This window comes from Cucumis melo, chromosome 5 (assembly GCF_025177605.1).
Source record: "Cucumis melo cultivar AY chromosome 5, USDA_Cmelo_AY_1.0, whole genome shotgun sequence".
Lineage (NCBI taxonomy): Eukaryota > Viridiplantae > Streptophyta > Magnoliopsida > Cucurbitales > Cucurbitaceae > Cucumis > Cucumis melo.
In genome coordinates, this window is record NC_066861.1 from 1,937,863 (window position 1) to 1,990,962 (window position 53,100).

Sequence of the window (53,100 nt, forward strand, 5' to 3'; positions counted from 1 at the left end):
TACCTTTGGCAACTGTATAAAAACATATATGTAATATATAGTTGACACACTTTATAAACTTTTTAAGTATGCATGTCCCCTAACTTTATATGAAGTGGGCATAATTAATTAGATTGAATATAAATAATATATATGATGTAACATATGCTATATGTACTATTTTATATCATATACTATTATTAATTACCTTCTTGTTCCTTTTTTAAACAATATATAATGTGTTTGTTTGTTCTAATCCATTCAAACCTACACCTCCAATTAGCAAAATTATAAAAATCAAGAACATGGTCTTGGGAAGAAAAATATATTTAATATATAGTTTGTTATGAATATAACTTAAAATATGGATGAAAGAAGATGATAGGAAAATGATGAGAAGAAACATTCTTGATTTTTCGTTTAATAAAATTAGTACATTTTTAGAATCGTTCGAACGTTTTTTTTTTTTGTTCAGTTAGGAGGATCGAGATCGAATGCTCGAATTTAGTTGATAAATTAAAATTTTGCTAATCTATCGATTGTTTTAGACGTTTCGATAGTGATTATATATATACCATCGAAAAAAGAACCAAATCTCAAGGGTTGATCTTGCTCAAGATTAACCTAGAAAAATTGTTTGAACGATTTTTCAAAAGATTTCAATTTTACAAAAAAACGTGCATCAGAATCCAACTTTTTAGGAAGCGTTTGGGACAATAAATTAGTTATTATCATTGGATTGTAATGGTTTGTGTTTGGGGATAAAGAGTTGGTTATTATTTCGATTATAACATTTTGTGTTTTATGTGTATATTATTTTAGTCTGGGTTGTAACAATATTTGTTTGAGGTGTAAACTGTTTTAGTTTGCGAAACAAATAGTAAAAGTAATAGCGATAATAAAAAAATGATGAATATCAAATATAAAAATGGTAGCAAATAATAAATATGTAATTAAATGTGGTTTCTAAAATAATGTTGATTATAATCTAATTGGAGATATTAAATCACTGATCAACTCAAGAGCTTAAATTAACGGGCGAAGACAAAATTTAATTATACATCATCCAATCGAAAATAATATTATTAGAATAGTTCTTACCGCAAAAGAACCTTTAACTTAACATAATAATAGACTGTCAATTGAACTAAATTCAACTGCCTATAATCATATTGTTTTGCAGAAGAAAAAATTGAAAATGTATTGTAAACGATAAAACCGTCCAAATGAATTTAACTATATATTTGATAGATTAAATTTCGATATATTTTAATTTTTCAATTAGAAAATTATTATTCTTGAATTCCGTAATTTAAATACAAACAATATTTTTCTTTTATTTGTTGCTCAAAGTTTCTTTAAATTATTTATCTATTTCCCTTTATTATATCAAATGTCATATTTCCATCCATAAACATAAACAAAAAGTATGCTTTTTTTAAAAAAGAAATTAAATCACATCCAACCATGATTTTAAATTCGATAATTAAGTCTAAACTATCCATTAAAAGTTGGAAATTCTAAAATAGGAATTAATTAATGAAGCAATATATAATGATTTTTCACCTTTTTTTTTCTTTTTAAATTTCTGTTTAAAATGTTTAACAAATCTACTTTTTTGAAAAACTCACTAACAATCACACAGTTTTAAATTTAGATAACTATGGTGTTTATTTAAAAATTAAAAAGAAAAAAAGAAAAGAAAAGTTAAGAAAATAATTAAAATAATAATAGAGGAGTATGCGTCATGATAATGCTTTGAGTAAATTGAATCAAAACCCCTATAAACTAAAAAGCATAGCACTTTGATTTAAAAAATGTTATTATTCATATATTTTTTTCTTTTTAAGTTACCATTGAAATTCATGTTGTAATGTAGACTTTATTAGGAAAGACTAGAGAGAATCTAATTCATAGCTCAACACAAAGGACTAAAAAAAGTTCTAATTATATATTGCATTATTACATATTTTTTTCCCTCTCACCTTTGTTGACCCATCATATACTCCTTTCTTTCTCTTTCTCTCTCTCTCTCCCCTTTTCAAATTCTTTTATAAAGAAAAATGCTTCAATTATGATCTAAAAGTTTTATACAAGAGCATTATATAATAAACACACTAAAAAAAAAATTCAAATATTGAAATTTGCAAAAGCAGAACTTGAAGCCATAATTTGACGGCGGTGAGAGCGGGATCACAACTACTACACTACAATCATATTTTGTTTTGAATTATATATATATATTGTAATTTGACACTTTAAAATTAATATTAAAATACAAAAATCGATAATGTGAAGAGGGACACGTGCTCCCGTTGGCTCCTATATAAATATGTTAGTGATTAGAAATATATATAGTCTACGACTCCGTTTCAATTATACCCTTAAACAACTAGATCCATTTAAAAAATATAAAAACTATATAGTTACTTGTCGATGTAAATAAATCCCCAACATGTACATAGAGAAATTAAATAATAAAATAATTCATGGGGTTCTTTTGGAAATTTTTTTATAAATTTGAATCGTTTTATCGATCTAAGTTATGAAATAATAATTATATTGTATTATATTGATATTTATAGGAGAAAGTATATTAAAATTCAAAATTATTTTTCCACTGCAAAACAATGATAGAAAATGAGAAACAATCAAATCGTAGATGTATTGGTTTATCGGCTTTAAACTTGAGTTTTACGAACAATTTTGTTCTAAAAATATCCATAAACTCATACAAAACCAATGAATATCGTAAATAATTATCATGGCATTACGAACAATTTTAATTTTGAATATTGTGAAGTGAGATGCTTTTAATGTCTGGATACTACGGTTTGCTATTGTCCTTTGATGCATCTTGTAAAGGTTAATATATTTTAGGCCAAACGACAGAAAATACTCCTTCGACTTTGTATTTTGTTTTGAAATACCTTTTAATTTTCAAAAACTTCGTTTATATCTTTAAACTAAAAAAAAAAAAAAAAAGTTGAAAAATACCTCGACAATTGTTTCCAAATTTGTGATAATTGTGTCATCAAATTTTAGTCGGTAAACAATTTATGAATATTCTTTTCATCAAACTTAATTCTCAATTTTTATTTTGTACAAACATAATCACTAATCGTCTACATGTCTCTTCACGATACATAATAAATTGTTATTAATCGCATACTTTATAAAAATTAAATTGACGATACTTGTTGAAATAATTTAGAGACTAGATTGTTAATACATTTATAACTAGGTAGTTGGACTCGAAATTGTTGATACAAAATTCGATTTTCTTCCAAATTCACCCTCTTCTAGAAAAAATAAAAACATTAAAAAAATAATGATGTCAAACTTTAGTTTAGCATTAAATTAATAACTGCAAAAGTTATTGCAAAAGAGATTATTGGTAGTTTGATTAATATAATTAATGCATAGTCAAAATCTTGATGTCACTTCCATTTATAAATAATGATATGAGCAATAATCAAAATTAGTATTCAAATTCTCTCCACTTCCATACTTAGTATGTGTTTTATGTTTATAACAAATAGCCTCATAATAAGAATTATTATTTTAGAGAAATATAGATTTATAAATTTGGTTTCTTCTCTCTTAACATTATGATTTCTTTTATATCATTTGAAATATATATATATGTAATTAAAGAATGGTTCAAATTGAAGATCTCCCTTCACATCCTACCACCAATAAGGTATGATTGAAAACAATTCTACAAACTTTTTTTTTTCCCTTTAATAAAAAAGTGTTTTCTTTAATATTCATATTTAAGTTTGTCTAAGGTTATTGAATCTATTGTGTTGAATGAAAGTGTTGATTCAATTAGTGTGTTTTTTATATGTATATATATATATATATATATATATATATATATATATATATATATATATATATATATATATATATATTCTATTTATTGTTGTTGTTGTGAGAGAAAAGAAGCTTATGAGGAATAAGAATATAGTTTATGGAAATTTTAAACTTTGGAAGATAAAATTTTATTATTATTATTATTAGTAAACTTCACGATTACTGATGTTTTTTATAAATCGTGGAATCGATGAATCAAACCTGTAATCTTAAGATTATTATACATATTTTATATTAGTTGGGTTATGTTTATTTTGGTTGTGACGGTTGTTTAATAGAAATTGTGATACGATTATGGTTTTTTTTTCCTAGAACAGTACAAAAATTTTAAATTAATATTACGTGGAATTATGTTTTGTACGTTAAAATATTGTACTAATACATAAAGAGAAGTTGAGTTATGTATTTACATTTTAAAATCATAAGTTTACGACCCTTCTCTTTTGTTTATAATGTTTTTGATAGGGTTTTCATCTATTTTCTTTTTCCCTACTTATACACAACACGACATGACTATCCAACAAACATCAAATATTAACAAATCAAAGTAAATTATTCACTTTAATTAAAGTTGTCGATTAATATAATTTCTTGATCTAGTGGTATTTGTGTTGTCACAATAACGTAGTCATTCGAAAATTTATATGTCAAAATAAGCACAACATAACTCATATGTAATTGACATTATTTCTTATTTTAAAGTCATAATTTGAAAATTTACAAAAATATATATCATCGACCAAATATTTTCATTCCACTTATTTTTACTAAACATCTTTTTATATTTTATCTTTCGTGGTTAACCCATATTTTATATGAGTTGAGTTAAAATATTTTTGAAATTGAAGAGTGTTCTTGTTGTTAACCCCAAGAAATTTCTCATCGTAAAGTTTCACTAGATTAAAGAGGCCCATTAGGTTATAAAGAAGGGCCCAATCGACATTTTTGGCCCAAAGGCGTATCGTGAGCATTGGGCCGGAGTTATCGGCCCGGTTACGAGTCATGCGTGAATCACGAGCGGAACATTAATGATTTGTGGGGCAGAGGTTTCACGAGCTGCCACGATCGTATTTGATGTGATAAAGTAATACAAACTATCCATTAACTTAATTTATTAATTGTTTTCGAGACATGAGAGGGACAAATAAAGTTTTTTTTTAATTTGAATTTGTTTTTAAAAATATGGGTAAAGAAATATCAAAATATTTAGAAATAGAGAAATTTAATACTTAATTATCAAAAACTGAAAACTAAAAACTAAATAGTTATCCAATAAGATCTGAATAATCGTATTTTTTTATCTGACGGTTCATATTAGAGTGTTTTTATTTTGTAAGTTTAATTTTTACTCAACTCTTATATTCGAATTTTTTTACTCAACTCTTATATTCGAATTTATTGAATTCTGATTTGTCTAAATGTACTTTTTTTTTTTAATTGTTTTGCTACTTTATAGCATACCACGTATTTTTGTAAGGATGTTAGAGGGTAAACTGAGAGAATAAAATCGCAAACAAATTTGTGTGTTCGGATATTTTTTAAAGTACAAACGGGATTAAGATTTTCAATATGAGACCTATTGATACTCAAATACATACAAATGTCAATTTAGTCGAATTTTTTATGATGATATTTGAAATTCTAGTACGAGATCTTTTGAATCCAAGATGTCTTGCATGCTTCTATTTTTCCTTATTTATTTATTTTTTTCGTGGTGAATTAGTAAAAACAACGTGACCGTTTTGTTTGTTTGTTGGTGGTTATTCATTTAGGTGTTTAATATATGGTTGTTACTAGAAAATATAATTCAACTTTTGAATTTTTCGCATTAAATTTAAATATTACTTTTGCTTCAAAGAAACTTTTGAAATACGGTAAAGATCTAATAAATGCAAAATTCAAAGTTTAAACAAGTATACAACTTGAGAGAAACCTCGAATCATAATTTTGAAAAAAAATATCAAATAAAAGAAGATAAGAGGTTAAAATATAATTATTGAATTTTATATTTGAAAAAAAAATTATTCAATTATAATTCCTAACTTCACCGTCTTTCAAATTTTAGACTTGAGTTCAAGGTGCTAATTTATAATTGTTTTTTTTCTTCCATCATTTTTCACTACAATTTTTTAAAATATAGTAATATTTGATGTTTTCTATAGCTGTCATTTAACCAATTGAAAAATTAACCCTAAAAGATTAAATTTAAAATTCATTGAATGGACTAAACCCGAACATTAAAAGAATGAGACAATCGAAATTGAACAAAATTTAAATTAATATATAAAAAATCACATGTTTGGTTTCCCTTAAGTTTATCTTTTCTAATTGCTTCGCTCCTTAACAAACATAAAGATCGTGCATTTGATTCTCACCTAAAGTTATAATCTAATTTTTTTTAGAGGGAGAAAAACAATATTTTGTTTTTCTTACAACAAAAGAAAAAGAAGGAAGATTTAATGAAAGTAGATGAGTTTGGTTGTAAAAGATGCACGTGATAATTATTTAAAACAAATTATTTACAAACAATATTTTTTTTTTTCTAAATTTAAAAACTGCCAACTACAAAAGTTATTAAAAAAAATCCAATTTTATTTTGGAATTTGCCAATATTTATTAAAAAAAGATGAGAACCATATTAGGAAAAATAGAAAAACAAAAAAAAAAAAAATCCTTACGAATTAAAGGATTAAATCATAATAAATTTGAAAGTTTGGAGTAAAAAATGATATTTAGGAAAGTTAAGGATTAGAAGGGGAAAAAGATTAGAAGTTAAAAAGGGAGTAAAATGAAAATAATTTTTATTTGCTAAAAAGCAAGAAATGGGAAAATGTTTGATGATTTAGAGAGGGATGTGGGAGTTGCGACCATTTCAAAGCGACCTTCTCGCGAAAACCCCAGGGCCAGCCAAATCTGTTTCCTCACAGGGGAGAGAGAGCGATGACGATGGCGATACCTGGGAACATTGTCGTTCTTCTTCTCCTTATGTTGCTTCTCATCCTCCTTCTCCTCCTCATTGCCTGTAAACCATGGCGTTTCTTTTCATATTCCCGTTCTCGCACCATCAAGGTCCTTTTTTTTTTTTTTTTGTTTCTCTTTTTCTTACTCTCCTTTTATTTCTATACATTTCTGCATTATTTATGTAATGCTGCCGATTGATTGCTGATACGTTGTAGAATTTGAATTGGAATGATATGAATTCTTATACTGTGTTTGGAATTTTTGGATTTTTTTTTCAGTTGGGTTGTGAGTTGTGATGCGATCAAGCAATTGGGGTTTAGTTGGATGGTTCTTGTACTTTTATTTTTGGATTGATTTGTTTATTTCCCGTGATGGGTTGGATTTTGAATTGATGGGTGTTGATTGTTTGGTTCGATTTTTTTTTTCTTCATCTGTGGGGATTGGTTTTGTTATTGTATGTCTCCTGGAATTTTCTTTTGTGGGGTGATATTCATCTGGAAATGCTGGAGTGAATAATTGGAATCTATCAGGTGAAAATAAGTAATTGTTCTTCTGTTCTGTCGTGTATAGCTAACGGTTTCGTGTATGTGGCTTTTCTCAGGGAGCTCCTTCATTGGCTTCCTAATAGCTGGATTCAGCTCCTTTGAGATTCTGCTCTCTAAAAGATGTTTTTTTTTTCCAAAAAAAAACTTTCGTCACCCTCATCCGCCTGTCTGCCTCCAACCGATGTAATGTTAATTGATGACAAAATGTTTCGAGTCTTGATTGACTTGTTTTATTCTTGTTGTTTGGCGTTTATGAGGCGAGATATTAATTTTGAATTTCTTAAAAGATTAAAAAGAAAAAAGAAGAAGAAGCACTTTATAGTCAAGCTTTCAAAAATTGGTAAAAGATATTAGCTTCCAGTATAGCGATTGAAATCTTTTGCTATTTGATTATTTTATTTTATTTTTTCAATTTCTGAAAAGTAGAATACCCGGTGATCTCTTTATCTTCTTTATCATTATTTTTTTAAATGATAAGAATTGATGCAATGCGATCATGTATTTTTAGTTATACGATATATGAGGCTACCATCTTCGTAATTTTCTTTACATGGCGCTACCTCCCATGTTTTCTTTCAGGTTCCTGACCTTGACCTTGAGAGACCCCTTGTCTCTGATGCTGCGGATGTCACTCAAAACCAATTCAGTGAGCTTCCCAGAGATTATGATCTGGAGGGTGCACTTCAAACTGATGGACATTTTCGGTCCCCAAGATTACAAGGACTGATTCATAAACAAAGACTGCCACCTTCATCTCCCCATTCAAGTCAGGGTAATTAACTCTGCTGTGTCAATTTCCCTCAAGTATCTTTCTCACTATGTATGGTTTATTAATTCTTCATTTTATTGGTTGGTTTGTTCATTCCTTTCAGGTGATAGATTGGTTCAAGATGTAGTTCCCAATCCTTTAGAAGTTATTTCAGTTGGTCAAACTCTTAAACGTACTTACTTTGCAAACCCAATTCCAAACCAGATTCCTGAAGTTCAAAAGCATGCAAAACTGAGTCCGGGAAGTGAGCAACTCCACGAAATTGCAAGTCAAGACATCTCACATGGAAGTAATTTCTCATCTCATTCGTTTATTCAGTGAGGCTATTATCAAATGTAATGTATGCGAGTATGTAAAACATACCTTCATATCTTTCTGTTAGAAGTGCAGGAAGTTACCTCACTTTGGAGGTCACCTCCGGTCCTTCTCGTGGAGTTCGTTATTCAATACATTCTGAAAACACATCGAAGCTCCCATTGACGCTTGGAAGAGTACCTCATAGTGATTTACAGCTGAAAGATTCAGAAGTCTCAGGGAAGCACGCCTTGATAAAATGGAATCTAAATGTAAGCATTGCTATAGTGGTTCATCACCTGATTACAATTTACATTTATGTTTGTTTTACTTGTGTGTTGTTCTTTCTTCCTTTTCTTTTCTTCTTTTTATTTTTTTATTAAAGTATTAATTTGTATATATGCAGAGTATGAAATGGGAGCTTGTGGACTTGGGCAGCTTAAATGGGACCCTATTAAATTCTCAACCAATCAACAATCCTGATTCTGGAAGTAGACATTGGGGTGAACCAGTTGAGCTTGCGAGTGGAGATGTTATAACTCTTGGTACAACCTCCAAAGTGTATGTAAGTTGACTTACCCCTGTATTTGTTATTCATATAGTAATTTCTCATTATAGTAGTAACCATCCTGTGCTGGCTTAATAGTGGCCAGTGGGATTAGAGAACTGTTCGGTCGTATTTTTTTAGTAGTCATGGGCTGTAACTCGTAACTGTGAAGCCTCCTATATGATATTTAAAATCTCAAGTTTCTCTAACACCAAATGTTGTAGAGTTAAGCAGTTGTCATGTGGCCTTAGTTGAGATGCACATAGGAGGGGAACACAACCCAGGTTATAAAAGGAAAATGCCATTATTGTAGTACATGGAACTATCTGTTTCTATCACAATGCTGAAGAGAATAATATTTTTTAATATTTTATATTTTACCACTTTGACAGGTTCATATTACAGCTCAGATTGAGAACCATATTCCCTTTGGAGTTGGTTTGGCTTCAGATCCAATGGCTTTACGTCGAGGTGGAAAGAAGCTTGCCATGGAAGATGTTTGCTATTATCAATGGCCTCTTGCTGGGGTTGATCAGGTTTTAGTGCTGGCAATTTATGTTTTTTATTTTTAATGCATACCAAAATGGCTTAACTTACATGAACATTTATCTGGCAGTTTGGACTCTTTGGTATCTGTGATGGACATAGTGGAGTAGCGGCTGCCAAATCTGCTAGCGAGTTAGTATCTGCTTTCAACTTCAGCATTGTTGCTTATAATTATTCCTTTCGTAATAAATCTAAAAGAAACCTGAGTATATTTAAGATCAAAATACCACAAATCAGAGGAGACTTTATAGAATCTTCAGTTAGCTGTTCATGATATAGTCTTAGATAGAAAACTTAGTGAACTTATAAAAAACTGTTCTCAGAACGGTTCTGCCAAGGGTGCATTATATGGAAATGAAATTGACGAGTCACAAAAGTACCTGTAAAGTTTTCTGGAACTTGAGTTTGGGTATACTATGTAGATTGTATGGCATCATACTTTCTGTCCTGTTCGACTTTGACGTGAGAATATGTGCATTCAAATATTTGAGGACTTTTTGGTTTGATTGTGTAGCCCCTTTTTGTAGTTAATGTTGGGCTCCCTCTTATCCTTTGTTTAGTTTGGGTCCTTTGTTTACCACCCTTGCATTCCTTTCATTATTTCTCAATGATAGGTCGGTTTCATACAAATACACACACACACAATTAAAAACCTGTAGTTTCCTGTTTTTCCATCACTGGAGTAGTGTAGTGGCTTTTACTTTCTACTGTACTAATTGTGAATATTTCTATTTTTAGAATGCTTCCGGAGAAAGTTGCCACAATTCTATCCGATCCACTAAAAAGGGAGAGGGTAGTATCTCTTCATGATGCTTCAGATGTTCTTAGAGAAGCATTTTCTCAGACTGAAGCTTGTATGAATCACTATTACGAGGTTTCTTCACTTTCCCTTGATCAATTATTTTTGGAATCATGGAACATTCATGTGTACTTTGTTTTAAGTTCTTTGTTCTTTTCCAAAAAATTGTTTATCAATTGAGGCATGGCATAGGTTGCATAGACACTGCAGCAGTGGTTTTTTTCAAGAAATTTTCTACCTGTATACGACAGAAATTCATCATTCAAACTATGCTATATTAAAAACAAACTTGTGTTATAAAATGAGTTTATATTTATTTGAGAAGTGCAAATTTTATGAATGATATATATGTTTATTTGTTAGGTATAGAGACTCTCTCTGTATATGCGAAGGGTTTATTTATTTTATTATTATTAACTTTGTTAGTATTGTTGTTGGGAACAATTGTTTTAGACTTTATTATTAATGGTTCTGACTAATTTCTCTCTTTCCAGGGTTGTACTGCCACGGTGCTTTTAGTATGGGCTGATAGTGATGAAAATTACTTTGTGCAATGTGCGAATGTTGGGGACTCTGCTTGTGTTCTGAAGTATGTGTTTGCACTTTTATTTGTTTTCATGTATTGAGTGACAAGATTGATGTGCATTATCGAATCAGGAGGGAGCCATGTTTATACCACAGGAAAAAAGAACAACAATGGACACTTCATGAGCACTCTATACTCTAACACGCAGGGGAATTAAAAACAATAATAAAAAAAATAGAAAAGAGTGAGAAATGAGGACATGTCATAGTTACTCTTACTTGAAACCATTTTAAGTTTGTTTCTGTTGTGAGGTAGAAATTGATGTCTTCTTCTTCTTTGTCTTTCTCTCTCTCTTTTTCTTTCAGTGTTCATGGGAAGCAGATGAAGATGACAGAAGATCACAGAATAACTAGCTATTCAGAAAGACTTCGAATAGAACAAGCAGGAGAACCATTGAAAGATGGAGAGACACGTTTGTGTGGTAACGAAAAAAATGTCCTTCACACTATCAAATAGTTATTTTTTTTAATGTTATCCATGTTGGTCACACCTTGCCTGCCTGCCTCAGGCTTGAACCTTGCAAGGATGCTTGGTGACAAGTTTCTTAAACAACAAGACCCTCGTTTCAGTTCAGAACCTTATATAAGTGAAGTTGTCCATGTAGATCAAGGAAGCAAAGCTTTTGCAGTGATGGCAAGGTGATTTTACTTCTGATCAATAGAGATCCTTTCTTCTGTTATAGTAAATAGTAAATGCCATGACAAAAAATTGGGGGTTGGGGAACTGAATGAATCCATGCTGGGCTTTTATTCCATTAAATTATAAGTTTAGTCTTTACATTTTCAATTAAAATTAATTGTTCTACTCGATACAAAACTGAGTTGACGAGACTCTTAACTTTCAATTTTATATCTAGTAGTTATGTTTTAAAAGATGTTGAATAGGTCAATGATCTTAGGTGCAATTGATAATTTAAGGACTCATTTGACACAAAATTTTGAAAGTTGAAATTGGATACTTTTTAAGTTCAAGGACCAAATGAACACAAACTTGAATCTTCTTTGACTTGTTAGACACATTTTCATGTTTATGGATCAAATACACAATAAGCTCTTGGAAGTTGAGCAACTAAACTGGTAATGTCACTTCTCGTACACATTTAAAACTTTACATCGAGGGAAAGGAGAAGTGGCAATAGGAAAAGGATGGAAATAACTACGAGAACTGTTCAATTCCATAATTTTTTGCCCTGATAAAGTTGGAAAATTGACTTATGATTCTTCATTAATCACAGTGATGGCTTTTGGGATGTGATCGGCGTGAAGAAGGCAATTCAGCTGGCCATTCAGGTGCCGACTTTTTTTTTTTCTCTCTCTCTCCTTATTTTTTCATTTGCTTTTGGAGAATCTATGTTTCAACTGGAGAAGTGATTATGAATTGTTGCTGCTGTAGGCTAGGGAAAGATACTCGTCAAGTGCCGAAAATTCAGCCGAAAAGGTTGCGAATTTTTTGTTGGGGGAGGCTAGAACACTGCGTACAAAAGATAATACATCCATAATTTTCTTAGATTTTGAGGTTTCTAATAGAATCACTTGTAAAGTTGAACCATAATAAATTATGTATTACAACGAAATGTTATAGCATCATTTTACTTAGTAATGATTATTATCTTTTGCCTAATCTACTCAGTTCTTTAAAGAAAAACCCAATTGGGAATACCCCCTTCCCAAAATCATTCACATCTTAATTTTCATTTTGTGATCTTAGAAAGTGAATATGAATTTGTCACTTTTCATTTCAAAGCTTTGTGGTTTTACGTCAACAAAAGTTGAAAGTTGTGAATTAAGATAACTCAATTCTTTATATTTTCTCAAATCTAACTCAATTTTTTAAATAAAATTTGATTTTGTTTTTATTTCTAAATCTAAATAGTATAGTGCACTTAAGATTCATCTGAAAAATCATAATTGTAAGTTTATTGAAAATTTTAAAAGTATGTAATTGTGAAAACGAAAAATTAGGATCCAAAAATTATGAAGAATTTTTTAAATGAAAAATTGGTAGAGAATCAAATTTGAAGAAAAAAATTGGATAATGAGTAGAATTTAGCTGTTAATAATGCTCAAGATTAGATCGATAAAGCTAAAAAGTAGAATTTTTACGTAGGTCTTAGTGGCCGATTTTGAGCACGATCGATTGAGAAAAAACTACAAACGTGACATCCCCATCTCCAAATAAATCAAATTCGAAGTATTAACGTAGATAACACATTTTAAAAAACTACAAATATAATAAATTTCATCGCTAATAGATTTGCATGGTTTAATAGTGATAGACCACCAACTATATAGTCTATCGTTAATAGACTTTGTAATAATTGTTGTTCATAAAATTGGTACTCCATTACAATTACTCTTTTAAGAAAATAAAAACTTGAAAAAGATTATTTCTAACAAATTTTCGAAAAAAGATCCTTGAATTAAGTTGAATAATGTCATTCTTTTAAACGTTTTAATACGGTGGTGATTGATGTTTCATAATTATTTAAAAACTATTTTTTAAAAAGAAAAATATAGAAAGATTATAGTAAAAAACCATTACATACTAAAAAATCAAATATAGAGAGTAATCCGAATGTTTTGAAAATAAAATAAAAAATAAAGAAGAAGAAGAAGAAGAAAAATAAAAAATTGGAAGGGCAGTATGGACATTTGAAGTAGCGGGAAGAGGTATGTTTGGTTACGGAAGATAAAAAAGCAAAGAAGAGGAATAAGGGCAAGGGGAGGCTCCTCCGGCATTAGCAAAGCAAACGCACAAAGAAAATACAGAAACATATTGAGAAGAGAATTTGAGAATTCAATTTACGCGCGAGCGACTCACCGGATTTCTTATTTTTATTTAATTTCCTCTATTTTGCTTTCTTCTCAATTTTAATTAGCCGTCAAAATATAAGTAAAATAAATAAACCCCCCCTTCTTCTTCTTCTTCTTCTTCTTCTTCTTCTTCCTCCTCTCCCGCCATGAATTTGGCCCATCTCGACACCGACCTCTCTTCCCTCGACCATCTTCATTCCACTAGGTCCCTCATCTCTGCTCTCAATTTACTCTCCCGTAATCTCCCCCTTCCTCCCGACCTCCTTGAAGCTGTTTCTTCCATTTATTCCGCTCCTCAACACCAGGATCCCACTCCTCTCAATCACTCGGTACTCATTCTCCATCCTTCTTCCTTTAGGGTTTCCTCCACTTCTCTTCATTCGTTTTTTTCTACATGTTTTTTCTGTGTTGCCTCAATTTAAGCAGGATGCTGATTCATAGATCTTGTGGTTCAACTAATGTTATGAATTTATAGTGAATTTAGGTCGTTCTGGTGCTCATTTAGATAGAGGTTTTACGCTTTATATGTTACTGTTGTCTGAGTTGTGTGTTGCAATGTTTTGTATCTCGTTTAGGAGGAGGTTGATGATTCTGTTCAAGAAGATCTATTGACTGACCTTGGAGATGCTTTGGCAAAGCAACGTTCGAATTTTGTGTCTGGTTCTCGGTTGGAACGGTCGAGAGAAGAGCGGTATCGAGGTTGTGTACGACGGCGGTTGAGTGATTTAGAAGGTGATTCAATTAATTTGAGATGTTATGGAAAAACTTTGAATAGAAGAAAGTACTACATTATGTGTTGTGCTTCTGCATTGTTATTGGTTTTGAATTATACTACATTATGTCTTTATTCATTTGCAGTTGGTTAAGGGTGTATTAAATGGTTCATTATTTGTTACTTATTCGTTTACTTATATTGAACCAGAGTTACCTTCAAGTAGAGGGGAAGAATTACAGACAAAGTGCTTGCTTGAACTGTGTGGATTAAAGGTAATCTTGCTCTAGAATATGTTATTCACATTTGATTTGACTGTTTATAAAATGTTCATTAATCTTCACTTATTATTATTATTACTATTATTTTGTAAACAACTATCAAAATTTTGTTTAAATATTAAAAAAGAATGTTACTACATTGATTGTTATTTGTTCCATAGTTTGAGTATTGATATTCTGTTGATGATGATAAATTGGTGTGCATTTACACAATTCTGTTTGGTACTGATTGATTACAGTCATTTCATGGCAGTTATTAGATTTGCAAAAAAAGGTACGATCTGCTGTGAGTTCAGAGTACTGGCTTCAAGCAACTTGTGCATATCCAGACAAACAATTATATGACTGGGGCATGATGCGACTGCATCGTCCGCCATATGGTGTAGGAGATGCTTTTGCCGTGGAAGCTGATGATCAATTGCGGAAGAAGCGGGATGCCGAGGTTATTTTTCGCTGATTACCAATTCTGTTTTCCTTTCACACATCTCTGAATATTTGACCCCATGCACTGTGTGAAATATATTTATCATATTATTAGATTGTTATTTGAACAGTTACTCTACTGGTTTTTGGCTATTAAAAGCCGATTAAAAGGGCATATCCAACTTTTGGCTGGAAAGGAATTATAAACTCTAGTTCATAAGTTCTTTAGAAGGGACCTAAAATTTAGGACATTACTCGGTATAGGGCTTCTTTAAATAATGCCAACCTGAGGAACTTCTGCAGCCCCATGTCCTTGGGTTGATGCCTTTTTCCATGACCTTTCTGTATTTGTTCTTAGGAAATATCACTTCATATCCACCTCAAAAAAAAGAAAAAGAAAAAAAAGAAAAATCCAACAAGTGCTCTTGCAAAATTTGAGGATTATGAGAAACCGTTAGCTCAAGAACTTTCATAATGGATTATGAGAAACCATTTTGAAAAATGTATGATTATGCTTTTGTGTTAGAAAAAGGAAAAATATATATATTCTCCTGGGCTTTGCTTGTTGTATATTATTAAAATAGCATAAACCTGTTTTTGCAGAGGACATCAAGGTTAGAAGAGGAGGAGAAGAACCAAATTGAGACTAGGAAAAGAAAATTTTTTACCGAGATATTGAATGCCGTACGTGAATTCCATTTACAAATTCAAGCTTCTATAAAACGTCGAAAACAGAGAAATGATGGAATTCAGGTATTGCCTCATAAAATTCTTTCCTTATCTAAATTTTGATTTTGCAAAGAGAAGATTTTTCTATTAGGGACCGTGCTTTAATTTTTGATACAAGTAGGCTGCTGTAGATTTTACTTGAGGGTTAGTTATGGCTGGCAGATAGTAAGGGGTTAGGACTATGAACTGAACTTGTAGGGTAGTTAAATGGAGTGCTTATCATCGGTAGATGTATTAAGCTGAGTAGAAGGCAGGATGTATATTGTAGAGAAGGCAGGCCAAACCTCATAATTGCTTGAAAATTTTGTAACGCCTCTTTTTTGTTTAACTAATACTTCAGTTCTAGTTCTACCGGTGTCACAGTTATGCGAGCTAGGAATACTGTTCTCTTTCTTGGAGTGAACATAAATTGTTAATGATTTAGAAAAATTGTTAGGACGACTATAATCTTTCAATTACCGTGCACCTTGAAAAATGATCCATCACATGATATTTGGACAGGCATGGCATGGAAGACAAAGACAACGAGCTACCAGAGCAGAAAAACTTAGGTTCCAAGCACTAAAGGCGGATGATCAAGAAGCTTATATGAGATTGGTTAAGGAGAGCAAGAATGAACGATTAACAACACTTCTTGAAGAAACAAATAAACTACTTGTTAACTTGGGTGCTGCCGTTCAAAGACAGAAAGATTCTAAACTTGCTGATGGCATCGAGACCTTGGATGAATCTGATGTTGATTTAACCGAGTTGGATTCTTCAAAGAATGCAACCCCTCAAGATCTATTAATAGATGAAGATCTAGATGCCATTGATTCTGATAGAAACGATGAAAATGGTGATTTGCTTGAAGGACAGCGACAATATAACTCTGCCATTCATTCAATTCAAGAAAAGGTACCTAAGAAATTCATATGATTGCATTGGGTTTTAACTTATATGGTTAATCCATTTCTCTGGTCTATAATCCACGTGTTAAACTGTGGAAGTGGAAGTCAGGATTTAGTGAACACTTGAAATCCTATTAAGAAGTTCATTTTCTGAATGTAAAGTGTATGTCAGTAGAAAATATTCTGATCATTTAGGAAAATTCAATTCAGGAAAAGTATACATAAGTAGACTGGTCAAGCAATACTATGCACATTTTGATAACGTATAAGATATTTCCAACTTCCTCAGACATTACCCCTGGGGATACCAAAAGCATTGCAGAACTTTCCGTACTCTGTTTTATATTTTCTTGTCTCTCTTTTACATCATCTATTTGTTTGTTGGTAACTTGGTATGCTATTTTGAATTGATTTCAGCATTCTTTTTCAATGCACGTTTGCAAAGAGTTCAACAGAACTTAGAATCAAGTAACCATAATTCTGCATGTCACTCAACTGTTAAAACTTTGTATAATTGAAATCTGACTAATAATTTGATTCTACAGGTCACTGAGCAGCCTTCCATGCTACAAGGAGGAGAATTGAGGCCCTATCAAATAGAAGGACTTCAGTGGATGCTTTCATTATTCAATAACAATTTAAATGGAATATTGGCTGATGAAATGGGACTGGGAAAAACGATACAAACAATCTCCCTGATTGCTTACCTCATGGAGTACAAGGATGTGACTGGACCTCACTTAATAGTTGCTCCCAAGGCAGTACTGCCGAACTGGATTCATGAATTCACAACATGGGCCCCAAGGTACAGAAGAAAATATTTTACACGCACTTCCCTTACACATGCTTTTCATTCTCTTGGCTGTACATATCTGTCTATATAGCTTGTTAAATATACAGTATTCAGATTGGAATGAAAAATTTTAGTCCTAGAGGTGTACATATCCATGAACGCGGTCACATTGCATTCATTCTTGTTTTCTTTGTTTCTTGTCCAGTATTGCTGCAGTTCTTTATGACGGACGTCAGGAGGAGAGAAAAGCTATAAAGGAGGAGCTATTGAGTGAAGGAAAATTTTGTGTGTTGATCACACATTATGATCTCATTATGAGAGACAAATCATTTTTGAAGAAAATACACTGGTATTATATGATTGTTGATGAAGGCCATCGGTTGAAAAATCGTGACTGTGCTCTTGCACAGACACTTGCAGGGTATGATACTAATACCAAAGATGCTGTTTTTTCCTCATAATATCAAATACTATTTCTTATCCAAGCTTGAAATATCTTAGGTGGCGGTTGGCCCTTCAAGGTGGGTTGGGTTGGGTGGGTAGAAAACCCAACCAATAATTAAAGAGGGTTGTTATTCAACCAACCCATTTTTCATCTTGTTATTCACGTCAACTCTTCCAGTTACTCCTCTCTAGTAATAATTATCAACTCAACTCAGCTTTGGGCACCAAAGCCCCCTTAGTAACATATTTTGGGGTCTCTTTCTCTTTTACTGAATTACACTTTTTCCAGAAAAGCGTGTTCAGTTAGCTCTTTTTAAACTGTAGCAGATAGTTTTTTCAAAACCATGCCTTAATTTTCCTACAAATCTTTATCCTTTATAGTTTATAATGTAGAATTCAAAGTTATATAGACTTGAAACATTTCCTTGTTTGCAGCTACCAGATCAAACGTAGGCTTCTCTTAACTGGTACACCTATCCAGAACAGTTTGCAGGAACTATGGTCCCTGCTTAATTTTCTCCTGCCGCATATATTTAATTCTGTCCAGAACTTCCAGGAGTGGTTTAATGCACCATTTGCTGATCGGAGTGATGTTACTCTGACAGATGAAGAAGAGCTATTGATCATTCGCCGTCTGCATCATGTGAGCATTGTCTATTCGCTTTTCACTATGTTTGAGTTAATTTTTCGTTTTTGTCTGCCTTTCTAATATATTTCTCTTTAGGTTATTAGGCCATTCATATTGAGGAGGAAAAAGGATGAGGTGGAAAAGTATCTACCTGAAAAGTCACAAGTCATACTAAAATGTGATATGTCAGCATGGCAGAAAGTATACTATCAACAAGTCACTTCTGTTGGCAGAGTTGACACTGGTATGCTGTATATGCATAGTTTGGGAATTTCGTCTATTTTTCTATTCCACTGTGTTGCATTGCAAACAATTTCGTCTAAATTCCCATTATCCCTCTTTTGACGCTATATATTTTGGTTTAAATATCTTTGCTGTCCTTTTGAACTTTTATACCTTCTTTGATTGAAGTTTTTGCTCGTCTTTTTACTGCTTTAATTAATAACTATTTGCTTCGGCAGGCTCTGGCAAATCCAAGTCCCTACAAAATTTAACGATGCAGCTGAGGAAGTGTTGTAATCATCCATATCTTTTTATTTTGGGAGATTATAATATTTGGCGCAAGGAGGAGATCATCAGAGCTTCTGGGAAATTTGAACTACTGGATCGTTTACTCCCAAAGCTACATAGAGCTGGGCATAGAGTCTTGCTTTTCTCACAAATGACTCGTCTTATGGACATCCTTGAAATTTATCTTAAGCTACACGAGTTTAGATACCTGCGACTTGATGGTTCAACAAAAACCGAAGAAAGAGGGGCTTTAGTGAAGCAATTTAATGCTCCAGACTCCCCATTCTTCATGTTTCTCTTGAGCACTCGGGCTGGTGGTCTAGGTCTGAACTTACAAACTGCGGACACTGTTATTATCTTTGACAGTGATTGGAATCCTCAAATGGACCAGCAGGCAGAGGATCGAGCACATCGTATTGGACAAAAGAAGGAAGTAAGGGTATTTGTCCTGGTTAGTGTTGGATCAGTTGAAGAGGTTATCCTGGAACGTGCAAAACAGAAGATGGGGATTGATGCCAAGGTTATCCAGGCTGGACTTTTCAACACAACTTCAACAGGTTTGTTATTTTTTAAAGTCTAATTACCTGTGATGCCATTTTTATTCAAAACTAGTGATTGAATCCTTTATTTTGTTTCCCTTTTGTTTTGTACTTGAGAGGTTTGCGACCTTTATATGTCAAGCAGAAAATTGAATAATTACATTTTCAATACATATGTGAAGCCATTTTGATGGTTTTTTTACACTGCCCTCGTCCTTTTTATTTTTTTGCTTTTTCCATTCACTCATTTCTGCCTCCATTTGTTTATTCCAGCTCAAGACCGAAGAGAGATGTTAGAGGAAATTATGCGCAGAGGAACTAGCGCACTTGGCACTGATGTGCCGAGCGAGAGAGAAATCAATCGCCTGGCAGCTCGATCAGATGAAGAATTTTGGCTGTTTGAGAAAATGGATGAAGAAAGAAGACAGAAGGAGAAATATAGATCTCGTTTGATGGAAGAACACGAGGTACCTGAGTGGGTATACTCAGTACCTGAGGGTAATGAAGAGAAGAACAAGGCTTCAGAAAATTTCGGCATCGCCGGAAAACGAAAAAGAAAGGAGGTGATTTATGCTGATACACTGAGTGATTTGCAGTGGATGAAGGCTGTGGAAAATGGAGAAATTCCAAGCCTTTCAACGAAAGGAAATAGAAGAGAGACTCCCTCACGTGAAGGCAGTGCATCAACCAGCAATGTTACCAGCACAAGGGCAGAGGATAAGCTGATAGAATTTGACGACAACGTGCCAGTAATGAGTGAGGGAACGAGTGACGATAATTCTGGTTTAGAAGCAACCCCCAAGAGACAAAAGTTTGAAGGAGTAAGCAGTCAAAAACACGAATTCCTCGCCGAGTCGGGAAGCGAATGGAGTCGATGTGTAATAACATGGAAAACACATAAAAAGAAGCGGTCGAGCTATGTCCAAGGTTCTTCAGATTCTAGACATAACTCCAATGGTAGAGGAAACGGATGGGCGTGATTAGAGATTCAAAAACATCGAGGGAGATACGATAAATAGTAAAAGAGTGCCACCGTTAACTTCAGCATCACTACCGAGTTCAGCTCAGCAATTGATACTCCATAGATGAACTTCAGCTTTACACATTTTTATCAGCTGATTGAAGAACAAGAAATGAATGACGTATTCTCCTTTTAAAGCGACAATGGCCAATTCTCAAGAGCTCTTCCTCATCCATTCAATGTTTGTATAATTTCTCATATTTGCTTCGTATAGCAATGTAGGTGTAGACATATTTATATACATATTTCTCCTTGTCCACTGTTCTCTAATTAATATAAAGCCTCCTCAATTAAATGTAGGCTTTGACCTGAAAATGCTTAGAAAATCTTCCCATTTTTCACACCAATTATTATTTTTCTTTTATATGTTTGTTTGTTGAAATTGAATTGCAATTATGTTGTTGCCTTAATGATTTCTTTGAAATTTCCTAGATCCCACTAGTCAGAGACCTCCGTGAGCTCAAGTCAAAGCCATCAACATTAAAAGCTACACATTGGCCTTTTGCCTTTTGTGTCCATCTGCCAATCATTATCTGGTGACGGCTCCTTAACTAATATTTATTACAAGGATAAAGATCATTTTGATATTTCATTTCTTGGATTCCCAGTTTTATATGGTTATTTTTGTCTTTCAACTCAACTTTGATCCCATTGTATATTCATATTAATGCGCTAACTTGAGTACTCATGCTACATAGTCACACAAGTCAGTTTAATCATTAGTGAGTAAATATTAAGTGATAATAATAGCAATGAGGATTCTACTTGATAATTATTTCATTCCTAATCCTTCTTTATTTTTTAAAATTAAACTTATAAATATACCTCTCTATCTATCTAGAATATTGAAAACTAAATAAAAAAAGATAACATATATTTTCTTTTTTGTTTTTATTTCCGAATTTGAAGGGGAAAAAAAAAGGCAGGACTTTTTGTTTTGTAAAACGGAAACTAAAACTAAGAACCCTATTTTTAGTACATTTTTTTTAACTTTGTTATTCTTAATAAAGTCGAGAATATAATTTAAAGGTCTTTAATGAGTATCCATTAAAATAGGTGTTCTAAGTCAAAATATAGTAAGCAAGGTTCCAAATAAATCAAAATTAGCAATTAATGATTGAAAATAGAAAGAAAAGAAGAAAAAAGAAACTAAATTATATTTATTAAATAAATTTAGGATTAAAATATCATTTAGATCTATGTGTGTTTGTACTTTCAAATGTTGAACTTTAATCCTTGTATTTTTAATAAATCTTAAAATTAATCGTTCAAAGTTAATTTGTATTGAAATCGATTAAACAATCGTAATAATTTTCATGCGAAGATATGGAAAATATTTATAATAAAGATGCTAATAAAATGTAATTGAAAATTTAATAATTTAAATTAAAGAATTAACCAAACGAATAAAATAAAATGATATTTTAATGTAAATTTAAAATAAAATAAATATTTTCTGAAAATTTAATTGTGATTTAATGCATATCATTTTTGTACAGAGCCACCCAGCGTGTGAAAATGACCCAAAAACGGTGACTACTCATTCAAACAAAGATTCTAACCTGCACTCAAACAAGTCAAAAAAAAAATACTAACATGCGCATAATTGATTCTTTTGTCAACCAGAGGGATCAACGGCTGATCGTGGGAGCCAGTCAGACATTAACAACTCCACCAGCTACCGGACCTACAGGTAACACTATTTTGTTTCTTTTTTAGAAAAATACAAATATTAAAAAGATGGTTCTTTTCTTTTCTTTTTTTTCTTTTTTGAAGAGATCAAGTAATGTAAACTCATCATTTTGAGAATATATATTTTCTGTATTGGAAATGTTGTACCCAATTTAACCTAACTTTATTATTATTTTCATATTAATTGATAAGACTTTAAGAAAAGGGTAATTTAGTCAATAAAAAAAAGTAAGAAGAATAAAATAATAACCGCCATATCTGACCTGGCCCAAGATTTCCCGCGTTTGATAAAATGGATACTCAACTAATTCCTTCCTCTTCCCCAACTCCACCCTTCCAAATACTCCAATTCCTTTCTTCCATCTCTCAATTTCTCTCTCCCATGGCGCCCAATCCCATTTCTCCATTCTTCTTCTTCTTCCTCTCCTTCCTCTCCTTCTTCCCTTCTTCTCATTCCCTTAGTGGTAAGTCTAACCCCATTTTCATCCCTCATTTCCACTGATCCCTTTCTTCTCACTTTCCTTCTCTCTTTTCAGGCTATTTCATCGATTGCGGCTCCACTTCCGCCACCACACACGACGGACGCACCTGGCAACCCGACTCCGCATTCGTCTTCAGTGGTATCAACAAGAACATCACCGACCCCGTTCTTGACCCTACGCTTTCCACTGTCCGCTCTTTTCCTAGGGCTCTTAATCGCAAATTCTGCTATGTTGTTGGACCTGTGTTTCGTACTCGGAGGTATATGGTTAGAACCACCTACTACTATGGTGGAGTTAACGGCCTTCATTCCCCGCCGGTTTTTGATCAGATTGTTGATGGGACTGTTTGGAGCGTGGTTAATACTACCGACGATTATGATATGGGACTGACGTCGTATTATGAAGGGGTTTTCGAAGCTAAGGGGAAGTCTATTAGTGTGTGCATTGGTTCTAATACGTATACGGATTCTGACCCTTTTATTTCTGCTTTGGAGGTTGTGTTGTTGGGGCAATCTCTTTATAATACTACGGATTTTGTTAACTATGGCTTGCGTTTGGTTGCTAGGCACAATTTTGGATACTCTGGTTCCAACTTAAGGTATGAATTTGATCTAATTATGAGCTTCTTTGACGTTTTCGTGCTATGGAGATTGAATTGAACTGAATTTTAATCCCTTGTTCTCAAAGCTAGATGCCTTGATATATTTATTGTCCTTTGTGTCTTATTTCTGGAATTACCTTTCTTTTCAAGTTTTTGAAGTTTGCGTTGATGATTTCTAGCTAGAATGTTTGTAACTTGTGTCTGAATCTGACGTGATGAATTTGATTAAACTTGATTTCTGTAATTGCTTTTTGGAATTGGTAGGTACCCTGATGACCAATTTGATCGGTTCTGGCAACCATTTGGGAGTAACAATTTGAACGTAACCAATAGAACTGTATCTGCCTCTGGTATATGGAATCTCCCTCCATCTAAGATATTTGAGACAGAGCTTAGGACTGATAAGCTGGAACCGTTGGAGTTGAACTGGCCTCTTATTTCTCTTCCAGAAGCAAATTTCACATATTACATTGCTCTCTACTTTGCTAATGACCATCCTTCATCGTCAGATAACTCAAGGGTGTTTAGCATAAGTCTGAATGGCATAACCTATTACCATGATCTAAATGCTACTTCGGCAGGTCATGTTGTTTTTGCAAGCCGATGGCCTCTTCATGGTCCAACAAAGATAACCTTGACTCCCTCCCCTCAGTCAAAACTTGGCCCATTGATCAATGGTGGAGAACTTTTTCATGTTGTGCCCCTTGAAGCAAGAACTCTCGTAAGAGATGGTATGTAACCTTTTTGTTTAGTGTTTGTTTCCTACACACATACGCACGATATGTGCCAACCATCTTTAATGGAAGCATATTGGTATGTATCTACACTAGTTTTTTCATGATGTTAGTAAAAGGGGAGTTCAACTTAAGCTTAATCATGTATGCTTTTTCTGGTCATTTTCTTGGTTCAATCATGTAATAAGAATGGGGTTTGTCAATTCCGAAGGAAATAAATTTACAATTATTAAAGCATGGGAAAATGAAGGAAGGGGAAATGGTTGAGATTTTATTTTTGCTAGATATTGTCTGTTGGTTCATTTCATTCATGATTTATCATATGCGATTAAGTGTATTCGGCAATATTTGTGCGATTGTTTTCCATTGCTAATCAGTTTGGTGACATAATTTGCTGTTCTCTTGAGGTTTATTTTGGCTAATTGTAACCATCATAATATTGACTGGTTTTCTGATCACAGTTATCAATCTGGAGAGAGTGAAAAGGAGTCTGAAAAATCCCCCAACTGATTGGATTGGTGATCCATGCTTCCCCGAACAGTATCGGTGGACAGGAATTACTTGTTCTGCAGGCTCTCGTATTCGTGTGATTACCTTGTGAGTTTGGACTCTTTGTCACCTTTAAATTTTACATTTCATATTCAATTCATGTTAACAAACTGATTCCCTTTCCCTTATTTCAGAAACCTCACGAGTATGGACCTTTCAGGATCCTTATCGCCTAGCATTGCCAATCTTACTGCATTGTCTGGAATGTTAGTATTACACTAGAACTTTAAGGTTGATGGATTTGTAATGAAGGTTTCTAATTTCCATTTCTTTCCTTTTGCAGCTGGCTTGGAAACAACAGTTTGTCTGGACCTATTCCAGATCTCAGTACTCTGAAGTTGTTGGAAAAAGTGTATGTTCTGGATTTACCTTATTATTCCATTTCTAATTGGACGCCTGTATTGGATTGAAAATTTGCATATGAAAACATATCATCAGGCATCAGCAATAGCATTGAAGTGTTGACATGGTTGCACATCTGGAAAAAAGTTTTCTTTCCTCCTTTTCTTTTGTCTGTGGTTTGACAAGGGGGCTATAATATTCTATTTTATCACTATCAGTTCTTAGTATATAATGGACATTACCTGCCTTGAAGATATTTGATCGAGTTGGTTCCCTGAATATAGTGTTCGACACTTACCAATTTTGTTCGTGGATTCATCTTGTTAACCTTCTTTTAGCTCTTCTTTTTGAACTTATGTCAAAATTATTGAGTTTGTGTTTTCTTTCTGTGAAGGCATTTGGAAGATAATAATTTCAGTGGAGAGATTCCATCGTCACTTGGAAATCTGCCTCGCTTGCAGGAATTGTAAGTTTACTTGTATGACTTTGTTGCCGAATGATTCCATGCTGTCCCCTGGCTCAGGAAATTCTTTAAAAGTTATGTGCATCTGACAAATTATGTATCCTAAAATTGTTAGTCTCTGTGTGAGTTTGCCGTTCTGCTGCAAACTTGTTGGTGTATAATTTTCATGCTTCTAACTGCACTGCCATTGCATAGTTGTTTTATTCATAAGTTAGGTAATGTTATGACTTAAGCATGAGCTTCTTCTTTTTGGGTTGAACAGGAAATTTATATCCATAGAGTGGGGATAATTTGCTGAATGTGTTTCAGATTGTTTAGAACATAGTTAATTTGTTTGGTTATTACACTTTGATGAAGACGTGTAAACAATGCTTGTAACTTCGTAGATACTGGCATTGTTTGATGATAAGAAGCTATACACTAGCAAAAGAAAAAGAAACTTTGTAGATACAACATTGTGTTCGAGAGGCAAAATGATAAGGCGCTAAAGTAACTAATTCTTGTAAAGTTAAAGATGGATACAAAAATTACAAACCATAACCATAGCATCGTTTATTTTAATTTTCAAAATATTCATTTATTCATCTTGTTCTTTCTAGAGGACCACCCATCTTCTGGTTTAGTTGTTTTTCTCACCTTGTCTTGATCCTCTAAATATATCATGCAATTTGATCAACACTCTCATCTCTGCAAGTTTTGTAGGATTTTTACTTTTTCTCTCTTCTTCTGATCATCTTATGTCTTTATTCTACTTATGCCTAAATAAGTTCCTGAGTTTTTGGAAATTTTAGTGCAACTTTTGATGACTTCATGACTTGTTAGAACATTTATAATTTTTTTTAATTAAATGGTTAGTTTAACAGCAACTAATTAGTTCTTGTTTATTTGGCTTGATTTCCTTCTGTTCTAGATTCTTATACAATAATAATCTGACTGGTGAAGTTCCTCAAAGTCTTACGAATAATGAAAGACTGGATCTTAGGTACCCATTAACTGCCCAGAAACTTTTACATTAAATTTTACCAGGTTTTCATTTTTTTTTCCCTAACTTTTGTAATTTGGTTTATCAGGATTTTTCCAGGAAATCATCTATTGGGGCCGCCACCTCCTTCTTAGCAAATTTCTTTTGTTTTTTTGTTTTTTTGTTTTTTTTGTTTTGGTTTTTCCCTTCTCCTGAAAGGTAATTGTAAAGCTAATTGTTTGCTCATGTATAGCAGTTTTAGGGAAAGAACAGTTAAACATTTTTCCCTGTAAGTTCTTCAAGGAAACTGGCCTACCCATTACCCTGCAATTGTGGAATAGAAATTTGTGCGATAACCTTCTTTGTTGTAAACTGTACGAGTTTCCAAACCCGGATGGTCCAAGTGACTTTATTCTTTGATTTATTGTCCACGTTCAATCAGCTCGTGTACTCACAGACCGAGATTACTATTATCCTATTCCTTAATTGTGTGCAAATTATTGCCCATGTATAATTGTTGTTAATAATATATAATTTTGGGCTTGATAAAGACTTGTCAGCTTTGCTATATTTCCTGTATTATGAAGTGGTTCTGTTCCTCCCAGTGAATACCCTCCCCTTGGTCGTTTAATTTAGTGTGTCTGTTGTAGCTGATCCACTCTGTTTGCTATTACAGTCAAACCGGGCTTAGCTGTATCAGTCTGCTTCTGTAACGACCCAACTCCTTATGCTGAATCGAAGTCATCACTAAATATAGAACAAGTGGTTTAAGTCTAAAAATTTTATTAAAAAGCATACGGTTCGAGAAATTCATTTATAAAAACATAAACAAGGTAGTCATGCAAAAATGTAAAAACGTTCTGAAATCCTACTCGGGCCCTATCTACATAAAAGATAGTGAAAAATAAAAAGTACTCAAACTCAAATGCTAAAATCTGAACTAAGAAATAAGCGGAAGCGGTAGTCCCTATGGCCCTCCTCGGTCTCACTTCGGGTCGCTCGCCAGCTTGCCCTTGCCCTTGCCTCGTCCTCTACCTGAAAACATAAAATGGAGAGAATGAGTATAAAATACTCAGTAAGGGACCCACTACTAGTCCCACTAGGTGCCTGTTAACTTCCTGTTAGAGTCCTGATAACTGGTACCCAATCTCTGGCACGTTCCCGAACACGTGCAATCATGCGCTCCCGTAGGAACGTAACTCTGGTCTTCGGTGCCCGGGGACACCTAGGACAGTCGGGATGCGAGGACCCCGTCGAGTCACTCGAGTCATGTCTATATCATGCTAGACTGGCGTCCCGTCGGACCACACAGTCCTCGATAGGTGGTGATCCCGAAGGACACCCATGCAGGTACGACTCTAACAGAATCAAGCTAACAGGTACCCTAATTGCAGTATACATACACATGGCATCAGCATATAACATGTCACACAAATCATTTCTACACTCTCCGTCCCGACATTCGTCGTAACCAAAATAGATCTCGCCACACATAACAGGCTATAGCACAACTATATCGTCATTGCCTCATACTAACATTTATTTCAGGCATCATAGCTGTCAATTTCTCAATATGCAACATAGGGCATACACAGTCTCATACTTCAAACATGAAACTAGTAGTAGAATCTCTTACCTGGAGATCTACTTGTCGAGTCCTAACGGCGAGGCAGTACGCTTTCCAAGCGACGAAGTCCTAACTGTTTAATGAGTCAAAATTGTAAATAGGTCGCCAACGACTAACGGTTCGAGACTCAATTGAAATAGCTTACCCTAGAAGGAGGTTGCAGTGCTCGAGCCCCTACTGAAGAAATCCCGCGCTGCAGTAATTTCTTGGTCCAAGACGTCCCTTGAGGAAAATAATTTAATTTAGATCCAAATTAATTTAACTAACGTCCGAGCATGGAGTCTTACCGGAAAGACCACAATAATTAATTAGCTTACCAAAATATAGGTGGATGGAGCCAATTTAGTCCTGGCGGCTCGGCTGGAAGAAGACAGGACCGGCTCGGCTTGGGCAGACGCGGCTCGGCTCGGTACAGGGATTTCGCGTGCGGCTCGGCTTGCAACAGGGGGAGACGCGGCTCGGCTTGCAACAGGGGAGACGCGGCTCGGCTACACAAAAGCGCGCGGCGCGGCTTCACACGCGGGCGCGGCTCACGCACGGGTGCACGCGGGCGCGGGTCGGGTTTCCGGAAGGTGGCGCGCGTCGGTTCGGGTCGCGGGGCGGGTCTTCGGTCGGACCCTTGCGCGCGAGGCTTCGGCTTCCGGATTTCGGGCGGCGCGGCGGCTGTTGGTGGTCCGGCTACCGCGGCTTCGCTCGGCGACGGCTACCGACTGGCGTTTCGGCTGCGCTTGCGTCGGATCGAAGCGGCGCGACTCGGCTGGCTGACGGGTTGGCTGCGGACGCGCGGAGGCGGCTTCGACTCGGCTTCGGCGTACGAGAGACGGCTGCTCCGACGGACGCTCGGCTGCGCAGATCGGCTTGGACGATTCTCCTGGCGCGGCTGGAAGCTCGGCGACGGCTCGGTTGCGATTGCGGCTCGGCTGCGCTGCTGAACAGAGAAGGATGCTTGGCGGCTCGGGTTCGCGGCGGCGGCGGCGGCGGCGGCGTGCGGCGGCGTGCGGCGGCTAGGGTTTCAATAGGAAAATTTTTTCCCCCTTTTTCTTTCTTTGAAAAATTTTCCTCTTCCTCTTTACGCACGAGTCCCAAGGCCTCTTTTTAAAAGAAATAAAAATAATAAAAGAAATCTTTAAAACCCTCTTTCCTCTCTCCTCCAATAACCACCTTTGACCCTTTCCAAGGCCATTTATTTGTTAAGCCAATAATTTATTTCACCCCCTAACTTCAAAATTAATACAAAAAAAACTTTAGTTTAATACTAATAATAAACACACTTTAGTATTAATATTAATGGTCAAAACAAAAAGGAAACCGAAATTGTCGGGCGTTACAATCTTCCCTCCTAAAAAAAAACTTTCGTCCTCGAAAGTTCTAATCCTCGAACAGCTCGGGGTACTGGGCTCTCATATCCTCTTCTTTCTCCCACGTGGCCTCTTCCACTCCATGGTTCTGCCAAAGGATTTTGACCAGTGGAATTTCTCGACTGCGAAGCTTCTTGACCTCCCTTGCCAGGACCTCGACAGGCTGCTCCTCGTAGCTCAGGTTCTCGCTAACCTGCAGTGGCTCGAAGTCCACCACATGTGTTGGGTCTGCGACATATTTCCTCAGCATGGAGATATGGAATACGTCGTGCACTGCAGCAAACGATGGGGGTAGCGCCAAGCGGTAAGCCACGGGGCCAATCCGCTCCAATATCTCGAACGGCCCTACGAAGCGTGGGCTCAGCTTCCCCTTCTTCGCGAACCTCAGAACACCCTTCATGGGTGCAACCTTCAGAAAGACCATATCTCCCACTTCAAACTCGAGGTCCTTACGTCGTACATCAGCGTAACTCTTCTGTCTGCTCTGGGCTGTCAGCATACGAGCTCGGATCTTCTGTATGGCTGCGTTGGTCGTCTGCACTAATTCGGGGCCTAGCATCCTCTGCTCTCCAACCTCGCCCCAGCAGACAGGGGATCTACAGCACTTGCCATACAGGGCCTCGAACGGTGCCATACCAATAGTAGCCTGGTAGCTGTTGTTATAGGCAAACTCCATCAGATGCAGATGGGAGTCCCAACTTCCTGAAAACTCTAGTACGCAGGCTCGCAGCATGTCTTCCAAAATCTGGTTCAATCTCTCTGTCTGACCATCAGTCTGAGGGTGGAATGCCGTGCTGAAGTCCAACCTTGTACCTAATGCAAGTTGAAGTCCTTTCCAGAACTTCGATGTGAAACGGGCGTCTCTATCTGAAATGATGGATACGGGTACTCCATGTAGTCTCACAATCTCTGTCATATATAGCTGCCCCCACTTACTGGCAGTGTAAGTGGATTTCCCTGGCACGAAATGGGCCGACTTCGTGAGTCTGTCGACCACAACCCAGATCACCGTGTAGCCCCTTAGGGTCTTGGGCAGTCCCGTAATAAAATCCATCGACACACTCTCCCACTTCCACCCTGGCACACTCAAGGGTTGCAACAACCCTGCTGGATGCTGCCTAGGTGCCTTCACCTGCTGGCACACCAAGCATCTACTGACAAAGTCTGCCACATCCCTCTTCATGCCCCTCCACCAATAGACACTCCTTAAGTCCTGGTACATCTTCGTACTCCCAGGGTGCATGGTAAACGGGGAACTGTGAGCCTCAGTCAAAAGCTCCGTCTTAACTGCGCTGTCTTCCGGCACACACAGGCGTCCCTCAAACATAAGGCCATCGTCAGAGGATATGGAGAAGCCTTCACCTTGCTCTGTCTCTACCACGCGACGCTTCTCTGCCAAGTAAGGATCATCCAGCTGAGCAGCAATGATCTTTTGCCTCAAGGTTGGCTGAACTGTCAACTGAGCCAACTGTGCGGTAACCTCACCTACTGAGACTGCAATCTCTGCCCTCTCAAAGTCCCTGAGTAAGGGGGTCTGCTTGGTGATTAGCGCTGCTGAATGTGCAACTTTCCTACTCAGCGCATCAGCCACTACATTTGCTTTACCTGGGTGGTATAGGATCTCGCAGTCGTAGTCTTTCACCAACTCAAGCCACCTCCTCTGCCTCATGTTCAACTCCTTCTGTGTGAAGAAGTACTTCAGGCTCTTATGATCGGTGTAAATCTGAATCTTCTCACCGTACAGATAGTGCCTCCATATCTTCAGTGCAAAGACTACAGCTGCCAACTCCAAGTCATGGGTAGGGTAGTTCTGCTCATGGATCTTCAATTGGCGGGAGGCATAAGCAACTACCTTACCCTGCTGCATCAGAACACAGCCCAGTCCCTTCTTGGAGGCGTCACTATAGATTACAAAGTTTCCCGAACCATCGGGCACTGTCAGGACCGGTGCCGTCACTAGCTTCTGTTTGAGCTCCCGAAAGCTCCTCTCGCATGCTGGGCTCCAGACAAAAGGGGTTCCCTTCCTGGTCAACTGGGTCAACGGGCTGGCTATACGTGAGAAGTCTTCCACGAACCTCCTGTAGTAACCTGCCAAGCCCAGAAAACTTCGAATTTCACTAACCGTGGACGGTCGGGTCCAGTTGGTCACTGCTTCAATCTTTGCGGGATCTACTGAAACTCCCTCACTGGAAACCACGTGGCCAAGAAACGTCACCTTCCTTAACCAGAATTCACACTTGGAGAACTTGGCATACAACTTGTTGGCTCGAAGGGTCTCCAAAACTTGGTGTAAGTGCTCCTCGTGCTCAGCCTCAGTTTTTGAGTAAATGAGGATGTCGTCAATGAAGACTATGACGAACGAGTCTAGAAACTCCTTAAACACCCTGTTCATCAGATCCATGAATACTGCAGGAGCGTTAGTCAAGCCGAAAGACATCACAACGAATTCGTAATGTCCGTACCTCGATCGAAAGGCCGTCTTGGGGATGTCACCGTCCCTAATCCTCAACTGGTGATAGCCTGATCGCAGGTCGATCTTGGAGAAGACGGTGGCTCCCTGCAACTGATCGAACAGGTCATCAATCCTGGGCAAGGGGTAGCGGTTTTTGACTGTCACCTTGTTCAGCTCTCGGTAGTCAATACAAAGGCGCATTGACCCATCCTTCTTCTTCACGAACAAAACTGGGGCTCCCCAAGGCGACACACTGGGCCGGATGAAGCCTTTGTCCAGCAACTCCTGTAACTGGACCTTCAACTCCTTTAGCTCGGCTGGAGCCATTCTGTAAGGGGCCCTCGAGATTGGGGCAGTGCCCGGCTCTAACTCGATAGCGAAGTCTACTTCTCTGGGAGGCGGAAGTCCTGGAAGTTCGTCTGGGAAAACGTCGGGGTACTCTCTTACCACTGGTTCGGAAGATAGGGAGACTTCTGGCTCTCTCACATCCACTACGCTTGCCAAAATACCCCAAGTACCCTGGCTGAGTAGTTTACTAGCCTTCATGGCTGAGATGACCTTGGGTATACATACCATACCTGCCCCCCTGAATTTGAAACTAGCCTCGGAGGGAGGGTTGAAGACAACTTCCTTGCCATAACAGTCTATATTGGCATGGTTGGCTGACAGCCAATCCATGCCTAGTATCACATCAAAATCCTGCATGTCTAACACTAGTAAGGTCACGTCTAACATACGATTCGCTATCTCTACCCGACATGCCTTTATTTGTTCTTTGGATAACAGGACCTCCCCAGATGGAGTAGAAACCGACAAAACACTACCCAAAGGCTCTACCTCTAAACCCACATGCTGAACGAAAACGGAGGATATAAACGAGTGGGATGACCCAGAGTCAAATAGCACAAAAGCATAATGCCCCAAAATTGGGAGCGTACCTGTCACCACAGTGCCAGCTCGCTCGGCCTCCTGCCGGGTAGTGGCGAAAACTCTCCCCTGCTGGGCCGCAGAAGGCTGGGGCGGTGTCGTCTCGAAGGGTTTCCGAGGACACATATCAGCAGTGTGCCCCGGCTGTCTGCACCTGAAGCAGACTCCACTTCCAGCCAAGCAACGACCTCCGTGGACTCTCCCGCAGGTAGTACAAGCGGGTAGCTCTCTCAGAGTCCTCCCGGCTGCTGCAAGCTCCCGTCGGTGTCTCTGGAAGACACCTCCTGACCTCAGTGTTCGCTGCGGTACTACGTCAGGCTGCGTCTCAACCTTCCTCTTCTGTCCCAAGGCTGACCCTCTGCCGGCAGCCTTAGACGCATCGGCTCTCTCAGGCAGGCTCAAATCCAGTGCTATACGTAGTGCATCAGCATGCGTGGCTGGGCGGAGGGCTCTGACAATGCCCTGAAGGTCTAGCCTGAGTCCTCTAACGAATTTCTCCGTCCTGGCAGCCTCGTCCCTTACCATATCGGGAACAAAGCGGGACAACATATCGAACTCGGCGTCGTACTGCTCCACCGTCATGTCGCCTTGCTCCAAGTTTAGGAACTCTTGCAGCTTGGCGTGCTTCACATTGGCGGAGAAAAACTTAGCATAGAAGTTCTCCTTGAACTGCTCCCATGTTATTTTGCTTACATCGCCCCCTAGCATTCTCTCCGCGGTCTCCCACCAGGCGGTGCCCCTGTCCTCCAAGAAGAAGACTGCACACTGCACCTTCTGGTCTTCTGGGCACTTCATGTACCGGAAAATAGTCTCTATGGACGTCAACCACATTTGGGCCTTTGTGGGGTTGTCCATGGATCCGTCAAAGGTCTTGGGATTATACTTCCTGAAATCCCGTAAGTGTTTCGCCTCGGTCGACAGTTGAACTGGTACTGGTTGAGCTTCCTCAGGGGCTGGAGGAGCGACGGCCTGAGCCTGAACAGGGGCGGCCTGGGCCTGAGCAGGGGCGGCCTCGGCCTGAACAGGGGCGGCCTGGTTCTGCTGGGCGGCAAGGAAAGGCGCCAAAGCAGCTTGCAGCATGTCCTGATAACGCTGCTCCATCGCGGCGAGATCCGCCTGGGTGACCGGTGCGTTTGGGTCGACTGCCGGTGCAACAGGTGGCGCCTCCGGCTGGCCACGACCGGCTCCTCTGCCTCCCCTACCACCTCCTCGGCGTGTACCTCTACGTGGCGGCATTCTCCCTAAATTCACCAACAAACTTTTCACCACAAGAACTTAACACCCTATATCTAGGTCTTAGACTATTCAGGCAAAATTGTAATCTTAACATTAGCAAGGCTTTAGACATACCTGGCGAGTGCCGAAGGACCGTATAGCCATAGGGTGAAGTAAAACCAAACAAAAATGACTTACATCGTAGGTCAGTCTACAGAACCTAAAACACTGTGCTCTGATACCAACTGTAACGACCCAACTCCTTATGCTGAATCGAAGTCATCACTAAATATAGAACAAGTGGTTTAAGTCTAAAAATTTTATTAAAAAGCATACGGTTCGAGAAATTCATTTATAAAAACATAAACAAGGTAGTCATGCAAAAATGTAAAAACGTTCTGAAATCCTACTCGGGCCCTATCTACATAAAAGATAGTGAAAAATAAAAAGTACTCAAACTCAAATGCTAAAATCTGAACTAAGAAATAAGCGGAAGCGGTAGTCCCTATGGCCCTCCTCGGTCTCACTTCGGGTCGCTCGCCAGCTTGCCCTTGCCCTTGCCTCGTCCTCTACCTGAAAACATAAAATGGAGAGAATGAGTATAAAATACTCAGTAAGGGACCCACTACTAGTCCCACTAGGTGCCTGTTAACTTCCTGTTAGAGTCCTGATAACTGGTACCCAATCTCTGGCACGTTCCCGAACACGTGCAATCATGCGCTCCCGTAGGAACGTAACTCTGGTCTTCGGTGCCCGGGGACACCTAGGACAGTCGGGATGCGAGGACCCCGTCGAGTCACTCGAATCATGTCTATATCATGCTAGACTGGCGTCCCGTCGGACCACACAGTCCTCGATAGGTGGTGATCCCGAAGGACACCCATGCAGGTACGACTCTAACAGAATCAAGCTAACAGGTACCCTAATTGCAGTATACATACACATGGCATCAGCATATAACATGTCACACAAATCATTTCTACACTCTCCGTCCCGACATTCGTCGTAACCAAAATAGATCTCGCCACACATAACAGGCTATAGCACAACTATATCGTCATTGCCTCATACTAACATTTATTTCAGGCATCATAGCTGTCAATTTCTCAATATGCAACATAGGGCATACACAGTCTCATACTTCAAACATGAAACTAGTAGTAGAATCTCTTACCTGGAGATCTACTTGTCGAGTCCTAACGGCGAGGCAGTACGCTTTCCAAGCGACGAAGTCCTAACTGTTTAATGAGTCAAAATTGTAAATAGGTCGCCAACGACTAACGGTTCGAGACTCAATTGAAATAGCTTACCCTAGAAGGAGGTTGCAGTGCTCGAGCCCCTACTGAAGAAATCCCGCGCTGCAGTAATTTCTTGGTCCAAGACGTCCCTTGAGGAAAATAATTTAATTTAGATCCAAATTAATTTAACTAACGTCCGAGCATGGAGTCTTACCGGAAAGACCACAATAATTAATTAGCTTACCAAAATATAGGTGGATGGAGCCAATTTAGTCCTGGCGGCTCGGCTGGAAGAAGACAGGACCGGCTCGGCTTGGGCAGACGCGGCTCGGCTCGGTACAGGGATTTCGCGTGCGGCTCGGCTTGCAACAGGGGGAGACGCGGCTCGGCTTGCAACAGGGGAGACGCGGCTCGGCTACACAAAAGCGCGCGGCGCGGCTTCACACGCGGGCGCGGCTCACGCACGGGTGCACGCGGGCGCGGGTCGGGTTTCCGGAAGGTGGCGCGCGTCGGTTCGGGTCGCGGGGCGGGTCTTCGGTCGGACCCTTGCGCGCGAGGCTTCGGCTTCCGGATTTCGGGCGGCGCGGCGGCTGTTGGTGGTCCGGCTACCGCGGCTTCGCTCGGCGACGGCTACCGACTGGCGTTTCGGCTGCGCTTGCGTCGGATCGAAGCGGCGCGACTCGGCTGGCTGACGGGTTGGCTGCGGACGCGCGGAGGCGGCTTCGACTCGGCTTCGGCGTACGAGAGACGGCTGCTCCGACGGACGCTCGGCTGCGCAGATCGGCTTGGACGATTCTCCTGGCGCGGCTGGAAGCTCGGCGACGGCTCGGTTGCGATTGCGGCTCGGCTGCGCTGCTGAACAGAGAAGGATGCTTGGCGGCTCGGGTTCGCGGCGGCGGCGGCGGCGGCGGCGTGCGGCGGCGTGCGGCGGCTAGGGTTTCAATAGGAAAATTTTTTCCCCCTTTTTCTTTCTTTGAAAAATTTTCCTCTTCCTCTTTACGCACGAGTCCCAAGGCCTCTTTTTAAAAGAAATAAAAATAATAAAAGAAATCTTTAAAACCCTCTTTCCTCTCTCCTCCAATAACCACCTTTGACCCTTTCCAAGGCCATTTATTTGTTAAGCCAATAATTTATTTCACCCCCTAACTTCAAAATTAATACAAAAAAAACTTTAGTTTAATACTAATAATAAACACACTTTAGTATTAATATTAATGGTCAAAACAAAAAGGAAACCGAAATTGTCGGGCGTTACAGCTTCCTCTTCATTTGTCGCTTTCACTTGTTTCTTCTGTATTCATTTTTATTAAATCGTTTGTCCTGCCCATCTGGCAGTCTCGTCTGATAGATTGCTCTAGCCACATCTCCTCTACACGAATTTAATTCAATTTTAAAACATGCATACTCTTTTGAATTAATGTCAGATGTGCGGATACAGCTTCTCTGCACCATTGCTTCGGAATTCATAAATGGGGGTATCATTGAGCCATCGAAGTTATGGAGTCTCTATGATCAATACATGGAGCCTCTAGGACCATTTAATTTCTTACAAAAAGTCGTTCAGGTTCAGGTTGGATCTGTATATTTGGCCATTTATTTGAATCATTTAATTTGGCTTTTAATATGAGATCTGATGCATTTTTTTTAAAGAATAACTAACTGTTTTAACAATTGAAGATAATTTCGGACCCAGGTTTCATTCTGAAAACTGCTATTGTATTGTACTGAAATGTGGGTGACCCACTGATCCGAGGCTGCTGCATCCAGCATGTGACGTCGAACTGTTCACTACCAAATTTTGCTATTCCGGAGGACAAAGATAAAGTGTACACCAAAAAGGTATGTGGAACCAAAAAAGCGTAATTTGATTAATGAAGGAATACCAACAAACAAAAAACTAGAGGTCAGCATTTACAATCGTAGATTATTAGATCCACCGCCATAATCAACATTAATCCATACACAGACAGAAAGTTGAAAAAATTTGTCAAGAAATGACAATAGAGAGGGGGGAAGGGGGAAGTGGGAGATTAACACGTTGGACTAGAGTTGATGAGATCTTGAGCTGCTGACTTTAGCGTCGAATTTCATCTTCTCATCTATCAAATCTTCCTTTCTTAAGTGGGAACAAGGGTGGCAAAACACTGCTCTTCACCTGTGTGCAGATTGGCACATTAATCATAGGCCTTATTCTTATACTGGCTGATCTTGTCCTTTCCAACTTCTTTATCCTCCTTACGTTCTTCTCTTTGTTTCCTGTTGTCCCTTCCTTTCCTTCCTCCGTTGTGGCTGCATCAGCCATGGACCTGGAAGAGGAAGACGACGAGGACGAAGAAGAAGATGGCGATAGTGCAGATGAAGCACGCTGCTTCTTCAACCTCAACAGTTCTTTCCAGAGAACAGTGCATTTTGGTGGTCTCGGAGACGGGTCGTCGTCGAGAAACCAATTCACTTTGTTCTCTGCCTCCTTGTTTACCTCTATCTCCACCAAATCTTCTTCATCTACATCTTTAGGAGATTTCAGACTGATTTTGTTAAGCCGCTCTGCTTGTTGCATTTGCCAAAAAGGAAGAAGCTTCCCTTCAAAGAAAAGCTCATCAGCTGTAATCATGGAGTGACTACTAACTTTATTAGAAAGAAACTCAAAATCAGCACTCCATGCCAGCTTCTCTGATCTATCCTTCTTCTGTCTCTCACAAATCTCTTGATCTCTCTCTATCTGGGAATTTGGAGTGATGGAAATGAAGTTGCTTTCATCAAGAAACTCAGAAGAGAAAGATATCCTAGGACTGGAATTTGGTTCAGTGGCTGGTGGTGGTGATGATGGTGGCGGCGATGCTTGAACACTACTACCACCACCAATGCCTATTGAAACCATTCTCTCTCTCTCTCTCTTTCTATCTCTCTCTCTCTCTTGGTGGTGGTGGTGGGTGTTTGGATTCCGGGAAATAGGGAAAGAAAATGATTGTGTCAGAGGTGGGAAAGTTGGGTAAATGAGCTTGAGTTTGGAAATGTGGGATTTATATAGATGTTTTGAGGGGAAAATAAAAAGTAGATGTTTGAAGGGGAAGTAGAGGGAGATTAATAAAAAAGCAAGTGTGGTCTGGTGAAGCCGAAACAAGCAAGGTGTGTAGGTTAAAAGAGAGTTGGAGTTCTATGATATGAAAGCAAAACAGCACATGGACACCTAGGGCTCTAGGGAGCTACCTGACAAAAAGGTCCTCTTTAGCAAATATATATAAAATTACTATTCTTTTGCATGGCAAACACTTCTATAATCCTCTCTCTTATCTTCCACTTGATTCTCTTTTATTAGAATAAACACTCAATCCCACGTTCTAACATTATTACATATTATCCTTTGTCCCTTCTCCTAACTAGTGACAATCCATTCTATGCTTCAAGTTAAAGGATTTCAAATCTTTAGCTTTCACCCTTTATATACTTAAGTTTATTAAACAAACTTCTTACCTTCTAACTATTAGCTAGTTACTTATAGATGCAATGATGTCCAACTACTTTAATCTTATAAAGACATTTGAGATGTTGAGTTGGTTATTATAGTATATGGATTATAATAGTTTGTATTTGAGGTGCATATTATTTCAGTTTGGATAGAAAATAACAAACATCGTAACAAAAGAGCGAGAGATGATGAGTGAAACACATTAAATGTTATAGTAAAGGTCTTGAAATAGTATTTATTGTTAGGTTATGAATAGTTGTACACCCCATTATTATATATTTAGAACCTTAAACATAGTGATCTATGTAAGGTCAAGTTGGAGACTTAGAGCACCCATTCATAAACTTTTGTTAACTAAAATCTAAATGATGAAAAACATATCAGATTTTTGCTACGTGAGCAAAGTTAATTTTAAGAATCTCAAAATTGTCAACTTAGCTATATTTGTAAAAGATAAAGGTATGTTGTTTGTTTAAAGAAACAAATGAATATCGGAAATAAAATTGACACAAAATAATATAAACTTTACCATAAAAATAACATTTTAGTGAGCTTTTTTTGGTTTTTGTAACGCTCCAAAAGCTTTATATATTATAAAAATATTGGTAAAAAGCTATAAAACATGGAGGAAAAAGAGGAAGAAAAAAGGTTGAAAAAGCTATAATTAAGTACTATGATTGATTGAAACAACCACTAATACTAAAATAAAATATTTCTTAAATTTTGGTTTGACTCAACATTCAACATTTAACGTGTAAATGGAAGGAGTCTGAAGCATCCATGTGGTCACATCACATGAAATGTAATTTTAATCTTTCAAGCCATGTGATTATAATAACTTCTACATTATTCATTTTTACTTAACTTACCCTTCTTTACCCATACTTTTCATGTCATTTTCCACCCCAAACCCAAGGGCTTTCTTGTCATCTTACATACAAATTTATGCAAAAAGAAAGGGTGGGATGAATTAATATTAAAAGCTTCAGTTAAGATTTGTAAGCTTTGATTAAAATCCAGACAGCTAATAAATATAGGGCTTAATTTTGGGTTATTCTATTATTAAACTAATAAAACTAATTAAAAATTAGACCCCCCCCCCCCCTCTTTTTTCTTGATTATCTCTATGAACCACAGCACAATGTTCCAAGCTCTCTTTTTATCTGCTCTCTTCCTTCTCTTTTGCTCCATTATTGAGAGGAGACACTCATCTTACAGCTTTTCTTTGTCAGAATTTATTTTATTCATTTTATTAATTAAATCTCCTTAATTATATTGAATTAAAGTTTGATCATCATTATAATGCATTGTTCTGTGATTTAAAAATTAATAAAGAAACCTCTTTAAAATTTGTCGTTATTTGGCTAATTCCGAAGATTTTGATCCCTATCATCATATTACAAAAACTACTTGTTCAAATTATTACCTCATAATTTATTTTACCAATCCAATAAGTAATTTACAACATTTAAACTTCTATAAAATTATTAACAAATATTATTAAAAAAAAAAAAAAAAAAGACATACCTATATAATTTATGTATGTACCTTTTGTATAATTAATGAGCATGTAGATCTAGCAAATGAGTTGATCGATCCCCCCCCCCCCCCCCCCCTCCCTCTCCCCCTAAAAATATTCAAGTATTTAAATGATTTATTGATAACCAAGATTTTTGCTAATCGTAATTATACGATTTTATTTAAAATAATCTGTACAATAATCGACATTAAAATTACTAAAAACTATAGAAAACTGACATTGGTTTTCAGTAATTAATTTTTTGTTTTTTCTTTTTTTCTTTTTCAAATGGGTGAATATGAATTTAATAAGTAATTTATTGGCTTCGAAATTGGAGCTATGCAACCATAAGAGATTTGATGTATATATATAATTTCACAAATAGTTTTTCGGATTTGGAGTACTAATTAATGGCGGTTGGTCAAAGTCAACTGTTTCGGGCAATGTTTAGAGATTTGTAATATCAACGGAACAGAAACTTGATTTTGTGGGCCTTAGTGGACTTTGTTTGTTTCTCAGTGGGCCATATCCATAGACAAATGGCCCAATACAAAATTTATAATAAAATAAAAGAAAAATCTAAAAGTATATTAACAACAACATAATAATAAAAAATACAATTGGCGTCGCCCGGACTCGAACCGGAGACCTTCAGTGTGTTAGACTGACGTGATAACCAACTACACCACGACACCCCCAGACGTTAATTCTTCATAACATTAAGATCTTAATAATTTGCTACTTAGACTAAATTTTGTTTAATTCCTAAGAAATTTTTAGGTCAAAGTACCAAAAATGTGACTAATAACTATTGGGTATTTCATTTTTAACACTTATGTGAAATAATTATTGTATATTTGAAGGATACATACATCAAGTTGATTTCAAGAAATTATTTAAACGTTTTCGATTACAGGGAGTTTAGGTAAGGTTTAGAATATTGATATTAACGAAAATTTCGATATCTCTATTTTATGAGAATGTTGATGTCGAAAGATGTATTTTCTTTTTAATATAGGTTAGGATTTGCATTATTTATTTTATTTTCACCCTATGCATGTTTTTATTTCTTGTTTTTTATATTTTAATCAAATATCTACAGTATAATGTTAATGAACGAAACATCTTGTATATATGTTAATGTCAAACTCATGTAAATGTCAATGTATCCTACAAAAGCTTTAATATGATGTACGTAAAAGTCAAACACACGAAAATGGTTCAATGTGTAAAATAAATAATAGTTAATATATAGAAACATATGTTTGTCCATTTGCAACAAAAGGGTATAGCATAGAATGGAAAAGAATATGAAAAGAAAGATAGTAAGTAGCTAAACACATAAAAAAATTTTATATTAAAAAAAAATGTTTGACAAACCATATACAAACAAGGTAATTATTAATTTTGTCAAAAAATTTGATGTTGGGTTGAATGGAGAAACTCTCTCTTCACCCTATTTTAGAAGCATGGGAAGGGAAGAACATGTAGGCACATGTGAATTGTCATTTTTAATTACAAAAGTGAATGGACACATACCCCCAAAAAATATAATCATTTGTCACAACTCCAAAGTCCAACCACTTTGATACCAAGGACAAGGGTATGTTTGAAAAATTTATATTTTTGAAATTGGTTGAGATTATTTTTGTTCGGTTTAAAATCACTTTGAATTGTATAGTAACCATTCATAATCAAATTAAATTTTGTACTATTAAAATTGTGTTTTAATGATTAGTTATGTTTTATTTTAAAATGATTTAGAAAACAACAAAATTGAATTTAGCGATTGAATGACCATTCAATAAAAAGGTACAAAATGCATCAAAACCAAAGAGGATAATAAGAAAATAGTTTAACACTATTTTTTGTCTTTATACACTTTTGATTATGTTTCATTTTAGTTTTTATACCGTTAGGTTCATGTAATTTTAACTTTAATTCATTTTGGTTCTTGTTAATTTGTAAAAGTGTTCATTTTGATTTCTTTCATTTTCATTTTTATATCATTTTTAAAGGATCAAAATGATTATTATTTTAGAGTTCACAGAAACTAAAATGAATCAAAGTTGAAAGTACAATAATCAAATGAACATTTTGAAACTATGAACCAAAATCTAAAGTATATGAACCAAAATGAATAAAAGTAAAAAATATAGGGACCAAAATAGTAATTTAACATAATAAAAATAATAAAACCAAAAGTATAAGTTAAAAGTGGATTAAATAACAAATATTAGCTTATAAATTATCAAACATAGCTAAACTAGGGACCCCAATCATTATATATATATATATATATATATATATCAAACACATTTAAAAGATGTCATCATATCTTCTTTTTTTGGTTTGGTTTTTAACCACCTAAATAATTAGTTTTGATTTTTTGTGTCTTTCTTAATCCATCAATTAACTTTTAACAAAGAATCCAACCAAATGAATCCATTTGTTTTTTTTGCATCTTATTAATGTCTTTAATCATCAAAGTATATACAAAATACCAACTTTCATTCTAATCATATTGTTGTATTTTATTTTTCCTAATATTTATATATATTATTCGCTCACCCTTTATATCGTTGTCGTACATAAAAAAATAAAAATATCGATGAAAATTAATATACGTCTATCCTCTCATAAATACACAACATCACACACTATTAACTTGTCACCCACTCTCCACGGAAACATGTTCCCCACGTTTCTTAGTCTATTGAGGATATGAACAAAATGCCTATTGAGAGGTTGATTAATTACCTTAATAGGGGTATCCCCTATTGTCTGTGAGGAGTTTTCTAGTGGTCGGTCGGTTTTCAATAAAATTATTTTAGAAAACAATAATAAATAAAAACAAAATATCCTTAAAATAATAGAGTAAATAATGAATGAGAATTGAATTGGTACAAATAAATAAATTTCTCCATGTTTTAGGGCTTTTATGAGTATGATTATGAAAGAGCAGCCAAGGGTGAGGATGACATTGATGGTAGAGTACATATAAACACCATTTTACAAATACTCCAAAATGTCCCACCAACCCTTTTCTTTCTCTCTTATCTTTCTAACTTCATAATTTTTCTTTCAAATTCAATCACTTTTTTCTAAAGAAAATAGCGTAGGATTTAGTATATTGTCGAATGTACTTAGTCAAGATATACGTATACTCTCCTAAACACTCATAGATATAGAAAGTAAAAGAATTACAATCGGACTAGTTGTCCGACTATAATTTATTGCTTCCTAACTTTCTTCTTCTTCTTAAGCATTTCTTTTCTATTTTTTTTTCTCGTTTCATGTCATGCAATTTGAATTTGTTAAGAAAGGTGTCATCTATATAAACTATGTAAACCTCGGTTGTTTGTATCTTACATACTTATTCTATTCAGAGTTTAAAATATCAATATTGATAAAACTATCGAGTTCTTAAATTTAAAAGATAATAATAATGATAATTAAAAGTTTCAATTTTGACCGAGGATCTTTTTAAGTATAAAAATGAAAATAATAAATTTAAATTAGTAAATATATATTTTATTAGATACAAATAAAAAAAGATGATCACATGAAAAAAATAATAAAAATAAAATGATTAGTTTGAATAATGGTCCCATCCAAATTCCCTTTCCTCTGTTTTTTTTTTTTTTTTTTTCTTTTTCTTTTTCCGTTCGATCCGTCTTTTCAACTTTCTTTTGTTATTATTTTCTGATTCGTTTTCCGACAGTTTCCAGATTTCCTCTTTATCATTTCTTCCGTCAACTCCACCGTCTTCTCCGCCGTATTCATGAGGTTTTCTCTTCAACTCTTTCCATCCTCATAAAACGACACCGTTATCTTCCTCATCTCCGATCTAATTTCCCAACGACGTCGTTTTGCTCCAAACATTTTTTCTACCAACCCTTTATTTCAACAGTAAAATCGTGTGGCCCATCACATTTTTTTCTATTGTTTTTCTTTATATATATAAAGAAAAATAAATTTTTTTATATTTTCAAATGGATGGTCCTTTTTTTTTTTTACATTGTCTTGTTTAATTACAAAAGAAAATAATTTTCTTAAAATATATAATTAAATAAGAAAAGAAATTTCATAGAATAAGAAAATAATTATCTTACATTACATAGTTAAGCATTCAATTGTTCGATATTCAAACTTTTTTCAAAAATTCACAACTTCACTTACGTGGGTTAAACTGGTTAAAGTATGAATGATGTAGATTAATGAAAATCGTGTATCATGTACACTCTGACTTTTCGAATAAAATTTCTTTTCATACTTACAAACAACTTTTTCTTTTAAAGGGTAAGTTTCAATTTTATATTTAAGTTGAATTCTTTAAAATAAAATATATGAATGTTATTAAATGTTAAAGAAAACAAACCCTATAATAACTTTTTTTTATATATATATATAAAAAAATAGAATTGTTTACTCCAATTCAACCAATATATTTATTATGTCTATAAATGGATATATTTATTAATTAGTGTTAAAAAGAAATAAATAAAAACTTCAATATCTTTCCATATCCAAATATTTATTCACAATCAAATAAAACAATTAGAGGTTAGAAATATTTACAATCATAGCTTAATAATTAAAAAAAAAAAACTATTTCCTCGTACAATAATAAAGTAATTGTTTTTATTTTTTTACCCAAAGTCAACTTTGTTACAAAATCAATAATTTTTTTTTCTTTCTACCTAGTCGAAACAATTTATTTTATATTATTGTTATTAATATTGTTTCACGACGACAATGGAGAGATCAAAGATTTAGTTTTTCGCTTTAAAGATGAAAGTATACTCGTCAAAATTAAAAACACTAATCGTTAAATTTAACCCATCAATCAAAGTGGATTTAACTTGACGATAGTTGACGTAATCTTCAATTCTAAAATTAACGGCTTAATTTTCCGTTTTTAGAATTGTTGTATTGAAAAACAGTTGTATATATAAATAAAATAAGAAAACTATACCAATTTAAAGGTATATATAAACTTTACCCTATCGATTAAAACAATTCACCAATAATTCTATTATTATCAATAAAATTTCTAGAGAAAAATATTTAGACATTCAATTAAGATTTTTGTTTGAAATTTTTTCATGCATCAATTATATTCATCTATTTTATTAATCCAACATCGAAAGAAGTCGTCTTACATGTTTGATTTGTATCTATATTGTAATCTCAATAAACCGTCTAAATCGATTTACTTTTACCATTGGTGTAAAAAGGTTACACGATATCTTAAACTAAATTTGAATAAAGGTGTTAATTGATATATCTTAGCTAAACAAAAGCAAATATAGTAAGCAATAATTAACATTTGACCTTCCATCTTAAATCTGGGTGGGCCGAATTCTCCAACCATAAATTGTTATATTCGACCAAAAATAAAGTTGACATATCTAAAAAAAAAATATAATATTTTAATGGTTAAAAAGCAATTTTTGTTTATAAACTTACATGAAAGTAATAATTTAGTCCCTCAACGTTGGTTCGTAATGATTTAGTCTTAGTACTTCAAATTTTGTAACAATTTAGTCCCTAAATTTTAATTTGTAACACTTTAGTCCAAAAACTTTAACAATTTAGTCCTTAACGTAAACAAATTCCTTAATTAGATATCAATTTTTGTTATTTTATGACGTAGATTTTGTACTTTATAAAGTTATTAAAACCCTAATTACTTTATAACTTATTTATGTAAAATAATAATAATAATAATCTCATTAAAGCTTTACCCTAACTTTTACAACAACGACTAAATTATTACAAACCAAAATCTTAGAGACTAAAATGTTATTTTTATAAAAAAAAGTATGAAGCCATCAAACCCATTTAAAGGATAGAACACAATATTTATTTAAAATATTGATAGGAAAGAAAAATAGGAGGTGATGTTTTAAAATAATAGAGGTTATATATAATTGAGGACAACATTATAAAGAAAGAAAGAAGATCGAAACGTCGAGATCAAAAATTTGTTGTGAAAACACCTTATCATTAATTATTGAATTAGTAATTGATAAGTGCCTTCAATTTTTGCCGTGTAATAGACGAATACTAATTCCAAACATTGCATTATTTCCACCTATATATATATATATATATATCTTCGTAGCTTAGCTACCCTTTTCCTAATTTTCATTTTCATTTACCAAATAAATAATTCTCTCCCTATATATCCATATAATCAATAATTAAATCCAATACATTACATCTTACATTAATTTCATCATTTCGTATTCATTCACATCCATTAAATATCACATCAAATCAAATAACAGGCTTGCATTGGCTGCTATATTTGAAAAGTGGAAAATTTTCCATAAACGTAGATAGTTTTCTTTTTTGCTATATTTATAGTTTTGTAAAATATTTTTATATACTTAATTATTATTTCTAAAATTGTTATATGAATTTGAGATAAATTAAGTATTTTTCGATTGATTTTAGCACAAATTATAATAATTAATTGAACAAAAAATAATCAAATTAATCTAACGGTCAATATGGAAACATGTGGATTTACCTAATTTATGATTTTAATTTCAATTTGAGACAATATATCAACGTATAATTAATCTCAAATATAATTATTTATAGCAAGTTTGAATATTCAAATTAGAGTCGTAAGAAATTATTGTTTTAAATAGAATTAATTGGTTTATATAAACATATAATATAAATCCCAAGAGAAAAAAAAAAAGCCAAATAAACACCAACATTTGATAAGAGAAAGAACAAAATTACACATACTATTATCCAATTATCCATTAATAAAAAATAAGTGAATGCATTGATCAAGTGAAACACTACAAGCAAAACAATCTAACCACTAATCTTAAATAATTCTGCCTAACATCATATAAAAATTAAAATTACGTAAGAATTAAATCGGTAAAATTCTTTAACATTTAAAAGAAGAAACGGAAAGAGGGAACATAAAGGTAGTAGCATATTGAAAGGAAATAGTTTCACCATAGACGATTGGCGATCCATTGTTGACAAGACAATCGTCGACGGTAAGTCTTTTAAAGATTTGAGGATTTATTAAGTTAGATGATACGAAGGATCCACATTTGAGATGAAGATCGTATATGGTGCACTTGTCTAAACACTGATTTGTTATCTGCACCCTATACGTTGGGATTCCATTGAACATTCTGCTCTCTTGTCCTTGGCTTATTGCTATCGAATTTCCTTCGCATTTCTTTTCTAATGTTCCACCTAATTCATATCATTAGGTTTGATTATACTTTTAGTACTTTCAACTTTAGTATATAGAATGTTGAACATATATATAATTAAAGAAAAAGAAAAGGTGGTGTAGAAGAATGTTACCTTCGGTGGAAATAAAGGAAGAAAGTAAAAGGAGATGGAAGAATAAAAGAAGAGAAGCTCTGAAGAAAGACGAAGTTGCAATAACACCCGCCGCCATAGCCATCTTTGTTTAATCACACTTTACCACACATTTAGACACCCATATATATAGAGATTTTTAAAAAAAAATTATAAGATAAATTAAGAAATAATTAATTACGAATAATTAAGAATCTCCAATTTTCTATTTTTGTATAATTAAGAGTATCGTTAAAAAGATTTGCTTGATTAAGGAATTTTTATATGAAAAATCCCCTTTAAACAGTATAATTTCACAAATGGCCTTTAATTTGATTTATTTATATTAATTTAATATTTTTGAAGTTATGTTTTATTCTCTTATTAAATTGACTTCTTATTTTTCCTTAATTATAAAAATTTTGTTTCCTTTTTTCCAAACCATCTTATTCGTGATTTTTATTTTATTTTAAATTTCCAAACAATCAAATTAAGTCTATTTATGGAAATTATTTAAGAAAATCACTTGCAATTGAAGATGATATTCCTTTGACGGGTATTTTTTTTATATATATATTTGGTAATATATTATTTTACCAAGTTTTAAGAGAAGAGAATTTGACTTTTAAATTTTGTAGGATCTACATTCCAATTAATATTTACCCTAGAAAACTTAAAATATCTATATAATTTATATTTTCCAACCAAAATAATTTTAAATAAATTGATCACTGAACTAATAATTGGTGGGACATTAAAACTATTATTTGAAAGTTCTAGAGATTATTTACACAAAATACAAAATCTAAGAGATACTTTTATAATTTAGCATTATAAATATATAAAGGTATAAATAATTTACAACAGTGTCCTAAAAAAAATGATTAGAAGAGCCCCAGGCTTTAACATATTCCGAGGAAAAAAAGGCCGACTCCTTTTTAATAATAATAATGTCCAACTCATCAGTGAATCTTCATTAATTGCATTTATGTCCTTTCATCATATCCATTTCCTATTTTCAAAATCCCATGCAAACAAATGTTAAAGAAAAACTACCTTTCTTTTTCGTTTTACATTTTCCAATACTTTTCAATTTTTATTAAGCCCTTCTCTTGTCTACATCTCATGATAACACGTTAATCTTAAATAATAATAAAAAAAACAAACTTTTCTTTTTTCGTTTCTTTACTTTATACTCGTAATTAAAATATTTTTTCAAAAATATTATTCTTATAAAATTATGTGATTCGTTAATATTTTATCAAAAGTTTAAATCTACGTATACATAAAAAAAAATGTAGATTAATTACAAGAGTAATATAATTAGAATAATATCTTCAAAAAAATATTTTAATTATGAGTAAAAACCTATAGGAATGAATCAAATTGGTTAATTGGGATAGGAGATTTCATAGAGATGGTGGGAGAAGGAAATAAACCTTTTTAAAAATAATACTTCTTTCTATATTTTTAAGTGTTTTAAAAGTCAACATTTTTTTTTTTCCAAATAATCATTAAACTCTTGACCCATTTTTAGAGTAAAAAATTAGGTTAAATATCAATTTTCATGGAAAGAAAAATAGTTTTTGTCAAATTTGGAATTGTAAAACTAAACAGTAATTATATTTTGTAAATATTTTTACTGTTTCACGGGATATTTCGGTTTCAATGGAAATTGAAAGAATAAGAGAGGGCGTCGTCCGCGAGATAATGCTAACGTGACAACTGGTGAATTTTAGATTGTCACGTAACCAAAGAAATGCCGCCACATATACCAATAAAATAATTCAAGAAAACACAAAACGTTCAGATCAATCAAGAAAAAACTTAAAAGTTGATTACAGTTTCCAAGGCTACACAGTCGCAATAACTTGATTAGATTCTAATGTCAAATAAAAACACAAGAACATGCCAATGCCAATGCCAATGCCAAAGCCATGCAAGAAAAATAAAAGTTCCAAAAAAAAGAAAGAAAGGAAAAGAGAAAATTACAAGAATTTCAAACGAGGAGTTCCTCCTAAAAGCAAGCATAGATGTGATTGACACTACAGTACAAAACACAAACAAGTTTCTAATTAATAATTAACATTTAATTAATTAGGTTATAACCCAAAATTAAAAGAGTTAATTAATTATTATTTCATTAATCAAATCTCATTACTCATCGTCGTCGTTGTCGTTGTCGTCCTCCTCTTGCTTTCCACCATGGAGCTTTTGCAGTGAGCAATTGCACCTTGAATCGCACTCTGCAATTCCTCCATAGACGACGTGTTGTTGCCGTGGTTCATCGTCGTTCCGACTCTGTTAGCTGAATACATGCTCGATAATCCGGTTCGAGACGATAGAATGCCGGAATGGCTTGGCGATGACCTAATCGATGAAGGACAACTCGACGCAACGTTTCTTCTTCTCGGATATTTTAAATTACCGGAAAATGAATGCGATAGAGCTCTCGATCCACTTTCTTTCCCGGAGTTATTGCTTGAAAACTCCACATCTGATAGTTTATCCTCCTTACCAGATCTATCACTCTTCGTTTTCCATTCATTTTGCTGTTGCTGTTTTTGTGAAATTTTTCCGTACAACGGCTTCACTTTATTCAAATACTTCCTGAAAACTTCCTTCGCTGAGGAACTGATTTTCTTAACCTGCGATCCAGATACCGTTTCAGATTCTGGATTATTATTCTTCGTCGTCGATTCTTTTCTGAACACAGAAGAAAATCTCGAGAGTGAGAAGTATTTACTCTTCTTAATCGGACTTTGCAAATTAGGATTGGAGTGATTCTTCTTGTGATTTTTCGTATTATTGATACCGAATCGCGCTCTGAACTCATCGTCTTCAGTAACGGAGCTAGGTCTAGAGGAATCGCAATCGCCGAGTAGCACGATGTCGCTACTGAAGGATGAGTGAGATTCAGTGGAACTTCCGGTGGAATCGCGCGATGCTGAGGTGCTATTAGTGTCGGAAGAAGACGAGGTACTAGAGGAGGCGAGAATAAGCGTTCTAACCATGGAGAGACGAGGAGAGAGATGGAGAGGAAGTAACTGACCTTTGTAGAAAAGCTCATCGGCAGGACAAAGCGCAGTGGAAGCTTGACGAGGTGAAACGGAGATGGTGAATTCGAAATCGGAGGAAGAAGAAGAAGAGAAAGAATGCGAAGGAGATGAAGGTAAGGTTTGGGATCTCGAACTTTTCGCTGTCCGTTTCCCCATTGTTTCTCCGCTACATCATGAACTAGAGAGAAGAAGAAGAAGAAGCGGAGGAGTGAGAAAGACACGCACACTCATGGAAACAGAGTGAAGAGAGAAGGTTGATATAGTGTGAACAAAGGAGGTGTAATTGAACGCGCGAAGGGAGTGAATGAAAGACACGCGCCGCCGTAGGAATGACAAGTCTCTTTCACATGGGGGTTGGGAATTGTTTAAGACAGGTGTCAGTGGTGAATGGTGGGATTTAGAAAGTCACGTGGCGAAAACGTGAAAGGTGGGGAAAAGATCATGATGGAGGTTCTAACTTTCTAACTTTGTAAAGTCTTAATCCCTTTTTCTTTTTTTTTTCGAAAATAAAATATCTAAGTTTTGTATTTTTAGATTTTATTTAAATATATTTCATTTTCTCACCTAAAATAAGTATATCAATTGTTATTAAATGCACAAACTATCTCCGAATTGCAGATGTTTTGTTCTAATTAATTCCCACTTTAGGTAGATTGGGCACCCACAACAAATTCAAATAACAATTATACATGTTCGTTGGCAAATCTTGGTCAAGCGAAAACTCATCCGACTCTCAAATGTAGCCAACAGAAAAATTTGTAATTTAGAATAGATGTTACCAATAAAATAAAGAAAATATAACAAACTGGCATTGTGTTTGTCTTTGATCCTAGTTAGTATCTTGTATAAAGTGAAGACAAGTAGTTTTTAGAGGCGTTAAGCTTAGGTTGTATAGGGGTGTGTCATGTTTTATATATATATATATATATATGAGGTTCTTTATCCTTTTGAATTTGGAATCTACTTCTTGTTTTTTTTTTTTTTTTTTTTTTTTATTTAGAAACCAAACACTTGAGGCTAGATTTGAGTCACTTGAGATGTTCCAAAATAGAGAGAGGATCTAGATTGACCACTCACGTGAAATCACTAGGCTCGCCCTCAGTCTTGGATGATGAAGCTGAGACGGGTCGATATAATGCACATACCCAATTGACTCTAGCTTCAATCTATAAGAACGAAACAGTTCAATTAGATCTTGACCTAATTGTCATTTTCTTTCTGTTTGTTAGAAACCCTCTTAGATTTTTTTTTTTTTTTTTTTTGCAATAATATTCAAAAGTTGAATTGTAAATTTTCATAAGTTAAAGTGATTTTACAAACGGAAAGAAATGGAAAAATCATGAAGGCATATATATGGTTTTAATTAATTTTGTTTTTTTAGAAACTTAATTTTATATAATAATAATAGTTGGGAAAGGAGGGGTGGGAGATCAATACTAAATCACATGCCTACATGAGGTTTTTTTGGGTTTAGTAATTAATGCACACTCCTTCCCTTATCAAATTAATCAATTCTCTCTCTATTGTATTCTTAGTTTTTTTCTTTTCCTTACAACTTCCAATAAAAAGCTTGTAATTACTTTGATGTTTTTATTTAAAATCTTATTTGTGATAAATAACAATTATTCAACCTTTCCCTCGTCGGAAGAGTCATTAGGTCTACCAATGTCCACTAACTAAATGGATCCAATCTAGAGTCCCCTTTTTCCTTTAGTGATCATTTTTTCATTTTTCTTACTTTTAAAATATTGTATCAAGAGATCTTTTTTTCTTATTAAGTATTTTGAATTAACTTTGTTTTTTAGGGTTATGCCCGTTTTCTACGTCTAATAATATTTTTCTATATAGTTTGAGTCTATGTAGTTATACTTACAGAGGCTATTTCATTTAGTTAAAACGGATTCGGTGATATATGTTGTAAAAAAAGATTAAAAAAATGATGATGATGTTACTATTACATGAATTCGTTAATTAATGTGAGTTGATGTTTTTTTTAGTTCAACGATATGTGGGAGGAGATATTCAAATTAAACTTTTAATCTTTTAGTTGAGATGACGTTGTTTAATTATGTGTTAGACGAGTCATGTTTGCATTGATAGCATGTTATAGTTCTACTGTTTGGTTGTGTATATTTAACCATTTTGTATAGTATATTATTATGTGTTATTAGCTTATCATTATTGTTTTTAACTATCTCTTTTCTCTCTATTGACAATTAGAGATGGTTTTGTAGAGCTATACTTGTAAACCCTATTGTTTTTTTATTTATAATAAATATGTGTAGTTTAATTAAATGATTATGTAAGAAGATTAGAAACAATAACGATATATTTGATGTTTTAATGGTGAAAGAAAGTAGGGGTAATGATCGACCAA

At 35.1% G+C, this 53,100-nt stretch overlaps 5 protein-coding genes and 1 non-coding gene across 8 annotated transcripts; 3 read left to right on the top strand and 3 right to left on the bottom strand.

Annotated features, from left to right (window-relative positions):
* The first annotated feature begins 6,669 nt into the window (after positions 1–6,669).
* Positions 6,670–12,525, top strand: LOC103491413 (protein phosphatase 2C 70). Of its 3 annotated transcripts, XM_051085137.1 has the most exons (14): positions 6,673–6,927; positions 7,421–7,547; positions 7,944–8,136; positions 8,237–8,422; positions 8,524–8,699; positions 8,834–8,992; positions 9,367–9,510; positions 9,591–9,652; positions 10,259–10,394; positions 10,814–10,908; positions 11,211–11,326; positions 11,414–11,543; positions 12,140–12,194; positions 12,298–12,525. In XM_051085137.1, the coding sequence occupies exons 2-14, from the start codon at positions 7,485–7,487 to the stop codon at positions 12,454–12,456; spliced, it is 1,674 nt and encodes a 557-aa protein (XP_050941094.1). In that variant the 5' UTR covers positions 6,673–6,927; positions 7,421–7,484; the 3' UTR covers positions 12,457–12,525. The 3 variants fall into 3 exon arrangements, with proteins under 3 accessions (XP_008449570.1, XP_050941093.1, XP_050941094.1); XM_008451348.3 differs by lacking the exon at positions 7,421–7,547 and having other exon boundaries at positions 6,670–6,927; XM_051085136.1 differs by lacking the exon at positions 7,421–7,547 and having other exon boundaries at positions 6,672–6,927; positions 7,944–8,130.
* A 1,103-nt stretch (positions 12,526–13,628) lies between these two features.
* Positions 13,629–21,035, top strand: LOC103491412 (probable ATP-dependent DNA helicase CHR12). Its single transcript, XM_008451345.3, has 12 exons — positions 13,629–14,047; positions 14,294–14,450; positions 14,641–14,705; positions 14,965–15,153; positions 15,738–15,887; positions 16,365–16,760; positions 17,299–17,558; positions 17,752–17,967; positions 18,426–18,633; positions 18,715–18,862; positions 19,080–19,685; positions 19,941–21,035. Exons 1-12 carry the CDS (start codon positions 13,865–13,867, stop codon positions 20,645–20,647), a joined length of 3,285 nt encoding a protein of 1,094 aa, XP_008449567.1. The 5' UTR covers positions 13,629–13,864; the 3' UTR covers positions 20,648–21,035.
* A 1,622-nt stretch (positions 21,036–22,657) lies between these two features.
* On the top strand, positions 22,658–26,936 carry LOC103491411 (putative leucine-rich repeat receptor-like serine/threonine-protein kinase At2g14440). Its single transcript, XM_008451344.3, has 9 exons — positions 22,658–22,844; positions 22,917–23,460; positions 23,728–24,194; positions 24,659–24,794; positions 24,881–24,952; positions 25,030–25,098; positions 25,483–25,554; positions 26,462–26,533; positions 26,622–26,936. Exons 1-9 carry the CDS (start codon positions 22,673–22,675, stop codon positions 26,665–26,667), a joined length of 1,650 nt encoding a protein of 549 aa, XP_008449566.3. The 5' UTR covers positions 22,658–22,672; the 3' UTR covers positions 26,668–26,936.
* Positions 26,937–37,187: 10,251 nt separating this feature from the next.
* LOC103491410 (uncharacterized) lies at positions 37,188–38,508 on the bottom strand. The gene has a single exon (XM_008451343.3). It carries the CDS (start codon positions 38,205–38,207, stop codon positions 37,425–37,427), a length of 783 nt encoding a protein of 260 aa, XP_008449565.1. The 5' UTR covers positions 38,208–38,508; the 3' UTR covers positions 37,188–37,424.
* Positions 38,509–40,935: 2,427 nt separating this feature from the next.
* TRNAV-AAC (transfer RNA valine (anticodon AAC)) lies at positions 40,936–41,009 on the bottom strand. The gene has a single exon. It is a non-coding gene; the product is annotated as a tRNA-Val (tRNA).
* An 8,802-nt stretch (positions 41,010–49,811) lies between these two features.
* Positions 49,812–50,879, bottom strand: LOC103491665 (probable membrane-associated kinase regulator 1). The gene has a single exon (XM_008451715.3). The coding sequence runs from the start codon at positions 50,877–50,879 to the stop codon at positions 49,812–49,814; it is 1,068 nt and encodes a 355-aa protein (XP_008449937.1).
* Positions 50,880–53,100: the final 2,221 nt, after the last annotated feature.

Excerpts from the sequence above, each read along its gene's own strand:
- LOC103491413 (XM_008451348.3), top strand. The coding sequence starts at position 6,799 with ATGACGATGGCGATACCTGGGAACATTGTCGTTCTTCTTCTCCTTATG. Across the intron at positions 6,928-7,943 it reads CCCGTTCTCGCACCATCAAG|GTTCCTGACCTTGACCTTGA; the intron begins GTCCTTTTTTTT and ends GTTTTCTTTCAG. Across the intron at positions 9,653-10,258 it reads GCTGCCAAATCTGCTAGCGA|AATGCTTCCGGAGAAAGTTG; the intron begins GTTAGTATCTGC and ends TTCTATTTTTAG.
- LOC103491412 (XM_008451345.3), top strand. The coding sequence starts at position 13,865 with ATGAATTTGGCCCATCTCGACACCGACCTCTCTTCCCTCGACCATCTT. Across the intron at positions 14,048-14,293 it reads CCACTCCTCTCAATCACTCG|GAGGAGGTTGATGATTCTGT; the intron begins GTACTCATTCTC and ends TATCTCGTTTAG. Across the intron at positions 15,888-16,364 it reads AGAGAAATGATGGAATTCAG|GCATGGCATGGAAGACAAAG; the intron begins GTATTGCCTCAT and ends ATATTTGGACAG.
- LOC103491411 (XM_008451344.3), top strand. The coding sequence starts at position 22,673 with ATGGATACTCAACTAATTCCTTCCTCTTCCCCAACTCCACCCTTCCAA. Across the intron at positions 23,461-23,727 it reads TACTCTGGTTCCAACTTAAG|GTACCCTGATGACCAATTTG; the intron begins GTATGAATTTGA and ends TGGAATTGGTAG. Across the intron at positions 26,534-26,621 it reads AATGAAAGACTGGATCTTAG|GATTTTTCCAGGAAATCATC; the intron begins GTACCCATTAAC and ends TTGGTTTATCAG.
- LOC103491410 (XM_008451343.3), bottom strand. The coding sequence starts at position 38,207 with ATGGTTTCAATAGGCATTGGTGGTGGTAGTAGTGTTCAAGCATCGCCG.
- LOC103491665 (XM_008451715.3), bottom strand. The coding sequence starts at position 50,879 with ATGGGGAAACGGACAGCGAAAAGTTCGAGATCCCAAACCTTACCTTCA.